A 72,089-nucleotide genomic window follows, 5' to 3' on the forward strand; every position below is an offset into this window, starting at 1 on the left:
CATGAGAAAAAAAAAAAAAAGTGAGTATTAAAAATATCTTCTGTGTGTCTAGTCCGGCTTAGAAAGACAGAGAAGTTGTTGTACACATGACTAATTCATAATTAATAATTTTTCAAACTAAATTCAATATCAATGAATTATGTTTTCTCAGGTTGCTGGCAAATAAGACAGTTTAGAAAGGACCCACATAGTAACTGCAGTTTTATCTATTTATTCTCAGTAACTGGAAATAACATAATCCATTCAAGTAAAAAGGTAAACTATATTGTTTACATGTATATGTGTGTAAGTATTTGTGTATTTATGTTTATTAACCTAATACACATTGTGGTATGTATATACCAACATGTTTTTATATATTTATATATATATATATATATGTGTGTGTGTGTATGAATGTGTGTATAATATATATGCACACATATGGTTACATATGTGTAAATGTATGTATTATGAATACTTATAAGATAAAATCTTTCTTAAATAATATTCTGAGATATACAGCCAAAAGAAATTTATTGATAAGATACCATTCCCATGAGTACACCCTTTAATAAAAATTTCTTCTCATAAAATACAAAAGTTCAAACGGTTTACTTTCACACACATAGTGCTATTGATTTTGAATAGTCCATATGTCATCTTTAGTTCTTTAGAAGGTAAGATGTAATTATTGAAAAAACAGATCAATAAAAGATTTGAGCATGTGTTAGTTTATCTCATTCTGCCTATAGTTCAAGTTCACAAAAAAACACAAGCATTTGCATGAACTTTGCTTGTAAAAGAAAGTAAACTAGAGTCAATGTCCTGGTAAAATACCTAATATTTACTTCAAGAGCACCATAATATCTGATAATCAAATTCTTTATAAAAACACTCTCTGAGATATTTGTATCATGACTATGAAATTAAAGCAATTTTTTGAAAGATTGGCTAATCGATAGCAGCCCAAATATCAGTAATTCCTAAGGATTTACCTTTTCATGTACCAAAGATATTAAGTGATAGGAGAGTAGCTGCACTTTCGTAACCACCTAAACTAGACAATACCCACACTTGCTCCATCTGTTTGATGCAGCTAACCAGTTATGCAGCATTAAAATTAGACCATTAAAATGCCCAAGGCCAAACCCCATATTTAATCAATATAGTTCCATTGTATCTGCTCAGCTCTTAAGGAAATAAAGAAAGCAATGCTTCTTCTCAGGCTTTGAGACTTAAAGACATATTCATTTCAAACATGCATATTCATGAATTTCACTCATTTTACCTTATTTGCCCCTGCTTTTACATTCCTAAATCTAATTTTGGCTTGTAGATAATACTCTGATATTTTGAGTGCATCCTTGGAAAAGACTAATGCATAAATTAACATAAAATAATCCCTGAGTTGCAGTTGCATCCTAAGCCATCTGTCTATTTGAAATGTAACAGCTTCCACTTGATTGGCTGGACAGATTCCATAATTTTTGAGTAATTGTAGGCCTTAAGTAAGTAAAAACAAATAACAGAGATATGTGCAGTGGTTTGCGCTGTAGTTTCAGTTACTCTGGAGGCCAGGGAAATATAGATCAACTGTTTGAAACCATGAATATAAGTCCATTCTGGGATTCAGGTGAGAGCTTATTTCCTATAGTAAAATGTAAGATAAGTGAGTTTAGTAGTAAAAAGGAAATCTATAACTTCCTAAATAACTGCATGGCATATGAAAGTAAGCAGAATAAAATCTGAATGTTTTATTATTCTTGATACATTTATTTCTTCCTTCCATTCTTCTCATTGTCACTTCTATTATTATCGTTCAGTCTCTTAATCCTCTACCCTTATCACCTTTGACTGGCTAACTGAAGTTAGACAACTTGCTCTTTATCATCAGAAATAGGACTGGATTATAGATGTTAGACAAATCACCTACACCAACACAAACAGGACCAGGGACACATCAGCTTTCTAATTGAGTACTGATGCTTAAGGGTTGATATATTTAAGAACTAACCCTTTCCACATCACTGTACTAGTATAATTTCTAACTGAATTCAAATTGCAATAACTTAATTTTTACACATTATCAAATATACTTCTTTTTATAGTAGAGAAAAATACCAAAAAGAAACCAAACAGTCACAACTCATCAAAATGGAAAGAAGACCTAAAAGCAGGGTGCCAAGATCCAATTAATACATCTACAACACAACCCATTCATCTAAGGCTTGGAGAAAGTCATGGAATATGGGGTATGCAAATTCTAAGAACCAGTGGACGAGGATAGGATGTTTGCTGCTAAATAGTGTCTTCTGTATATAACAGGAAACTGTACCCAGGAGATCTCAAAAATCACAATGCCCAAATAAGACATTAAAAGTGATTATACCAATTCACATGTCGATGCAGAATGGGAAATTCTCACAGGGCATCACATCTAAAAGGGTTACAGGGGGTAGGCTTTGAGGTGTTAGAGGCTCAAGCCAGATCACTTCCTGGTGTTGGCCAATCTGGATGTAGAACTCTCAGGGCTTTCTACAGCACAGTGTCTTCCTGCCCTGAGGAAAATGGACTAAACCTCTGAAATTGTAAGCCGGTCCCAGTTAAATGTTTTCCTTTAGAAGAGTTGCCATGGTCATGGTGTCTCTTCCCAGCAATTAAGTCCTAGTTAAGACACATGCTGATGACACTAATTTTTCCTATTTTTCAGATATTACTGAATTTTAGCTTTTAAACTCTACAATTTTGCATTTTGATTTGTTGCAGTTTTATGTAGTAGTATCTATTTCTTGTAGAGAGAAATTTCTTTTGATGAAACATGAGGACAACATTTATCTGAATATATTATGATGGATGTTTAGGTATTGTTGGGGTTATGGTGGTTTAATAAAGTAACAACAATTAAAGAAAAAGAGGTCATGAGTTTAAAAGAAAGCAGGCTGAGGAAACTCGTGGGAAAGTTTAAAGGGAAGAGAGAAAACCGAAAGAATATACTAAGATTATAATCTCAAAAAATAAAAATATTTTAAGGAGGAACTCATGAGGTTTTAACTCTTCTGAAGATGATAAAGGTGAATATGTAATATGATAAATCAAAATATTGATGAAAACTTTCTAGATAAGAATTGATGAAGTCTAAGTAAGTAAAAGCACTAAGAGGAGAGAGAGAATAAATAAGATGACTATGTAAGTGTTGGGACTAATGAGTCCTGACCTTCAGCTGCTCTTCCCTGTCTCGAGCCTTCTAATTGAAGCTACTAAAAGCTGTGTTTTACCTAGAGGATCAGAGGATGGGCTTTTCACCTGTTGGCCATTGACTGCAGGGTATTTAAGCCTCCATGGTGCTATTAAAGAGGGTTTTTTGGTACCAGTGTTGGAAAGTCTGTGTGTCGGTCTGTCTCTGCGTGTGTATTCTCAACCTCCAGCCACTATCCCGAAGCTCGCCAGCTGGGTTCTAGCTCATAGAGCGCAGACGGGGGTGGCGCTGCTCGGCATGTAAGAGTTGCTATATCAAGAGATTATAAGACCTTGTAGATTCAGGAATTGATGTCTGGTACACCATTTCAAAATTGTTGACCAAATTTCTATATTTACATGTAATCAGTATCTCATAGAATAAAGCAGAATTGAGCTGCTCAGTCCAATGATAATGGATAATGGACAATGGGTAATGGATAATGATAGGTGAGAAGTCCCAAATTAAAGAAGTGATAGTTCAACAAAGACAGAAATAAAAACGAATCCAAAAAAACAAGAGAGGATGAAGGCAAAGTATCATTATTCTAAGATGAAATAATAGCATATCTAAGTGACTCCATAAATTCTACCAGGGAACTCGTATAGCTGATAACCACCATGAATCAAGTAGATGGATACAATATTTACTGAAAAAGATCAGTAAACCTCTATTAAACAAATGATAACTGGGCTAGAAAAGAAATCAGAGAAACAATACCTTTGACAATAGCCTCAAATAATATAAAATGTCTTGGAATAACTATAACAAAGCGACTGAAGACTTATATGACAAGAATTTCAAGTCTTTGAGGAAAGGAATTGGAGAAGATATCAGGTGATAAAAAGATTTCTTATGCCATGAATCTACCGGTAGGATTAATATAGTCTTCCCGAAAGCAATTTACAGATTCAATGCAATCACCATTAAAATCCCAACATAATTCTTTACAGACCTTGAAAGGAAATAACCAACTTTGTATGGAAAAACAAAACAAAAAAAAAAAAACTGAAAAAAGGATAGTTAAAAAATCCTGCAATCTTGCTCAATAATAGCTGCTAGAAGGATGGAGGTATCATTATCCCTGATTCCAATCTCTACAATAGAGCTACAGTAATAAAATTCACAGGGTATTGGCATAAAACAGACAGGTATATCAAGGGAATGGAACTGAGAATGATGATGCCAATCCATACACCCATGGACAACCTATTTTGGACAAAGAAGCCAAAATTATACAATGGAACTAGGAAAGCATATTCAAAACCTGGTTTTGGTCTATCTGGATTTAGGCATGGACAAGAATGCAAATAGATCCATCTCTATCACTCTGCACAAAACTCAAGTCCAAGTGGATAAAAGGCCTCAACATAAAACCAAATACTCTCAACTCGGAGATATGAAAGTGGGAAATAGCCTTGAACACATTGGCACAGGAGACAATTTCTGATCAGGACACCAATAACACAGAGAGTAACATCACCAATTAATAACAATTCATCAATGGGACCACATGAGACTGAAAAGCTTCTGTATGGCTAGGTGTATCATCAATGAGACAAAACATCACCCTACAGAATGGGAAAAGATCTTCAGCAACCCTATGTCTGACAGATGACTGATATCCAAAATACAAAAAGAACTCAAGAAACTAGAATCAACTAACCTGTTCTCATAGGGGCTTACAGAGACTTTAGGGAAAACTAAGGAGCCTGCATGAGATTATCCTATGCCCTTTAAATATAGTTTATGGTTGTGTAACTTGATCTTATTGTTGAACTCCTAACAGCAGGAGCAGGGGCTTTCTCAGACTCTGTTGTCTGCTTTTAGTATCCATTTCTCCTACTAGATTGGCTCATCCTGCCTAAATAGCAGAGGAGGAGCCTAGTCTCACTGCAAGCTGATATACCACTACTGACTGACATCCACAGGAGGCCCACCCTTTTCTGAGAAGAAATAGAGGAGAAGGACTGAACTGGGGAAGAGGGGGATGGGAGGGGTGAGCCTGGGACGAGAGGAGGAAGGGGAAACTTCAGTCAGGATATAAAAACAATAAGCAAATCAATAAATGACAATAACAACAAAACTAAAAAATTCAAGACTAAGAAACATGAATCCCATTAAAGGAAAAGAAGCAGATGAATCATTAGAACAGTGGGCATGTTAGGATATTAGGAAGTAGAAACCATGGACTAAAAACAATGCCATTAAACAGTGAAATCAAGGTGAAAGCATTACAGAAAGAATCGGCCGTAGGTGGTGAAGAAACCAGCAAATGACGAAACGTGGATGAGCGAGAAACAAGGATCCCATTCCCGCTCTTACCTGAGCTCCTCATCCCACCGGTATTTTAACAGTCAACGTCATGTTTATGTTCTTCATAATATACTCTAGCTATTGTCATCAGATGAAAAACAATGAAAAACATTTAAAACTTTCCCCATGCTATATTTTTTGACAGCGTGCAACAAAGCCTTTCCACACCCCAGAACAAAAGGAAGCTCAGCCCAGACCTCCCACACCGCTCTTTGCAAGTCTTCCCCTTTAATAGCAGCGCATTTCCATTGATTCTGCTATCAGGAGCGCAACCAGACTGAATCATCTAAGACTCATGACATTATGCAATAACTTGGAAATACCAAGCACTTTAATGTAATTATCTTGTCTAAAACAGTTTAGCAAACAGAAAGTCAAGCCTGATGGTTTATGTTAATAGGTTTCGGAAGCAATCACATTGGTTATTTTATTATTTCTCTTCCTTATGTGTCTTTCTGTTAACAAGTCTAACCTTGAAGGAGGAAGGAGAGACAGTCAAGACAGATACAACTTTATTTGGTTTTATAAAATTTGATGTTAAATTAGTGCATTATTATGCATAATATATAATAGAGGTAGTTTCTGTGGTTACAGGGTTAGAAAAAGTTATCAGACAGATGATTTTAACTCAATTAAAGAGTCAGAAACATTAAAAAAATCATTGTAAAATGAAACAAGCAGCAGAATGTTGAGACAAAAACTTCCATCTCAGGAAGCACTAGCTGAGTCTGAAAGAAACGCCATTGTCTGAACCAAAGATTAGTAAATCATCACAGGAAAGGCTTCATAGTAAACACTTTGAGCTTTTCAGCTATATAGCCTCATTGCATATAACATAATCAGCAGTATCGAGGCACCTGAAAGAGAAGATTCAGATCTTCCCTTTCAAGGGTGATGTAATACAAAGTCTAAAGGACATCATCTATGGAGATGAAGATGGAGTAATCCTGTATGAAGAAGAGTAATTATGGAAGGGTTTCATAGAAAGTAGAATGCTTAATGTAAACTTAAACTTAATGGTCTGGCTATTCACAGGAAAGTGTTCAGTGGGAACCAACATAAGGAAAGACAGAGGAAAAAACAGGAGTGGTTACAGTTAACAGAAGTGCAATTTACAGGATATTGGAAGCCATGTAATGTTCTCTGAAGCAGAAGTTAACTTCAGACTTCACTTCAGATATTAATGAGGACATCATTAATATCTCTACATTGATTAATATTTAGGTTACATATTATCCAAAATAGGAATGAATCAAGGAAAGAAAGACTCTTGAACTGAGGAAGTTCCTAAAAAGGAAAAGAACTGAGAACTGACATCAATATTTGAAGCTATAACTTGATGCCTGAAATATCTGATAACATGTCCTTGTTTACAATATATACCACTTTTTATACTCTGATTAATATACACCATTGATTAGATTTATATGTTTTGTACAAACTTCTATACACAGGTCACCCTGAGTTCCTATGGAAGAAAATATTGTCAAACTTAGTAGATGTATTACTGATCTATGACTGTTACAAATTAACTTACAGAAAGTAAATCAGGGGGCAGCCAGTTTCTTTTATCAACAATTGAGGGTGCAGGTAATTATGTAGGTAATGCATACTAACAAAAAGTTATTTACATACATTACTTATATCTTGGTAGTTTGGGCAGCTGAAAGAGTTGAATAGTAGAATTTAGCTTGCTTTCTCCCTTATTGCTTTGCAATCAGTCTGGGATCTTAGCATACATTATCATGCCTCCCACATTCAGGACCTGTTCTTCCTCTATTAGACTGCTCTGGAAAACCCCTCATGGGGATGCTGAAGGTATGTCCCTAAAAATCCTAGGTATTTCTTTCCTCAGATTGACAGCTAAGCTTAATCATCACAGTAGTAAACTGTGGTCAATTACCTACAGCTGGCTTAAAAACTACAATTGATCATGTTTCCCTTCTTTAGTATCTATTTTAGTATTTCCACTGACCTCCCTGGACATTATCCAATTCCATATCTTTGTGAGAACTTAATTCATGCACATTATGTGATGTGTAGGTAGAAATAATTTAATTGTACAATTGCTGTCACAATTGGACTAGATAATTCAAATCACCACCCCGATGAAACCATCGTCTCTACTAATTCCGTTCCCATTTTGATAATCACAAAGATTACTATAGCTCCACATTACTGGATAACCAAAAGTATTTATCCTTGAAGAGTTGCTTGTCTTGTTTAGTGAGTGCTAGTCTCTTCTTATGAAACCTAAGTACTAAAGTCATATTTTGTATTTCAATAGAAATTTGATTATCACCAACAGCAGTATTTTCCCTTTGGAAGTCAATACTTTTAGTTTCAGGGGCCAAAACTGTGAGGATAATAAGATTAGTATAAAATGTTGTTTCTGGTATGTGAATGTGATGGCAAGTGGGTCACCCAAAGTCATTGAACCTACACTTAGGTCCATACTACATTCTGATCTGGAGAATGACTCATCATGTTCTTAAGTTCACCCCTAACCTAAGACTACGTCATTGCCTTAAACTATCAGTGTGATGGATTTGGGGCAACATGGGTTGTTATACCACTGAAGAAATTCATATAATGGGTCACTCCTATACCACCTTTGCTTAAAAAAATAGTGTCTCTTGAATTAAACTGATAATAAATGAGATTTAGTGGTTAGTTATTAAATAACAAGGGCTTTTGGAAGACAGTAGAAACTCACACATAAAGACACACAAGATACTAGAAAATTCTTTTGTGCCTCTTCTGTGGTAGATGAATTTTGATGGGTATAATTGTGTGAACTGAATATCTTGGCACTCTATCTTCATTCCCTTTCATTTGCACACCTACTTCTCTCCAGAGAAAGATTATCCCCAACTTTTTAAGCACTATCCCTATACCTTTACATCTTTTCTTTTTATTTATATTTTGGAACATTGAATAACTTCTATTACTGGCTTTTGAAAAGAAAAATTAGCAATTCTCATAATTCCACCATTTTGAGAGTTAACATATTCTCATAGTTTTCTTTAATATAGAAACATCTCACTCAGTTGCTTAAGCCAGCATTTTAATCCAGGTGGGAACTGGTAATATATTTGATACTTTCAAGGCCACTTTTGTGAGAATAATTTCTCCTCCATCAAAAAACAATGATATGTACCACTTTATTGCCAGGTAGGTGGCAAGTAATCCTTCCAAAACTCTTATTCTGCATTCTCCTTTCTTAGAGTATTTTTGTCATCCACTAAATCTGGATAAGGTGGTTAGAAATATGGCTCATCAGTTAAGAACACTTACTGCTTTTTCATAGGACCCAGGTTCAATCCCTTTACCCAAATGGAGGGTCACAACTGTCTCTAAATCCAGTTCCAGCAATAAAATAAACTTTTCTGGCCTTCATAGGCACCAGAAACAGATGCAATGCTCACACATGCATGCAACCAGAACATGCATACAAATAAAATAAATTAATAAACTTAAAAGCAGCTAAACAAATAACAAAATCAATTAAAGTTCCCCAGGCACTTCTTGATATTTTTGTAATTCTGTCCAAGATCTTATTCCACATGAAGGTGCCACCCAAATTCAGAGTCATTCCTTTCTTCTTACTTAAATTACGTTGCAAACACCCACACAGAAATACCAAAAGTTTTAATCATCAATATCCTTTCTCTCAGGTGAGTATATTTTTACCAGACTTTGTTTAAGGAATAATGTTTAACCCATTACCTATAAAATGATGACAGAATCAATAGCTGAATTGGCTGGAAGGAAAAGACAGGCTTTAATTCAGATTTGAAAAAGTCTTGATTGTCTGCCTGAGATGATTGCTAACTCGTATAATCCTTGAGAGCAGTAACAAGGACTGGCAAAGAAAATAGGTTTTTTGTGTGACATTGTGCTGTGTCGTTGTTAGATGAGGGCTCTCGTTGGGAGAAGTTGCAAGCTGTAGATCACTCTTTTGAGTCAGACTTAAGGAGAATAGAAAGGTGAAAGATATCTGCTAATACTAATGCACTTTAACTTGTAACAAATTAAATAAATGTGTTAACTTCTGAGAGCTGTTCTGTGAGGCAAACCTTTGTATACACTACCACCAGTCTGTATTTAAAACAAACTAGAAATATTCCCTGCATGAAAAACATGTTCCTGATGTTTGGCACTGTTGCCGAAATATTGAGTAATTTAAATATTGAGTAATTTAAAGTTTACCTAATTTGTCACTAAGTAATCTGGAATTTTTTATTCAAATGAAATATTTTATGATATGACAATGCATGTTTTAAGAGCCAATCAATGGTCTAAAGAGGAGATGACCAATTACAAAATACAGTCCTAGGTACCATACTTGATGCCAGAAATTAATGTTCAAAATAAGCTATATTCTATTCACAGAGCTGATTAAGAAAAATCAGATAATTAAACAAGTCAACTTTCATTTTGCCTCTAATGATAACGCAGAGTCTCCCTTAGGTCATTCTCAATACCTCTCCAGAAGACATGGCATCTCTTTTTTTCTTGATGCTCGTAAGTGGCTGAGCTTAGGAGACAGCTGCGTTTTACCCCAAATTAAAAATATACATTAATGAATAATAAAAGTCATGATAATATTTTAGTCTCAAAATGTCTGGCATATCATAACATTTGCAAGTAAATGGACAACTTATGGCTAGACTTAGGAGTCACATAGGCGGCTGCTGTCTAGCCTGAGTGGGAGGAGCCTTACCCACTGTAGCAGAGATGGATGTGGATAGGACACTCTGGCACGTGGGAGAAGCTAGGAGAAAGTTGGTGGAACTGCTGTGCAGAAATGACTAAACCAAACATTTCTACCTTTATTCTAAATACATGTTATATTTTGTGAGAATATTTGATGTGTATTCACTAGTTTTTATTCTCTAATGTCAAACCCACATGTAACTCTTTGTAATCCCTATGCAACTTAGTAGGTGGCTCCTCATGTCACTGCTGGTCAATAGAACTCTGATTAAATAGCTATAAAATTTGTTAATTTCAATACTAGAAAATGGCTCTTTTGGCTTTTTGAGAACATTCTATTATCAAAATAACATTCTCTGATTTAAATTTAAAATAAGGCAGAGTGGGTACTTCTCATGTTGTTGTTTTTAAACAGCGTGAACTCTGGCCAAAAGCACTTCAAGAAGTAATCTGAGTGCGTCACCTGCATTTCCTGGTGTAACTGCAAATTTCACCACAGAAGAAAAATAGGAAGTCTCGAGATATTAATTAGCTATCGTTGGGTAACAGAAAGGTAAGTGGCAGAAGGTGAAGCCATTAGATTTCCTGATTTTCTATACTTAACTCTAAAACACTAAAACGAGAGCAATGGCTTTCTGAGCCTTTTTATTCTGCTTTCAATCTCTATTACATTATTATTACCTTTTTGTTGGTAACAAAGAAGCCACTCAGAGGAAATATCAGTACTTGATTTTTTTTCCTTTTGTATTTCCCATTTTATTTGTTTAAGTCTTTTTTTCTAACTTACTACCGCTACCTTTCTTAGCATCAAATATAAAGACAAGGAAGAGATGAGAGGAGGAAGAAAGGAGAGAAAAGAAGGAAGGAGGGAGGGAGGAAAAAGGGAAAGAGATATGAAAGGAGCAGAAGAAGAAAGGCAAGGTTCTTCACAAGCTCCTGCCTTTGCAAATCCAGTCCCCAGGCTCGGACACAGTTCTGAGAAGTTGTAGAACACTTGAGGCTGCTGCCTACCTAAAAGAAGTATGGATTGATTGAGGATATTCACTTCCTGTTCTAGCTCACTCAGCTGCAGGTGATGTCACTGTAAACTCCCGCCTCTATATGTTCCCTGCTACTATAGGCACAATGCCTCGCCTTAAATATGTATTCTGAACTATAAATCAAAGCGAACCTCTTCTCCCTTAAGTTGCATATGGTAGGGATTTTGCCACAATAGTTAGAAAAGTAAGCAACATAGTTGTCCATAAAATCTAAACTATCAGCAGGGCAGTGGTGATGCATGCCTTTATTTCCAGCAGTCGGATCTCTGTACGTTCAAGGCCAACCTGCTCTGGGAGTGAGTTCCAGCACAGACAGGGTTACATACTGAAATCTTGTCAAAAAAAAAGGGGTGGGGGATAAATAAACAACAAAAGAACAACAAAAAAAAACCAAAAATTCTAAAATATTTTCATTGGAGAAAATGGAGTTTAGATGTAGTCTTTTGCTATAATTTACCACGGGCCTTGTATACACAAAACTATACAGTAGGAAAACTCATAGCAAAATATACAAAGCCGACTGATATTTCTATAATTTATTAAATTCTTATTTCAAGGAATTTAGTTTCCCAACCTGGAATGAAAATACTCCTTGTTCTGCTTGACCTTTTCATTTCTAACACAAGTCAGCTTTATTTTCTTACATCAATTCTGTCAAGCAATTGTTTTAAGGTAAATTGTCCCTTGGATATCAAGTCAAGACAAAACTCGTAACAATTTTGAAATGCAATCAGAACCTTACGGTATCACTGGGAGCAATAATTTTTTCACATCAGATGCTGGCTTCCTCTTCATCACAGAATTAATAAATTGGTATAAATGATGTTCTTTGACCCACAGATAAAATTGTATGTTGATGATGTACTGCAGACTTTACAGATGAACATTGTATTTATTTTTAGAATGTTTAAATCAATAACATCCCTGTCATTATAGTAAAGAATCAGACAGAAGGCAATAAGACAATAAGTCTATTGTCAGTTTTCATGCTATGACAAATAAATGCCTACGGGTTCACGTATAACTAGGTTTCTTTCTTGATCATTTTTTAAAGTCTTCTCCAAACGAACATAAGTCCATTGCAGATGAGAAAAAATTACCAAAGCTATAATCTGAATATATGGAAACTTCCATAGCAAAAGGAATCTTGCAGACAATAATTAAGATAAGGATTAAGATGAAAAAAATTATTATTTGTTGAGCTTAATGAGCTCACTAGGGTTTTTAGAGACAGGAAACTAGAGAATGGACACAAGAAATGATGAAGAAACAGGGATGGCAGAGATTTGGATACACTTAAGAGCAGTCAAGACAGAAAAGAATAACCAGCCAAAAGAGCAGGTGGTCACCAGAAGCCAGGAAAATCAGAAAACAGTTCATCACAAGAGCTTTCCAAAAGAAGATAACCCTGTGGACACTTTCTAAATGTCAGATTTCTTGAATGATAAGATCATAAATGGATACTCTTTTTGCCCTCTAATTTTGATGGTGATTTTCTGTGGGATTAATGGGAGGCATTATTGTTCTCAAGTTCTTTCTCTAAAGAATGACTGTCATTCCTTAAAGAAGTCTAAGATAATAAGACATAGACTCAAGCGATCAAAACTCTGTGGGTTGTAACGATTAAGTGCATTTAACACACTACATGGAGAAACTACACAAAGGAAGATTTATAATTTTGGTTGCCATGGTGATTATTAAAACTACATTTACGTAATGCATTATTGAGAACAATATGAGCCATTTTGTATAAAAGAAATTAATGCAATACATTCCTATGGTTCATTACAAGTTCATAACCTTTTGAAATTAACGTTTGGTTTTTTATGTTACTATGCTGAGTGTATGTGTATATAATGTATAAGAGAGAAAAGAGAAATTTTCAATACTATAAAAAATAATTATCCCAAAATTCCTTCCTCATAAGAGTGCATTTCAGTCATTTGTTAATTCATATTGTCATTTCTGAATCTTCATGATATCATTTCACTGAGCTCTTGGTAGGAAATGTTTTAAATCTGTCTGCCTGTCACTAATATGGGAGCTGTGTCCTGGGCTTCCTAGACTTTTGAGACTTTATTTGCATCTCACACATTTTATCTCCTCTCTTTGCTTATGACTCTTCTCTTCTGATGAGCTCTTTTCTTAGCTGTGGGCACTAGAAATTGATGGAGTTGAAAGTAATGCATTCTTCAAGAAATTTGCATTAACAAGGTTTTCAGGATTTTATATTGTAGACTTGAAGCTCTGTTGATGGAGTTCCAGTATCTTTGGCATTTCTAACATAGATTTGTAATGCATTTTGCAGTTTACAAAGCACTTCCCTTCTAACAAACATAACTTAATATAATATAACATGTGGCTCAGCATTGTTATTTAGTAATGGAGGAATGTCTATGTGTTATTTTCATTATTAATAAAGATACTGCCTTGGCCCTTTAAGAGACAGAAAATTAGGTAGGCGGAGTAGACAGAACAGAATTGTGGGAACAAGGAAGCAGAGTTGGGGAGACGCTTCAGGTATTCGCCATAGTGAGTCTCCATGCTTCTCCTCTCCGAGATGGACTCAGGTTAAGATCTCTCCTGGTAAGCCACACCTCGTGGTGCTACACAGATTATTAAATATGGGTTAAAGGAAGATGTGAGAATTAGACAATAAGAGGCTGAAACTATGGGCCAGGCAGTGATTTAAAAGAATACAGTTTCCGTGTAATTATTTGGGGTAAAGCTAGCCGGGTGGCGGGACACAGCCCGCCGTTCCTTCTACAATTTAGAATACTGATACCAACCATGCCTACCTAATGCAATCTGAGGGAAGACTGGCAATCTTCTTAGATTTGTTTCAAGTCTCTGAAGTTAATTTTTTCAATCTCAAAAGAAGTGGGCATTCTATCATTTCTTGAAGACGAAATCAAATAATGTACTTAGAAAAGAATATTAATGCACAAGCTATGAAAGGAATCATAGTATCTTTTATTATTACTATGATCACAATATCCTTGAATTTATAGTACATTATGCTAAGAGTTAGCGACTTAAAACAAAGAGCATACATGGCCTCATTGTTTCTGTGAATCAGGATCTGGTGAGGAGTCCTCTACTTTGTGTATCTCAGAAGGCTATAGTCTGAATGTTTAGTTTGCATTCATTTCCTCAATACCTCACTGGGGCAGAGACCCATCCAAGATCATTAATTTTTCTATTGTCCAGACTCAGTTCTCCAAGAACAATGTGAGGTAACCTCAGTCCCTCACTTCTCCAACCTTCTGTAACCTTCGGGGCACACTGAACCCGTCTCCACATGGATTTCTCTACATGACAACTTACTGGATTGTAATTGGTTTTTCCTCAGAACAAGTAAGTCCATGACAGAGGCTACATAAAATCGGATCCAATATTCACTCGTAAATCAATCCCAGAAGTGGTTCTTCATCATCCTTGTTACATTGAATTCATTGGAAGGAGATGTGAAGCTAACACCACAAATACAGGACATGATCAAAGGAGTAAATTCCAGGAAGTGTTCATCAGCAGCATCATAGTAGAAACAGGTTACAATAAATCTTCTTTTCCAGTTCTAAAACATCCCTCACCCAAATTCTTGTTACTTGCCAAGGCATTTCCCATTCAAAGGAGCTTCTGATAGTTTGCTGACGGCAAACTAGACACAGAAAACCAGTTTTAGGACTCCATTTCAGCTTACATTTAAATGCATATTTTCTTGAATATTTTTTGTGTATGAGGAACACTTTATAACTTCTATTACTGGAAAGCCTTATCTAGTACTAGGCCTGGGTAATGGAAAATGCCAAGCTGCAAAGTTTTGCAAAACAGTTGGTTTGGGGAAAAACAGATTAATGCTCTCTTAACTATGTCTGCACTAGTGGGTACAGCATGCAATCATGATTTCCAAAACAATTATTTTGAATTTAATAGCTCTCCGACTCTTTCTCTGGTGCTGCGACAAGAATACTGATTTAGTAGTGCACCAAGCTGCTATAAAGCAGAGGTTAAAACCCGTGGTTAAATGGCATGTGGGTGAGTGGGGTTGAAAGCCATCACCACATGGATAGTTCTCAGGCTGCAGGAAAGTGGAAGGGGAGGGCCACCTGAGGAAGGGGGTAAAGTGGAAAATAGAACAAAGAGGAAAAGCCAACAGGCTGCTGAGTTTTTTAATAGCACTCAGATACTGCCAATTCTCCTTTTTTTCTTTCTTATTTTTTTTTCATTCCAAATGTTAAATTGAGGTGATTATAACCTCTTGTTTGTTTTGTTTTGCTTTCAGTTAAAAAGTGAAAATTAAAAGACAGTGGGAATAAAATGTAGCATGAGCTTTTGGCAGCTGATGGATGAAAAGCCCATTACCCGTAATCATAATAATACAAACCCTCTGGACAATGTGAGGGAGGAAACCTCTCACATGGGGGACGCTGGAAAAGTCCCAGGCTTGGCAGACCCTGGGGCTGTCACAGGAAGGAGAGTGCCAAACCCAGAGGGAGAAGCATTGAAGGCTGCCAACATGGTGCCCTCTGAAAGCTGTACTCTGAAATGACAATGGAAAGGCAGAGAATTGGAGGTGTGTTGATTGGCAGGGGTGTGAAAATGGAGAAATCGGCTGCCTGCCCACAGGGCCAAGGACCTGGGAACAGAGAGCTGTGAGAGGTAGAGAGAGTTACAGATGAAACCCACCTATCAGAGAGAAATGTACCTGATCAGAAAGCAAAGAGCGAAAAGCTTCAAACCCAAGACTTAAACACAAGTACAAAAATAGATGAATACACTCCACAAAGTCTCCTTCGTGAGGTAAGAGTGGATGTAATGCTTTTAAACACAGGAGACCATGAATGTGAGGGGGTTGAGTTCAGTTCACAAATCATAATAGATTGTCAAAATTTCACAACAGATTCTACTTTTAGGCGACACTCCATCTTAAATAAAAGCCTTTTTACTACCAAAATGACTCATGCCTTTTCCATTTATTACCATCCCCCTGTCCCTCATGCTAAATATGTAAAAGTAGAATGAATTTTAAACCCATGAATGAAAATGCACACTTGGATATTATTTATAAAAATAATATTACATACATGGTCTCTGATCTGATTGTTCCATATTGTTTTTAAGATTGTGTGTCACAACTGTCCATTCTCATTTTCATGTTGAGTTTCAAAGTATAACTAAATCACAAACTATTCATTCCATTTTTATGGAGATATGAGTAGTTACTAGTTTTTCTGTTGTTTTTATCATGTTGTTGATGTTCTAAGACGGATGTTTTGTTGCCATGTACTTTAGCTTCTTGGCCATTGTTTATGTGGAACAGCAAGATTTAGGTCTAGTACATTTTTTCAAATCTTTTCCTACAGAGTTTGTATTAATTTACACCTCCTCATGCCCAATTACCATGAAAATAACTATCACTTATATTTTCTCCTTTTTTATTCCTTGATTCCCCCAAGTTTCACATCCTCATTGCAGTAGCAAGCTATATACCATGACACCACCATGACTCTCTGGTGTGGGAGATCCTTCTGTATATGTGTTGTTTTTATTGGGTTAATGAATTAAGGAACTTCTTTGAACCTATAGCAGGACAGAACAGAGCTAGGCAAGGAAAACTAAACTGAATTCTGGCAGAAAGGGGGCGGAGTCAGGGAGAGGCCATGTAGCCACCAGAGGAGAAAGACACAAGCTGGTGGGTACGACCTTGCAGGTAGGCCATGAGGCTTATGGTAAAATATAAAATAATAAAATGGGTTAATTTAAGAGGTAAGAGTGAGCTAGACATATACATAAGCTAATAGGTCAAGCAGTGTTGTAATTGACACAGCTTCCGTGTAATTATTTCAGTTCTGGGCAGCCAGGAACAAACAGCCTTCATACAACAGCATCTCAACAGTTGAGATGGTAAATGTAGAGTAGATCCGAATTGCTTCTTCTTCAAAGGACATACCACTCAGGCCTTGCTGGAGCTACGAACTGAACTGAAGCAATGCGGAAGCTATTATGAATCATGCAAATACAAACACCAGTGAATGAAATCTTTATTTATTTGGTTCAGATTTGCACAGAAACTATTTTTTACTTAAAAATTAAGTATATAATAACTATTGATGCATTAACAGAGTACAAATAAGTATAACCCCCCACAAAACATAGAGCATAAAGGAGAAGCAAAACCTAGCTATGGTCTAAAACAGAGAACTTCTATGTGGCAAAGCATAACCTTAGTCCCAGATTCCTAATATACAAAGGCTTTAGATTATTCTGTGTACTGTAAAATATATTTATCCACACTTTCTGATATGAATTCTTTATTTTGTGATAAACATCAATCCATCTCCTTCAGGACATAATTCTATTACCCCTTGATTCCCCAAGCTATCGGTTAAATTGATCATCATGATTAGAGTTGCATTGTCAATGGCATTGCAATTTAGGAATACTTGGGATTTCGCATTCATGTTTGTATAATTATAAGTAATTTCTTAAAGGCTAAATATTTTGTATGTTTTTACAAAGCATAATTGACGTTTTGTATTCAAAATGTGATTTCTAAAATTCTGTATTTTTGTTGATTATTAAAATCTTTGAAACTATTCAGAATGCTGAGCAATTTGGATAAAATCAGCCAAATATTAATATACTAATTAATCTTCAGTATAAACATGAAAATGTGGTTAGAAGTCCCACACACTATTTCTTGATAAATTTTTACAGAAAAGTAGCCATGTATAAAAGAAACCAATGGAATAAAAATTTTGTATATTCTCATGTGATTAATGGTCAAAAATAAAAAGTATGAGTTTCCCTTTGGTCTTATTAAGATGCTTCAGAAAAGGCAGAGGTAATAAAGAGGAATCTAAGGAAATGTAAAACAATAATAACAGTAATTAATAATAATATACAAATCTTTCCATTAGCCAAAATCAGAGATATATGAAAACATACAACGTATTTAAAAAAAAGAAATGTTTCAAAAAGGGGGTGTCTCTATAGACAGTCCATGAATATAGTCTCTCCTGCTCTGTAAGGGAGAAAGTCATGAGTAATTTTCTCTTCAGGGCTTCATATGGAATGGAATGTTAAAAAAAAAAACTTAGAAGTGAAAATAAGATCTAGTATTAATCAAGGCAACTGATGGTTTCCTATCAAATATTACCTAAAGTCAAACATGAAGGACTGAATGTAATTATTTAAAATAATGTTCAGAGTGACTTTTGTCTCCTTGTTAAATATAGATGGGTAAATAAAAATAATAACAGAGGAGATGCTCAAGTGTAAGCAGAAGTTTCTGACCCATGAGCCATTACCCAGGAACCACGCTGAGGCTTAATAATAATTATAAATGCTCTTCCAATAGCTCAGGCTTATTACTAGCTTACTGTTACATTTAAATTAACACATATTTTTAAACTATGCTTTGCCACATGACTGTATATATTTTTTCAGTATGACATTATCATTTTACTTTTCTCTGAATTGATTGTCACTTCTGACTCTCACCTTCTTCCTAGCATTATCAGTTTGGCTCTTCCACTTGATCTTATCCTGTCCAGCTACTAGCCAGTCAGCTTTTTTTATTAAACCAATCACTGTGACATATATTTACACTTTTTAAAGGAAATTTCCACATTTATCTTTTCTGTCTAATTAAAAGGAAGTTTTCAATGTTAACATAGTAAAATTATATATAACAAAAAAGATCATCAAGTAAAAATTACAATTACAATATCCATCCATTTTTGTATTTGACAAATTTAGAAAAATTGCTTTATTATTTATTCTATCTTGATTAGTACAAAGCTCAATATGTAATTTATCTTCTATGATAACTAAGGAAAGCTATAACTATGACTATATAGTCTTCAACTCCACCAAAGACTCCAGAAGGTTATATTATTTCCTGAGTCACCCAAAGTTCATTTGTAATTTGGGTGTATCCACCTTTGGCCTATAGGTCTTGTATATCTGTCACACATTTCTGAGACACAGTAAATTTTGAAAGACTCTCCTACCTTGTCTTGGCAAAGCTTGACAGTCACTTTTTTGTGTCCTATTGTTACAGTTTGGAGAGTATACTGTCAATAATTAAGACAAGTAAAATTTATGTGCCCAAATCCTAACTTTTTATGTAAGGAAAGCAAACTCCATACAGAAGGTTTTTCAATGAGTATTATCTTTTCTGAAGTAGATTGGAGCTGCCTCATTGTCATAAAAAACTTATATTGTTAAGACATCTTAAATGACACATTCTGTAGCTGTCTAAAATATTTGAAGAACAACTGTCTATCTAAAATATATCTCTATTTTTTTTTCTTTGTACTCACTTTATCTGTATTATAAAATTGTTTGGGAACATTTTACATATTTACCTTACTGAACACATAAGTGCAAATGTGAGTCTTGGTTGGAGAATAGTCATTGCTCAAACGAAAGATGCTTGTAGTTGTTAGTAGGAAGTCTAATAAATTGAACTGAGGTTAGCATTCAAAAGACTACAGTTTGTTCAAATAAACGGTGAAACTCAGACCATGTGCCCAAGGCAGTGGAAGAGCGTGAGCAGTAATGTGCCGGGCATCAGTAGTAACGCAGCTGCCATGAGCAATGAAAGAATGGCATTTGCACTGCCTTTTCCTGTTCCTTTTATTTTAGTCTTTGATAGATATGTAATAATTATATTTTATACGAATGCCAATGGTGATGGAAGTGCTTCTCCTAATGCAGAGGCTGTAAAGCTATCAGAAGAGCTTTAAGCAAACGTATCTGTTTTACAGAAGAAATCAATTACCCACAGATTGCTTAAACCAGTGGCAGGCATGGTAAGGAATTAAAATATATCTCTATTTGACCTTGAAAACATACCTAATATGAATATAAATTTGATTATTACAGATGACCAACAAACTATATTTTAAATTATACACTGCATTTTAAATAAATTGATAAAAACCATACCCCAAACAAGAGTAGAAATAAATATATAATATAGCAAAAAACTATACATTTGTATGAATAGACCAAAATTCATACCAAAATATTTTGAGATTAATAGTTGTTTTCAGTATTAAAGTAGATTTAAAAAAATCTACCCTCTTATCATTTCTATATTATATTTTTCTTTTTTCTTTCAGAATGAGATCTTTGAATTTATCTTTTCCATTTAGCTTTTTTTTTACTACGACTGATAATAATTTGTAGCCTTAAATCCCCATTGATTGGAGTGGTGAATTGAATGCTTGTATACATTTCTTAAAGTAATAAAAAGCTATACTAAAAATTAATGATAAAAGTGTCACAAAAGAATACAATTCCAAGAGAACAACAAAAGCATTATGAAAACAGTGAATAAAATTGTTTGTATATTTATAAAAGAAAAAATATTCAGAATCATTTTAATTTTTCACAGTGCTACCTGAATGTTTGTCTTTCTCTTAACAAGATAAATACTTCAGCAGTGAAGAATTTAAGCTAGCTCATGTGAATATTAGCGTTATTAAAAATCATTAACTGATATTCCTGTACTAACCAAATGCTGTTCCACAAAAATTTATTACATGTTAATAACTTTCATACTCCCAAGTCACCATCTTCCATCCAATGGGATTTCAAAAATCCTGTAGCAAAGCTCCATTTTACAGGTGCATGAATAACCCTTAAAGAATAATCCACTCACATAACAAAACACATAGGATGATGACCATGTCCATATCAGTATACCAAGTGCTTTCGTGTGATGACACACTTAATTTTTATAATAGCACCATCATGTTAACAAAATTATCTACTATCTCCCTATATCAGCTAGGAAACTAAGATAAAATACAGTAACAATATTTTCCAAAAACTCAGAGTTATTAATGTCATGTAGAACAGGTGTGTGTGTGTGTGTGTGTGTGTGTGTGTGTGTGTGTGTGTGTGATTTTTTTTTTTGAAATAATGCTATACTTCTTTAAAAAGAAAAGCAAAGACAGTTGAGTGCTTCTATAACCCAAATAGCAAAGGCTTGGGCACAAGGCTCACAGATGGCATTCCAGCTGTGTCTGATAAACACCTGGGGAAACAGTGCCATTCAAGTATGTTCCATAGCACACAAACAGAAACATAGTTGTGTCAATTTTCTGGTTATGTCTCTTAATTTCAGTGAGGCGATGAGGCTTCAAAATAAATTTCATTTGGCCTGCAACTTTGATTTCATAGTCTGCATCAAGTGAAGATAGTGGATAATCAAGAAATCTTCAGGATCTCTGTTAATTACATCCAACTGTTATCATTAAATTAACTCTTATCCAATCTGGTATGAAATTTGCATATAGTGTCTGAAATACTGTATGTAGCTATTATCATTAATATTTTGTATCATGTAAAGGTGGCAAATTAATTTTTTTAAAGATTAGTTTATTTTCTTTTGAGAGTATGGTGAAATGATGTCCAATATCAGAGAAACAGATTAGAAGGGAAAAGAGATAGAAGGAAAAGGTCAGTGGGTTGAAATGCAAATTTCAGGTTTGTAAATTAGCATGTCTATCCTCTCAGACCCAGATCTTAAATGATGCTAGTCTATTATTCTAAGGTCCACAGGATAACTCATACCCCCATTTATTCCCCATGTCTCTGAAATAGAAAAAGGGTACTTCATGTTGGCATTCTATAAACTATATGTTAATTCCTAGATGGACTTGATTTTTTGCAGTTGAGTGATGATAAAGTGAAGCTATTTTGAAGAACAATAAACCTGAAAATTTGAACACTTTGACGCCAATGTTCATTTTATTGCTAGGTATCCTATTTTCCCCTTCATAAAATTGAATGCTTTCACAAACCATATAATTAAATTTAGCAGACAAAAAAGCTCTATGCATTTATTAATTCTTGACTGCATTCTTTCTTAGGAACTTGGATGAAGTTTACTGTAATTTCTGTAATCTCTGATGTAAGCGCACTGTAAAGGGTGACTCAGTTCTGAAATTTGAGGAATTGATAAACTTTTGAAAAATATATTCTCAGCAATATCACAATGACTATAGAGTTATGTGGGCAAACATCTGCAATTGGTCAGAGATCTTTTCTTCAGGAAGATGTAACTATTCCTTCAATGTTGGATCTAATATAGACCCTCAAAAAGAGCATTGCACTTACAAAGGAGCTGGCAAATTGATAGTTTCTCTTCAAGATTGAAACTTATGAAAATACATTCTGTCTGGGCAACAGGAAATGAAAGTTGCTTAATCTTTGAAAGCCTGAAGATGTTAGAGGTAGAATTTTTATTCAATTCTTTCAGTGTGGCTTTATTAATATCACTCTTCATAAAACAGAGAGATGATCATGAGAAAAAGAGAAAAGAACAAGTTTGTTGGATTAAAAACTTCAAACAAACATAGACTTTAAAGAGGTTACATAGGATAGATGCGTGTTTCAATGTACAGTGTCACAGCCAAAACTAATCTGATTTCCCACTGCCTCATGAATATGGATGATAAGCAGAAAGATGGGTGGCAGATAAACTTCAGGAAATCAGGGAGCAGATAATTGTAGTTAAATAGGTAACTTTCCCCTTAGCAATCACAAATATAAACAGTATTTTCTGCTTCATCTTTACTCACTTACTGAAACATGTCGACTTTTCAGTTTTTTAAAAAATATTTTCTGTGTGTAACTGTTTCAGCTGAATGTATGTGTGTGCCCTGAGCACTCAGTGCTTGTGGAGGACGGGGAAAAGGCTTTGGATCCCTGGAACTCGAGCTACAGATAGCTGTGAGTCTCCAGATAGGTACTGGATCCTTATAAAAAGTGACAAGCGCTCTTAAGAGCAAGCCAACTCTCCAATGCCCACATATCTACTTTCATGATCAAACAACATGCTTAATATTTTTTCAAAGCATTCTCATCATATCTCTGACACAGGATGTATCTCATCTTCTATATCCCAAAGGTCAATTATTGGCTCAACTATTTAAAGATAATTTAGAAGTTAGTTTTGTGTCATTCTCTCCGTTCATGTTTTCTGCTCTTTGTCAAATTTGATCTTCTCAAATTATGGTGTACACATCACTTTTATATTTACTTAAATTCTTGTCTGTGTTCAATACACTTCTTTTGGAACTCTTCCAAAATTATCTGTACTTCAGTTTAGACAGGATTTGCAATACTATTTACAACTGTCAGTCTCAGGAGATGGATGTTTAAGATTTGAACGTTTCAAATTAAATGGGTATTAAGTAAATTATGGCGAGCTGTAGATCAGTTTTCCAGTGCCTTCCTATTGATTATGAAACCTGATCCCTTCCACTCAAAGTTTGACTGCTGTTGCTTTTTACATAGCTTTACACTCATCTTTTGCTGGTATCACTTGTTTACAGTATTTGTGCCTTACTCATCCTATTTCATTTAGCTTTTGTTCTATTTCGTGATGCCTGCCATGGACCACCCCTTCATCAAGGCAGACTCTGAGTATATACTCAACACCCCATCAAATGTACATATTACCTTGAAGTATGTTAATATTTATATTAATACTTATAAAATTATTCATTGTTATTTTTTCTGTACTTGTTTTTATTACGTCTCTTCCTTTAGGGCAGAGAATTTTGAGGCAATGCTTAAATTTCTCCTGATTATTGTATCAATAATCAAACCGGCTTACACATTTGTTTGTTTCTACATGAACACACAGACTCCCAGGCACATGCACAAACTTTTGAATTTTTATTTTCAATGAATTAAAGGGATTGGTGTTAGGCACAATTCTAAAATACAAGTATACTTTATTTTGGAGACAGAAAGGAAATCCCATGACTGTCAATGGATGTGACAAAATCCTCGAGCTGATTCTGCAATGCTTGCAGTGGGGAACCTGAACCAGGATGGATGAAGGAAATTCACTATCATCCTAAACTACAGTTTGTTCTAAGCCAGTAAGAAATATGTAGCAAGACACTGTCTCAGATATATAAAAACTTATTAAATAATAATAAAGTAATGACTAAGTTATTATAGATAGATGATAATTGGCTGCCAAAACATTAGCCTAGGAAAAGTGAAAGATGAAATGAGGGGAATAAGTGAGAAAAATTTACAAACAAAGATTTTACTTATTAAAATTGATTTATATATTCCACACTTTCTTCATCCATTCTTCCACTGAAGGGCATCTAGGTTGTTTCCAGGTTCTGGCTATTACAAATAATGCTGCTATAAACATAGTTGAACAGATGCTTTTGTAATATGATTGGGCATCTCTTGGGTAAATTCCCAAGAGTGGGATTGCTGGGTCCTGGGGTAGGTGGATCCCAAATTTCCTGAGAAACCTCCACACTGCTTTCCAAAGCGGTTGCACAAGTTTGCATTCCCACCAGCAATGGATGAGTGTACCCCTTACTCCACATCCTCTCCAGCAAAGGCTATCATTGGTGTTTTTGATTTTAGCCATTCTTACAGGTGTAAGATGGTAAAAAGTTCTGATGAGGAGCAGAAGGAAAGAGATCATGAGAAAGAAAGTCAGAACCATGAGGGATGCGTTCACCCACTGAGATGGCAGGACAGAACTAATGGGAGACCACCAAGTCCACTTGGAATGGGACTGATGGAACACGCGACCAAATCGGACTCTCTGAGGGTGGCTGATGGTGGAGGCTGACCAAGAAGCCAAGGACAATGGCGATGGGCTTGGTCTCTACGACATGGACGGGCTCTGTGTGAGCCTTGTCAGTTTGGTTGCTCACCTTCGTGGACCTGGAGGGAGTTGGGAGGACCTTGGACTCAACATAGTGTAGAGAACCCTGATGGCTCTTTGGCCTGGAGAGGGAGGGAGTGGGGGTATGGGTGGAGGGGAGGGGAGGGAAGGGGGAGGAGGAGGGGAGGAGATGGCAATTTTTAATAAAAAATAAATAAACTGGAAACAAAAAAATCAAAAAAAGTAAAAAAAATTGATTTAAATGGATGTCTGCTTTTGCATTTTTAGAAGTTGTTAATATTATTTGTATCTCTAGTAGAATCAGTTTATTCAAACTGTATTTTGCCTTTAACTCAAACCAGTTTTTCTCTCAAATTCTAAGCATAGAATTTTGTTTGGCCAACTCTAAAAGGAATCAAGCTACGTGGCAACATTCTTCCAGTACTGATAAAGGAAAAGAAATAAATATATACGCATCTGTCTGATCTAGACCAGAGGATACTAGAAAGTAAAGGTATGCCCATTATTTGCTAACATTTTTAGTAGATGAGTCCACAATATCACACAGCCATAACAGGAAGAAAGATTTGTGTCCTGAGATGTAAATAGGTGATCAGCTGTACACCCACTAAAGCTAAGTTTGAGTATATTCTTTAGCAAGAACAGGAGCAAACAGATTGCCAGATGGTTTCAATGCAGCAGGCCAGGAAAGCAAAAATGTAATGCTTAAAAATTACCATTTTTCTGAAACCTCACTGTTTCTACCTTATGGGATTTTGTCATCTGAATCTCCAGAGGAAAAAGAGTCAATGTTATGAGGAAGACAAAAGCTGTTTTTAGGCTCTGGAGTCACGCAGTTGTCTGTGTTAAAAGATAAACAGCTGTTACCCAGATCAGTACAAAAGCAACAGTTGATGTTTTCAGACATAGTATTCTGTGTACAGATCATACAGTAATAAAGCTATGTCTTACTGAAAAGGAAGGTGGCTTAGGAGTCCTGCTACACTGACATCACAGAGTTTGTGCTAGAAACACAGGCTGTCAGAATTGATAAGGTTTTTGAGCTGCTCAACATAACTATCTGTCAAACCTAAGCATCAAATGTGCATTTTTAGGAAACCCCAATTGTAATGGGGAAGCTAAATGAGATCTCAAATATATTAAAGAAAATATATCACCATCAAATGTTGGGGCACAACAGAAGCTATTTATCTTAAGAGTTAATAATTGATAGAATACAAATACTTGAATAGGTTGATATGTAGTACAGCAGTGGTACAGTGCTCACGAGAGTAACCAATCTGTCTGATTTGACTTAAGACCTTCTGCATGAGGTGAACCCATATCCTACACTGCTCAAATGACCAAGAATTTGAGAATAGACAATCCAGAGAACTAGGGAAAAATAGAACACTACTGTTCTACTAAAATAAAGTAGCAGTAAAATGACTCCTAATGACATTAGTTTATGCACAAATAAATGCAGACTTATAGATCACTACTTTGCTCAGACATCAACAGTGAAGCTTCTTCCTGCAGATGAAGAAAAAAATACAGAGAGCCACCATCAGATATTATACAAGAATAGGAGAACTTGGAACACTCACACCTAAATGTGAGGTTTCCATCCAATCCCTCTGAAGGATCACGGTGAATGACGAGGCAGAAAGAGTGCCAGATCCAGGGAGTGTCGGGGAGATGGAGGGCACCAAGGAAGTAAGGCCCTCTAAATCAACCCAATCAATACACATATGGGCTTACAGACATTGAGGCAGCATAAAAAGGACCTGCACAGGTCTAAACTAGATGTGAAAGACATGGAAACATTCACAGTGCAGAAACAGTTTCCAACTGATAATTACTTCCAAAGGAAAATGTAGTTTTCTCTAAGGGAGTTTCACTGAAGTAAAAGCTACTCTTGTTGTGTTGGTACTTTTGAATTTTGTACCTTACCGGTCCTTTGCATCTACTATGGCTTGTAGTTTTGTGTTTCTATGGACTTTCTGAGTATTTGGACAAGTGGTTCTCTGTATCTATAGCTGTTTCTTATGGTATTTCTTAGGCCCTTTCCCTGCTATTTGTTTGTTTTGTCTATTTTGTTTTATTATTATCTATTATCAGCCTATTTATTATCTTCTTTTGTTATTTTTCTTTTTTTTTTTAAGTTTCTCGAGACAGGGTTTCTCTGTGTAACCATCATGGCTGTCCTGGAACTCACTTTGTAGACCAGGCTAGTGTCAAAGTAATGAAGATTCTCCCACCTCTGCTGGGAATAAAGGCATGTGCCACCACCACACAGATTTCTTTTTTGTTTTACTTCATTTATTTTCTAATGGGAGACAGAAAAAAGGTGGATCAAGAGGGGAGAAGTGGTAGAGAGGAACTGGGAGGAGTAGAGGCAAGGGAAACCCTAATCAGACTATACTATGTGAGAAAATAAATATTTCCAGAAAAAGGAAAAAAAATCAAAGTTGATAAATCATGATTTGTAAAAATAGTAGCTTTAAAGATTTGCTTGGCTGAGAATGGTGTCAAACACTTGTCATCCAACACCTCGTAGGCTGAGTAAGGATTGTATTTATGTGTGGTTAAGAGCAGCCTGGACAAAAAAAATGTGGGAGGAGGGAGAATTCTTAATGGAAAAGGCTAAGAACTAAGTTAGTCTTCTGAGAAGTGTTTTACATTTATTTCTTTGGTTTACTTTAGGGTCTATCTCCTGTCACCTGTATTGTAGGAAGGAAATAAACGAATTCAAGCTTAAGGAGAAATAACAAGGATTCATAACCCCATAGCAGAATTAGCCACTATCTGATTAAGGGTAAGTTTATGACGTCACATGATTTGCTTCAGAACTTTTAAAATCAAAGACACCATGGCAGGATATTGCTTTTCCAGTTCCAGTTAATGAAAAACTAATGTTTTTGAGCCTGTATTCCACCCTTCTGGGAGACTGGGGGTGAACTGGAATACAAACATCTTTGGGGCTTCTCTTTTGATTCTATTGTCAACTACATTCGCAGTAACACTTCTTGCTGTTTTTCACAGTGTCTTCTCAATGATGCCCTCCGAGCACCTTCTGTAGGCAGACACCATATTTCTTCATCTGATACCATCCAAGTTTGTAAACTAGGAATGACCTGTAACCTAGATGGACTTAGTATGATTTGTGTCAGCAATTTGAAAACAAATTTAGCTTGAAATTTTTTTCTCTTATAATTTAGTTCTACCAACTAAGAATTAAGAGATTACAAGTTTTTCTGAAAACAAAGCCTTAGTAACAAATCAGGGAAGTGAGAAAAATGAAACAGATATCAACTCTTAGAAATTAGTAACGAGAAAAAGTCAAGAAATCGTGGGTGATAATGACTTTGAGTTTCTTGAATTAAAACACCCACTGAATAAAAGTCTCCAAGCAAGCCCTTTCTTAGCATTTTTTGTTCTATTGTCCAGATCTTTCCATCTTTCTTTTTCCAAATATTAACCATGGAAAAGAATCTTTATGGGTTTTTTTCCATATTTAGGGTTTTCATCATATTTGACAGTCTTTCCTGCTATATAATATGTCCTTCAAAAATTCTGCTAGAGGCTTTGCTCATTTGGCAAACAACATTTCCTCCTAAAGATATTTGTGTTCAGTCTTCAGCACTCTGAGTGAAAAATGGACTACTTAAGAAAAGATATCCATTAGAATTTAACCTTAAAAGATTTCACTTGATGAGGAACATAAAACCAAAGACTGTAGTTTTTGTAATGGAACACCTTGCTTGACCTTGGCAATAGCTTTGTGATTGTTTCATTATAATGAGTATAAACAAGTAGAAAACTTCACGGTGCCAATAATAAAAACAACTCTCATTTTCTGGAAAATCTGAGTATCTTGCCCAGTATCCCAGGGCTAGCTTCAGTTATTTCCTACCTGACCTCAAAGACCACAGAACCAAATATGAGATTAAACAGATCTTTGTGAAAACAAAATGTAAGGGAATTACGTTTCAATTAGAAGGAGAATGGGGAGAGAAAGTGACAAGGGACAACCTGTGTGCACAGCAGAAGCCTCTCTAATCTCAGAAAACAGAGAGTCTCCTTGGGGCTGCAATCTTATTGACTAATCACAGAAATCAGAGTGAGGATGAGAGAAACTCCCATGGGAGAAGGATGCAGCAAACTTCCCTGATGACATTGACAGTCTGGACACCCGAATCGGGGCTGGGCTTTGAATGTAAAAGAAAACCTGCCTGGTAAACAAGCTGAAAATAGAGAAAGTCTAATTAAAACCAGTGGGGGGAAATTTAAGTGGGGAATAATTAGGAAAGAAAGGGGGGGAAAGTAAGAAAAACAGAAATGAAAGAAATGAGATAGAAAAGAAAGGCTCAGGAGGCATCATTTCCTAAATAACATTCTGCTGACAGCAATTAAGAGTAAAGCTTTTTTTTGCTTGTTTCTTGTTTAAATCCATGTACATGTTTTTTCATGTTTGTGTGTGCATGTGAATATGTGAGTATATATGTGTGTTCCTTGAATGTATGTGTGCATATATGTGCATGCATGTGTGTATGTATGTTTTATATGTGAGTATATGTCTATTTGTATGTGAACATGTGTCTATATGTGCATGTGTGGGTGAGTGTAGTTTGTATGTGCATGTGTGACTATGTGTAGGCGAGTATGTACATGTGTGTCTATGATGAATCTATGTACATGTGCACACATGTACATGTATATGTGCGCATATATGTGTTTATGTGCATGTGTGAGCAATGCTTGTGTGCTTTTGTATAGGTCTATCTTATCAGTATTTATCGTTGGCTCTGACTATCCAGCTGGGCTTGTTGAGGACAATACAATGTCTGCTATAAACGTGTGCATGAATCTAGCAAACTGAGTCTACTAGTCCTTAAGGGTCTCTGTTCTGGTTAAAGATCTGGCAGCCCTTCCTGGGTCTCTCCTCCCCTCTGCCAAGTAGACAAGACAGGATCTGCCTTTGAAAAAGCAGTGGTAAATCTGCCACTGCCATCAAAGGCCTGAAGAGGATCTCTGCCTCTCTTGACACAGACAGTATCAAATCCAGCCCTAGGACCACAGCTGTCTTCTTTCCTGAATAATACTACATTTCATTTCATTTGTAAAGAGCCAAGGGAGAAACAAAAGTTACTTTAGAAGAAAAAAAAATCAACCTCATAAAGGATGTTGTTTAGAGTTGGCAAGATTGTTCAGCAGGAAAGAGAAAAGCTGTGGGATAAAGCTCCTGTACACTGTAAACTCATTTTAGTTTAATAAAATGCTGATTGGCCAGTAGCCAGGTAGGAAGTATAGGTGGGGCAAGAAGACCAGGAGAATTCTGGGAAGAGGAACGGCAGAGACAAATGCAATCACCATCCAGACATACAATTATAGTTAATTATAATTAATATAAGCCTCTTTATTTGGGACTGAATGGCTACAGGAATGGGTAGAATAGAAACTTCTGTCAACAAATGGTACCCAAAGATTTGGCAAGAATTTCCACTAAAGCCTGAGAAAGCTTGACAAAAAAAAAGGATTCTAGGCAGATAAGAACAGAATCAAGTACAGCTTCTTGGTAACATCTTTTCTCCAGTAGGCTCTGTTGGTGGTGAGCAAAGGCACAGCTCCAAAATAATAAATGTATTATGGATTTTTTTTTATAGTGCTCGTTACAAGTTGTTATAGACAATGGTCAGGAAAAAAATCTAAAGAAAGGAGATTAGATTCAAGGTTGTGGTTTTGAAAAGAAAAAAAGGGAGGGAAATGCTATAGGATAAGGCTCTTGTACTCTGTAAAGATTTGTAACTTGTATTAGTTTAATAAAACACTAATTGACCAGTAGCCAGGCCAGAAGTATAGGCAGGGTGACCAGACTAAGGGAACTATGGGAAGAGGCAAGGCAGAGAGTCAGTCATCAGCCAGATGCAGAAGGAGCACGATGACAATGCCTTACTGAGAAAAGGCACCAAACCACATGACTAGACATAGATAAGAATTATGGGTTAATTTAAGTTGTAAGAGGTAGTTAGCAATAATCATGAGCTAATAGGCTCAGTTTATAATTAATAAAAGCTTCAATGTGTTTCTTTTCTTCATTTTCATTTTATTCAATCAAAATTTTTCTGTTGTCAGATTATGCTTTATGGCAGATTCAGCTGGTGTTGAAGGTAAAGGCGGTAACAGCAATATCTGATCTTCTTACGCTATACTAATTTTGGATCTATTAATTGTCTATATTATACAATTTAATAATTAGTGAGTAGTTCTTTTTCAGAAATGATTCTTAAAAGATTGAGAAAACCAATCGAACAAGGCATCTTGATTTTGTTGTTGTAAATATCCAAGAAGAGATTCACTACTATTATGGTTATGTGGTGAAGATACATTAACCAGTTTACAGCACTCTTGGGAATTAGTAGAACCTTCAGGAGATGAGGCTTAGCAAAAAGAAATAAATTCATTCTACTTGAGGCTGTGAAGATGTTGGGATCATGGCCCCATTCTCTCTCCCCAAGCTGTTACCTCTCATATTTGGTTCTGAGACAAAAGGAGGTGAAAGACTTTGGTCCAAGTCATGCCCTTCATGATGCTTTGCCTGGCCACAGACTCAAATACAATTGAACCAGCCAGTCATGAAGCAAAATTCCTAAAACCACAATATAAAACAATCTTCCTCAGTTTTGATTGTATCTCTGTTATTTCACACAGTGGCAGAAAGTTTTTTTTTAACATATTGCTTATTCAATTAAATTTGCTTCATTTTAATGTCTTTTAGTGCAATTTGATGTATTCATATGAAATCACTTTGAAATTTATTCATTTACCCAGTGTTTTTAGGATATATTTTTGTAAGAAAATATCCTAATAAGCAACCCAAATGAGAAGCTATTTACTTGAATAGAAGGAACCCTGAATACAGTTAAAATATGAATTTTAATCTTAGCACTTCATAAAATGTATTATGTAGCCAGAGTCTGAACTTAACTTCCCTGAAACTCACATTAATCATATTTACAATAACTACTTTGATCCGGAGGAGTAAGAAATGTTAGAAATAAAGGTGGTTGTTCATGAAAAGAGTCATTTTAAACTATATTTTATGCAAAAATTTAATAGATTTATGAAAGACAGTTGGATATATCACTTGATAATACATTGGAGCTATTAAATTAAAATAAAATTGTACCATCACAAAACAAGGTATGTTGGTAGCTAATTAGTAAAATGTATATTGCAAAAATAGATATTGTCACTTCAGCATTGTTCTGAGATACTCAGTTTTGTTTCTTCCTTGGTTTCAGCTAGATCTGTGATGATTTTGGTCTACAGAGTACAGTAGAAACAATACCCTAAAACTTCAATGGCTGGACTGCAAAAGCTTTATGAAGATACTAAGGAACTTGCTCATAGAACCAACTAAGAAATCCAAATTTTCTGAGGTGTCCACAATACGTTTGCAAGTACTCTAGTTTGCAGACTCTACTGAGTTCCTAGTTAATGTCCAAACAAATTTTAGTCATGGCACTTCATTTCTGTCTACGTGCCATGGCAATGGTTAGGCTCTGAGACTACTGATGTTGTGAGGGAAAAATAAGCAGTTCCGCACTGTACAAGATCAAAAAATTCATAACCCCCAAGTACATGTGGCTCCTAAGGAGGTTGCTTTATATTACAGATTATGGGATTAGATGATTGGAAGAAAGTAACAAGTAAATGGAAATTTTGAATTTTAGTGTGTAAGTAAACACTCTATCATGGGCTGTGTGAAGTACTAAATGAAATCAAGTTCAATATGATAAAATTTAAAATGTATATCATATATTTTAGGAGCACAAAGCAGCAAGAAAAGCATTATGGTGATATTTTTCAGAAGTTAATAGGGCAATGACTCGCGAAGACTTAAAATAAGAAAACAATGGGGATAAAAATACTCTATAAAGTTGCAGAAAATTTAGGAAGACTTCTGCTTTGAGGAATTTTGAGGGGTGCGAATATGCAGAAGGACTATTGCGAGCTGTAATAGGTCTTTCAAGTAAAAGACAATGTGTGGGAATATGCTATTATTTTCTTTTATTTAACAAATCAGAGAGAGATTAAAAAACTAAATATTTAGTTCTCAAATATAGTTTTAAGGGTATAGGGAGAATAGGAGATAGCCTTTTCAGGAGACATGATGTTTGCTCAGAACCTTCAGATTGGCAAGATTGAGAATCAGCTGGGAAACACAGTTTCAGGAATCTCTGTGACATCATTTCTAAAAAGGTTTCACAGAAGCAGGAAGACATCTCTGAGTGTGAGGCAGCAACCCATGGCTAGATTACCAGGTATATTCAAAGCAAGCTATGTAGCTTCTATTACTCTTTGCATTCTGAGAGTAGACACATGTCACCATCACATTCTGTGACCATACCTTCCTTGCCATGATGCACCTCAGTTCACGAGCTAAAATAAGCCCTCCCTTATGTTGCAACTTATTCATATGTCAGTGGGATTCCCATGAAAGAATGATCCTGTGATCCAAGGCCAGTCTTGGGATAAAAATGCATGTGGTCCGTGGTCAAATCATCTGGAGAACTAAGGGAATTTTCCAAGATATTTTCATAAGACCTCAAATCTTTTTTTCAGGGATATTCAGAGCATACTTAGAGGATCCTGTTCAGAAAGAAACAAAGTTTATGATGTTGTAAGGGTGTTACTCACACACCCGAGACTAGCTATGCTTCCTTTGTACCCTAATTTAAAAAAAAAATCAAAAACAAAAATAAGACCATCTAGTATTTTAGCAGTACACTGTGCCCAAGAGTTTGGTACAGCCAGTACAAATGTCTTCTTAGGAAATAATTCTTTGCAGAGATATTCAGGTGGGAAATGTCTACAAACAAAAAACTCATAGTTTTGTATTGGTCAGATATCACAAAAATCTACAAGTTCATAGGCAATGAGAAAATATTGTGCTTTATAACAAGTTCTGTTTCCAGTATTTAAGAAAAAAATATTTTCTGGGTATACAATTCTTGTTTTCCATTGACTTTCAAAACTTTTCCCAGACAAGTTCTACCTAAAAAATATTGCTTCTCTTAGTGAGCAGTATTGTATCTAAAGTACATTAATATTCAGAATCTTTCAAACATTCTTCTGTGTGGAACACCAAAGACTCAAAAGCTCAGTAGGACTTGACTCAAGGAGATTATTGGAAAATATGTGAGCTTTTCCCCCATAGACAAATAGTGGTCTAATAAGTAATTTGTGGGAGAAATGACTATAAAGTTTAAGACGGTAGTCACAGCCTGTAGAAATTACTAAGTGTACAGACATGATGCTTAAAGACAAAGGATAAGTAGCCAGCTTGTACTTATCCTGCAGGGCAGAGCACAGGACACTGCATTTCAGCTACCAGTTTAGATGCTGTAAATATACAGAAAAATAACATTTGGCATTTACTTGGTAGCCGTCCTGCTGAAATAATGCATTTCAAAGAAAGAATGCCTTTCACTTTCAAAGCTGAATGTAAATTGTAAGCATGTATATAATTTATGCTATTGCCAGAGAACCACAATTGTCCCTGTTGCGATTTCCTAAGGAAATCTGGTCTCTGCCCCTGAAGACAGAAACATTGTAAAACTGTCAGACAGGAAGCCCTCCCCTGAGAACTAGACGTTTACAGTATGGCCCAGCAGCTGTTGCCGGAATCTCCCAGCTGTAATGTTTACAGTGCCCCATTTCAGGTATTGTCAGTGACAAGCAGCCTGCAGATTCAGTGCCATCATCATTTTGAAGCTAACACTTAGCTGAATTGATTAAATTGCTGTTTTGTCATAAGCGGATCAAGTCTGAAAATGTACTCATCTACTCAGAAACAGGGTCTCCTCTTAAGTCACAATGCAGAATGCATTTTAACCTTTAGGAGCCTGTGTACTTCTGGAAATTATAGCCACATTCACAGTGTTTCTTTTCCATGAGAGTTGAGTTTAAAGCCAGACCCTGGAAAATGAAGAACTCCCCTTCATAAGAGAAGAGCAAAGACCACAGCTGTTCCGCCTTTTAATTGCAAGCGTATATCAGCTTGCATTAAGGTTAGAGTATTGCACAAGTTTGCTAAACCCATTCGTACAAACAAGAGTGAACATTTTTAAAAAATAAAATGTTCTCGCCCATCTGATTTATTATTCTAATAAAGAGAGGATGCATTTTATAAAATTTCAGTTTTTTAAAAATACAATTTAATGCCTGCTGCACAGTTTGCAATTTCAGTGATCACTCCTAAAGATTTATATGAAAATGACATGAAAGAGCTCTTTTAAAACCTTCACATTCATGTCCACTATTTTAGCAGTTCTTTCAGAGGCTACGTAGCACTGTGGCTTGTATGTATGTTTTTGTGTGTGTGGTTTCTTTCACTTCTCTGCTGAAATCTCTCTCGTTTTCCTTAGTAGGTTTTCTCCATTGACCATTATTTAATAAAACCTCAAATTTAAACCATTGGTTTCATAATGCATATTTCACAGATTCTTACTAGATTGAATAAAAAAATAAATATCACAAGCTTGCTTTTTAAAATCTCTACATTCATTGACTCTTCCACATTCTGAATGTAATATCAATTCCCAGCTTCACGTTTAAATTTACTTCAAAACACCCGACTTTTCCAGGAAGCCGTGAACTACACTCTTGCATTCTCTCAAAAAACAAGAGAGAAAGATAACATGAAATTCCATACAGTAACCAGTCTATATTATGAAGAAAAAATGATGTGTATTCTTGCCCCACCTATGAAGCAATAAAATTATCCTTCAATATATTAATACGTAAGAAAGATGTGATACATGCACCTTACACACACACACACACACACACACACACACACACACACACACCCCCCATAGGAATATTATTCTGTTTTTTTTAAAAAAAGAAAATCTGCTATTTGTTGCAATATGCATGAAACTTGAAGAACTTATGCTAAACAAAAAAAGTTGGACACAAGAAAAACTTTTTGAACAGTCATATTTGCATCTTAAATTTAAAATTTAAGGAAATTTAAAGAATTAAAACTGACCACCAAATAGATAGAAACTACCTAATAAAATTTATCGTACCTGGAATATATTAACTCTTTTGAATTGATGATCAATGGTCTCCTATACGCTATGCAAGCATAGGCTAATACAACACGATAGTAAGAACTTATTGCTGAAGATAGCACATACCTGTGTCATAGAACATGGAAATATAGCTGATGTTCAACTGGGAGCTTATTCCTCCTAGCTAGCTGGCCTTCAGTAGTGCTGGAAAATTTGATACATACTAATAGAAAATATATCACCAACCTAACCCACCAATAAACTCTGTAAGCTGAACTAGATACCAGCCAAAAAGATAAATCCACTGGTGTAATAGTGACCGAAATGCTATGAGAATAACCAACCACTTTATGCAAATTGAATTTAAAGACTGCTCCACGACATTAAATTCATTCCTGAAACTGTCAATGAGCCAAGGACTTAAAAGTAGATAGGTCATAGCCCTAAGGGAAACACATACTACATGATTGAGCCAATATTTGGCTATCTTGAAGTTTCCTTTATCAATGATATTATTTCAAAACTCACATTTAGCCTCAGGCAGGGTTATTTGTTTGTTTGATTTGCCTTTTCTTTTTCTTTTTCTTTTTCTTTCTTTAAGAAATGACAAAAGGAAACCACATCTCTTGCCAAAATAATCACAAGAATACTATGTAATCTAGTTACTAATATTGTTGTTCCTCTCTGTAACTTCCTGAGCTACACCTCCACAATCTACATCACTTTTAGCACTAATGTCTTCTAGTATCCTACCTGGATGGCCCATTAGACAATTATTACAATATTCAACCACATTCCTAATCTAAAGTCCCAATGTCAAGGAGGAGGAGAAAAAGAAGGAGGAGGAGGAGAAGGAGGAGGAGGTGGAGGAGGAGGAGGAAGAGGAGGAGGAGGAGAGAAGGAGGAGGAGGAGGAGGAGGAGGAGGAGGAGGAGGAGGAAGAGGAGGAGAAGGAAGAGGAGGAGGAGGAAGAGGATGAGGAGGAGGAGGAAGAGGAGGAGGAGGAGGAGGAGGAAGAGGAGGAGGAGGAGGAAGAGGAGGAGAAAGAAGAGGAGGAGGAGGAAGAGGAGGAGGAGGAAGAGGAGGAGGAGGAGAGGAGGATGAGGAGGAGAAGGAAGAGGAGGAGGAGGAAAGAAGAAGAAGAAGAAGAAGAAGAAGAAGAAGAAGAAGAAGAAGAAGAAGAAGAAGAAGAAGAAGAAGAAGAAGAAGAAGAAGAAGAAGAAGAAGAAGAAGAAGAAGAAGAAGAAGAAGAAGAAGAAGAAGAAGAAGAAGGAAGAAAAGAAGTGTGGTCAGGTCTGTACCAGCAATTCCTTGCTCCCTGGTACCAACTAACTTCTATGTTATTTATGGTAACTATTATTGTGATAAAAGACCATGACCAAAAGCAACTTCGGAAGAAAAGAGTTTATTTGGTTTGTGTATCTTGAAACACAGTCAAATGAGGGAAGTCAAGGCAGGAACTCAATTCAGATAGGAACCTAAAGGCAGGAACTGAAGAAGAGTCTATATAGCAATGTTTCTTACTGGATTACTCTCTTGTGGCTTCATGAGTCTATTTTCTCATAGTACCACCAACCCAGAGATGGCACCATTCACAATGGCAAGTAAATGGGGACTCCCCATAAATCGCTGCTTAAGAAAATGCCCTGGAACTTACTTAGAGGTGGATCTTATAGAGGCAGCTTCACAGTTGAGGTTCTGTCTCCTCATTCAGATGTCACTCAGATGACTACAACTTATGTCAAGTTTACATAATACTAGCTAGTAGACCACTTGTAAACGTGACATATAATCACATCACTGTTAAACCATAACTGTCTTTTCTAGTACATCTCCCAAACTTCACATCAACATTAACATCACAATATAAGACATTTTACAAACTTAAAAAATCCTGTAGTCTTACAAATTCAAATATTTTAAAATTTCTGTCTCTCTAATATTAAAATCCATGTCTTTTCTAAAATCCAAAGTCTACAAAAAGCTCAAAAATTTCACTAAGAGTTCATTGTCTCTCATGTTGGGGTTAAATAGGGAGGGGGGAGGAGGAGGGAAGGAGATGGAAATTTTTAAATATAAAAAAAAATAAACCATGAGAAAAAAAAAATAAAAAAAATTAAATTATCCTCTTATTCTAAGTGGGAAGGATAAGAGAACAGTCACAATCAAATCAAAGCGAAACCAAATTCCAACAATGGAAATAAATCACTGACCAATGCTTGGGATTTACTCACAATCATCTGTGCCCCTCTAAGGGGTCAGAGTCATTTCTCAGACTCTGCCCTCTGTGGCACAGACAGTTTGTCTTACAGGCTATGTCTGCCTTCATTCTACTGCTGTTAATATCTTTGGTCATCCCATGATACAGGCATCTCAAAATGCTAAGGTGATCTGCTGCAATTGGGATATTGATAGACAATAGGAAGCAAAATAGTAGCATTTTGATGGATGGAACAAACGGAATGAGCAGCTGTGAAGTTTGACAATCATGTGTGAAAAAAAAAACAATGGCTATGTGTTTTCCTTCTTTGTCTATTCTGTACTCAACAAACCATGCATAATTTTCATGCCATTTACTTCAGCTGGGATTTTATAGAGCTGACCTGTAAGGCAAGTTCCTTGTCTTACCTTACAATGAATAGAACCTGGCCTTCATGACAACAAAATCTAACCCTTTCTCAACGAGCCACATATGTGTATGGATGTGTGCCTATGCGTATCAGATATGGCATGAGCACGTCTTTTGTGCTGTTGTATTCTGTCTTTTCAGTATTCCTTAAATATTCTATACTAATGAATTTCTCAGATCATAAAACTTTATATCTATAATGCTCTGCTCAGCACACATCAGAAAGGTTTACCCCATCTCTTATTTACATCTCTGAACTCTTTTACCCCAGGTGAGAATAATAAATCTTTGACAACTGGATTGCAAACATCATAATGACAGTTCTAGAAAATGCATAACACAATATGAGTATTTGCACTAACTTCTTTTTGAAATAATCCTAGAAGTGCTGGCGCACATAGTGTTAAGTCTTGCTCCTTGCTGAATTCTGAATGCCATCAATAGAAGATTACCTAATTAATGGTGGAAACATGGCTTTCTGTTCAGGGGGAGAGAATGGAGAATCTTGTGGCATCTCATCAGCCCTCTAATTTCCTACACTGAGGAGCACAAAGTGATTGGACTGATAAGACAGTTCTCCCTCCCGTGCGAGGAAAGCTGCTTGATTTTATTTCCTGAGACATTAGCTCTATCTTCCTCCTATTTTTGTCTTTGGAAAGTAGAAAAGGATAGGAAGTTTTGTGTTGATGACCTTTGTAGCAAAGTTTAAATGCTACTAGATGTCAGTTTGAGGATCGATTTAAAGGAAACATATGGCTAATATACAGGACATCATTCTGGCAAATAAACCCTTTCCTTTGCTGCCAAGTTGGTGGGAAGTAATTATAACAGCATCATAGAAGCGAAGTAGGACACTGGGAGAAAACACAGACTTCCCCCTTTATTTTGGTTGTTCACCTATATTTTCAGTGCTCACTAAATGGATATTATATGCCAAGGTAATGAATTGCTGATGATTTAAAGTTTATATTCAGCTGGAGATCTACAACTTTTCCCTCTAGGATTCTTCTTTTTCTTAATTCCACGTTTTTCCTTTTTTTCTTCTTCCTATTACCCATAGCCTCCTCTCTCCATGAAACCTTTCATATTGTCCTGTCTATAAAATGTCTCCAGTGTATAATTTTTCATTGTTTCTTTTCCTGAAAAACAAAGATCGGCTTTGAATATAGAATAGTTGCAGGTATATGTGGTACAAACGTACAAACTGTGCTAAGAAAATACAGTGTAACAGCTACTATGTTGGTATTACTGGACACATATTTATAGAGCTATTTTTTTATATATGGAAATAGAGTTTGCATATTCATGGAGTATGTTTTCCATTCCACAATATCACATTAAGTAATATATTATATCTCTTAGCCTGTTTGATATTCATTGCTAATAAAGTCCCATAGAAATAAGGTCGTGTAGCAATACGATGGAAGCTCTTTTATTGCAGGGAAGCTTCTATTATACTAATTTAGGATTGATATGATTTATACTAATAACTTTAATTTTAATGTAAACAAATCTATAGTCAAATTTCAAATGTCTCTGCCTCTGCCTAATAAATTTAGATACCTCATGTTTTTATTAAATATATTCTGTGCAGAAAAAAACACATTTTTTAACATAACAATCACCTCAGCCTTCTCCACTGAGAATTTGATGCCATAAAACCGCTGCACATCTGTAATCATTCTGCCATCTGTTCTACGGAACTGAGGTTCTATACTGTACAGTAGAAAGTGAGGGTGACGTCATATTTCAAGGTCATGTTTTTTTTTCTCTTTTTGTCTTTGCATACCCTGGACTTGGAAGGGAGATAGAGAATATTTAATGGAGTCACTTTTCCAAGGTTTGATTAGAAAATTTTCAGAAGAGAAGAATCAGATAGGAATGTGTTTGGAAGCACTGTGTGAGAGAAGAAAGCCACCTTCTGTGGTGGGCTGGCTTCTAATTGCCAACGCACATCTATTTCAGCCTGTTTGTTTCAGATAAAACTCTGAACAAAAGAATAAAGTAAAAAAAAAATACAAGTAAGTTAAGTGTGATGATCTTAGGTGTTAGAAAGCTGAAGCAGGAAGATTGTTGTAAGTGCAAGGTCAGAACAGGATAGCTGGGCACTGTATCGAAAAGAAAGAGATAAAACAAAGCAAACCAAAACAAAACAAAACTCCACCTCCTCAAATAGGTGGAAAGTCCTTTATTTAGGAAAAAAAAAGTAAAAATAGGATAATGTTTTTATATTTATTATCTGTATTCTTTTTCTGTCTCTTCCTTTCCACAGAAATTAATATTGATGCATAAATTTTAAACACGTCATACTAAAGTACTCCTTTCATCAATTTCCTGTGGTTGTTACAGAATAACACAGACTACGTATCCTATGAACAATAGCAGCAGATATGACTCCTGGATCTATAGACCAGGGAGTACATCTGATGAAGGATTCCTTCCTGAGTAACGATTGAGTGTTATCCATAAGGAAAATAATGTGAGAAAGAGGGGATTCAGATATGCTATCGCCCACTCCCATGGCCATTACGTGTTCTACCCATTGTGATGGAGTCCTTATGATTTAATGATCTACACTGCAATACCCCTCCCTCAACACTACACTGTCTCAATTGCAATTAAATTTCAAAATGTCTTAGAAAGCACATTCAACCTGCAGAAAGATAATGCCAATCAATGTGTACAAAACAAACAAACAACATAAAGGTAATTCCTACTTGCAGTATTCAAATCACCAAAGTATGCCACTGTTCCTGTCATAAGATTAATGGAGCTGATCATTAATAGTGTTTTCAGCAAAAGCATTACTGCTGGGTGTTTTAAATTGTTTTGTTCAATCATTCACTGGAGTAGATTGTGACATTGAATTCATGTCCCAAAAAGATGACAAATGTAGCCAAGAGGGTAAGAAAAACTACTCTTTATTCCAATTAGTTACCTAATCATTTTGCTTATTTAAAGTCTTTTGAAATTTAATCTTTAGGATTATTTTCTTTTGCCTTCAGCAATGGATGTATTTATTTTATATGTAATTGTGCATAGGGTGAGCTAAATATACCTTAGATATGGTCTCTCTTCTGTAAATATTTATTGAAATAGTAAAAGGTCAGTATCAAGAAGCAGGGGAGTATTTGAGGTGTGTGTGTGTGTGTGTGTGTGTGGTGTTCGTGAACAGTATGAAATTATTTAAAACATAATTCCGAATGCATCCCAAAGTTTTGTCTAGATTGAAAGGTAAATAAATGTTTCACTGGAAAATATCAGAAATGCAAGGATGACACAGACTTGTGTGATATAGAAGATAGTGAATCCAGTTTGGGCTCCACTAACTTTCAAGTGCTCCAATACATCCATGAAAAGACTGTGGCAGCACTGGGACTTCTACCATGAGCTCCACTTTCTGCTACTCAGCTGGAAGAACGTTTCATTTCAGGTGGCATTCCACAATAGTTATTTTTTTATTGTTAAATTAGAAAGAAAATAATCTCAGCCAAAATACAGATAGTGTCCAGGTAAGAAGTTGTGTGACAAACAGCTCCTCCCTCATTAAGGTCTTCTGGGTATCTCTGAACCCTCTTTCAGTCAGCCTCAATCTTTGCCTATAGTGACTTGCATAAATCACACTCAAGCACAAATTCTAAGTGCTCAAGGAGACCAAATCCCTGCCATGATCTTAGGCCTCCTCAAAGTTCTTGCTTGAAAAACTCTCAGCTACTAAAATAATTCATTGACTGCTTTGGGCAAAATCCTTCTCATTGTAGTAAATTAGAAATTTATGTCAAAAATGTGCAAGCTAAATTCTGGTTGAGATACACATGTATCTACTCTTCCTATTTATGTATTTATTCATTTCCTGATTCTTCTAAGCTGCTGTTCTCCTCCGTCTATTCTCTCTTTGTTTCCTTAAAATACACAGTCACCCATGTACCAACTGAAGGTGAGTTCATTGCATCTTGTATCTTTTTCCTTATGGTAATGTGCTACTTGTAAAATATAAACAAAGTGTACTAAATAAGGGAGGAAGATTGTGTAAATGTGATTGCCTACACAGATACATAAGGACTGTATAAAGGAAATAGGAGGGGACATTATCTTAGTTGAGGATTCTATGGCTGTGATAAAGCACCATGAATAAAACCAACATGAGGAGGAAAGGGTTTCATTCAGTTCATAGTTCATCCAGGGAAGACAAACAGTAGCTTAAGGTAGGAACCTGGAGGTAGGAATTGACACAGATTCCTGAGTACTGGTCTGTTTCTCATGACTTGCTCAGTTCAGACTAATTTCGTAATAGCACTCATACCACATGTTAAGGGGTGGAGTCACCTACAATAGGCTTATCCCTCCAATATCATTCACTAATTAAGTATATACACTATGGATTTGACAACAGGCCAATTTTAGCACAGCTTATTCTTTCCTTATGTTGAGGTTTCTCTTCCCAAATGACTTGGCTTGAGTCAAGCTGATACAAAACCATCCAGAACATGAAATATGAAAAACATGTATGGGGAAGAATCATCACAGAAATACAGGATGATCAGAGATTCTATAAGGATAGTAGAAACTAAAGCAAAACAAGGCATTTGAAGGGAGCTGGTAATATAGAACTCTTCCAACTTTGATATATAAAGCAACAAATGCTTAAGCAGTAATTTTTCAAGTTTATAGCTCTAGTTGGTCAGCAGCAGAGAAGAATTTGAAGCTTAGTTCATGGTTCTGCCTACCACACATACAGCACTTGCAGATATTTCAGTTGAGTGATGAATCATCTTTCCAACTTTGATTGAGGGTTTCCTGCTCTCCTTGAATATTTAATGTTAAAATTTTTTTTCCCTTGGCTGATTGACATCCCATATTTAGGGAATCAGCAGAGGGCTGCTGTAAATATTATAATTGTTACAATGCTTCCATGCTACAATGTTTCGACTTAACACCGTGTGCAGCCTCCTAAAACAGCTGGCATCATACAGCCAACAGTATAGAATATTGTGTCCCTAAAAGATAAAAGAGTGGGATGACTTTCGAAACCCTAGTTAAGGTCTACATCTTGCCTTATTATATTACAAAGTTCGTGTAAACTCATGGAAAAGATTTTGAGCACTCATCTTCATTATGCTAAAGACAGAATATGCTTAGAACCAGACCATGAGCACAGAGCTTCTGTGGTCTGAATATTCTCTGTCAGATCATAGACTGAAATTTACTTGCTATTGCAAAACAGGAAGGGGAGGAGCTCTCAAAAGCTAATTAGGGTATAAGAACTGTAGTTTCCTGTACTGAAAGTTACTGTAGACCCTACCTCTTGCCTTTCTTCTTTTATCCATGGAAGGATAATGAGGCGGGAAGGCTCTCATTGGATGTCAATCTCAGAATTTTGAATTTTTGGCCTCCGGACATATAAGTCAACACGTTTCTTTTCACTATAAATCACCCAGTGTTTTGCAAATTTTCATACCAACATCAAAGAAACTAAAATGGTGGCACCATATTGTTACACAAAACATGACAATATAATATCAACTAGTATTACTGCCAATGAGTCCTATTACTGGCCAGTGAGGAGGGCTGAAATTGGTCTGGTAAGATTTCTGCCTGATATTCCTTCTGATATATAACTCAATGTTTAAAATTAGTTTCACACTCAGGAGAAGCAAATGGTGAGGTTCTTGCTTTATCAGTGGGGTCATTGCAGGCATAGAACTCAGCAAACATACTAACCCTGGTGTGTGCACTGGACAGTAATATATAATATTTTCTTTTTTCCTACTGATATCAGAAAGAACACTGACTCAGTAAGTTCCATACCATCAAGCTCTACACTCCATCAAGGAAATAGAAGAGACCTAGCATGAAGCCTACCTAGGAGCGCTAAAGGACTTAGAATTACTTTGTAAATAGCCAAATCATGGATTTCTATAACCCATGTTAAAACATATAACAAGTTGATATTCGTTTAAAAATAAATTTAAAACACTGTATATGCAGTACAGTAATAGGATATAAGCAAACAAGCTAAGACATATACAATATACTTCCAAACAAGCCAAGCAGAGTTGGTCAGCTCTCTGGACTAGGCTAAAGAGCTGGCAATTGATGAATGAATGAATAGAGGTTGATGAAACCTGGTGTACCTGCCTGAAATGTTTTTTGCTCATTCTGTGAACTTTGAACTGAACTTTACAGTAAACTCATAGTAACCCTAGGCTCACTGGAAGATCCTATCTAGGACCATCAACACCCAAATAAGGGAAGAAAAGAAAAAAAGATAGCTAAATCTTGGTCAAATGTTTTAAAATCACAAATGATAACACCATACATCGTAAACTCACTCAAACTGTTTTGTGCCTAAGGATTTAAATGTCTGCTAAAACAGCCAGCCCCTGCCTGCTTCTCCAATTCCTGCAGAATTCTCAATGGGCAAGAATGTCCCAAACTTCTCAAAACAACCACAACAAAAACACATTATTCCTTCCAGAAGACTTCAGTATTTACATTTTTCTGGCAGTAACTCTAGTGAGCAGTATCTGTCTTTTAAGAGGTAATTTTCATTGTTGATATTATCATTGTTACTTTTTGGACACAGACACTCAATGAATAACTGGTCTCAAATTGACAATCCCTTAGCCCCATATAGTAACATTTAAAGATTGGGCTAATACCTTGCTTCACAATTTCTTTTTCTTTTCTTTTTTTTAATTAAACAGTCTTGTTGAAACTTATACTTTGGTACAGAAATCCATTTTATTGATGCCTAGCACATAAAAGTACTTAAAAAACCACTGTTGGCTTAATGAATGACCTACTATCTGTATTCAGTGTTGAGATAGATATATTATTGTGCAACCAGATAAATTCATAGAATGAGAAAATTAATCTTTCTATAATGAAGAATTAAGTGGCCTTATTTTTCCAGAGAGTTGCATGTCATACACATGCCTACTTTGAGGAGGGATTTAAAAAATGTGTTAGCAAGGATGAGATTTTGTAAAAAGGTTAAGAAGAAATAGAAAGAAATAATATTATTTCCAATGTTTACAGATGATGAAAGAAAGGGCCTGCGAGGTCTTTTCATGCTCTTTATTTGGTTTGTATTGTCTTACTGTTGTATTTGCCCAGAGTGTTGAAAACAAAATAGATAACAACACATATCACAAGTGTGCTTGGCTGCGAGAATGTGATAAACTCGCTTACATCTGGAAAGTCTATTCGACTTCCAAAAAAAAAAAAAAAAAAAAAAAAAAAAAAAAAAAAAAAAAAAAACATAAAATTTACAAAGTGTTCCAAATTTGCAGCAGCAAACATTTGGACTTTCTTGTTTGCTATAAGCATTTGGAAGAATTCCTATGTGGATTTACAATTATTTCTAAAAAATGAGTTTCTATACTGGTAAGGACAAGAAGGGAAATAATAATTAAACTGACAATTGAAAACACATACAAGCACTAGAGGGAATGACAGAGGTTTCTATTCAAGAAATAAAAATAAAAGGCTGACAAGTAGATCTGAGGGAAGGAAGAAAAGACAAAGGAAAAGGGGAAGAAGAGAAAAGGGAAGGGTGAGAGAAAAAAGGGAAAAAAGAATGAGAGGCAGGAAATGAGGAAGTCAGTCCAGAAGGAAGGGAGGGAGGGAAGAAGGAAGAATAGTTACTATAGAAAAACTAATAAAAATATATGGGGGCCCTATTTCTGAGAGATTATGTGCAATAATTTTCCATTTCCAGAAATATAGTTATGAACAATGATATTTAACTATTCCTCTGTTCAGAAACTTTGAGTTCTTTTATACTGTAGCATATTCTCAAAAATCTGTAGCTTTGGATGTCAGTGTGGCGATTTCTCAGAAAACTAGGAAACAACCTTCCTCAAGACTCAGTAATACCACTTTGGGATATATATCCAAAGGATGCTCAATCATGCCACAAGGACATATGCTCAACTATGTTCATAGCAGAATTGTTTGTCATAGCCAGAACCTGGAAACAACGTAAATGCCCCTTGACCAAAGAAAGGATAAAGAAAATGTGGTACATTTACACAGTGGAGTACTATACAGCAGAAAAAAATACATCTTGAATTTTGCAGGCAACTGGATGGAGCTAGAAAACATCATTTTGAGTGGTGTAACCCAGACATAGAAAGACAGTTATCACATGTACTCACTCATAAGTGGTTTTTAAACATAAAGCAAAGAAAACAAGCACACAATTCACAATCCCAGAGAACCTAGACAACAATGAGGATCCTAAGAGAGACCTACATAGATCTAAAATACATGAGAAGTAAAAAGTAGAAAAAGACAAGATCTCCTGAGTAAATTGGGAGCATGGGAACCTTGGGAGAGGGTTGAAGGGGAGGGAAGAGGTAGGGAAGAGAGTAGAGAAAAATGTAGAGCTCAATAAAAATCAATTTTAAAAAGAGAAAAAATCTGTAGTTCTTGTGTTAGTTTCTTTCCTGTTATTCTCTTAAAATACTGCAGAGGAAGAGACCTTAGATGGAAAGGGAAGGCTGACCTCACGTTTTCTGATCATAGTCAATTCCAAAGGGAAGTCACAGTTGCAGGAGCCTGAGAGAGCTGGTCACACTGTATCTGCAACTAAGAAACCAAGTACAAGAAATGCATATTAGCTTTACTTTCTTCATGTTATACAGTCTAGGACCCCATGCCAAATAAACAGTTCTTCCTACAAGTAAGATGGTTCCTTCTCCACCAATGAAAACAGTTCAGAAAATCCACCCCCCCCTCCCCGGCCCCAGATATACTCGGAGGCTCTTCTCCCTGTTCAATATGTTTAGGCCAAATTGGCAATTGCAGAGATGTCACACTTTCCTTCTCTTCACCTAAAAACTATTCTGACTGCTAGTGAGGTAAAAAAAAAAAAAAAAAAAAAAAAAAAAAAAAAAAAAAAAAAAAAAAAAGCAAGTCTTATGACAAATAGTGTAAAAACACTTTCTCTATAACAACTGTTCAATTATCTTCATATTTGGGGTATACCCCAAGTTAAAGCACATGCTTCAACCTGTCCTTTATCTTGTGTGTGTGTGTGTGTTCCTTAGGTCATCTAATCCTCTGTCTCATTATAGCTTCAAATTATTGACTCTAATAGCAAACTTGTCTTTTTTTTCATTCTCCAGGTTTGGGTACCCATATCAGCTCTCAATATGCCATGCTCTTAGCATGACCACAACTATTCACCCTCCAGGCTCATGTACTCATTAAAATATGATCTTGACATTCTGCATTGTATACTCATTGTGTAACAAAGACTTGTAGCTGACATGTAGTTCTTCCCATACTGTCTAACTCTCAAACTCTTCCCATTAATACCTCCTTTTCCACCTATGGGACCTGGCTGTATTTCTCTAAGAATCGGCTGGCAAACTCAAGCTGTATGAAGAGGGGTTCTGGAAAGCAAAAGTCTCATGAAATAGTTCATGAATCTATAAATAGATGGAAGAAAGTAAGCAAATGTGTAACAAGGAGCACTTCACTGACGTCTTCACAAGGACCTGGAACATTTTACAAGCATGGAAAAATTCTATCATAAATAGGTTTTACTTTGATTGACAGTCCCCTTTATTTGCTAGCGCATTAGTTTGAATCAGTGTAGTAGTACTGTCAGATAGCCTAAAAACACACATGAAACTCACACCTGAGAATAGTCCTGCCTAGTCACATTTAATGGACTCTGCAATGCCTGAAAATGTCCTAGAGTTCTGGCATGTCAAGCACTTGAGTTAGCTTTCCACATAGTTCATCAGGTATCAGTGCTAGCCATTAAAGTCCATATGAGACTTAGTGAGATAAAGTCTTGCAGATGGCAGCAATCCTGATAACATGGGGACATTAAATCTCTCCAGGTAAGGAAAGGTGTCGTCCCACTTATAAAACAAACAGAACAGCTACATATTTTTTATTGATACTTCACATATAGTTTGCCGTCATTGACACTAATCTCTGTAATACATACATACCCTTAAGTTTTTCATTTTACTTTAATTAGATGGCATTACATTGCTGGAAAACACAGCTTATTTGAGCTTGTATTACATCACTCAGTTGTACCACACATATACTTCAGAGCATTGTCGTCAGAATAATTTGGTAGAATCTGGTAGATTCTACTTGAACATACTTGTTTGACATAGACTTGAACTAATAAAGCTGGACCTTGAGCAGTAAGCAAAATACTGTGCCAAATGTGACATTCGTAATGTGATTCTTACCATTACATCAACAATGTATTAATATTTCCTGAAAGAATGGGTAATTTCTTGACAGAAGGAACCAGCCATACATTCCAGATCTTGTCTCTCATCATGTAGAATCTTTATTTTCCATATCACTCTGACTAAAGTAACAAAAATCTGATATGTTGTATTCATTCCAAATATGATTCAAAAGTATCCTGTAAAACCTTCAACATAATCAATAAGCATATCCATAACTTTCAAAGTTTCCTTATGTGCATTTGTACATGTCTTTTGATTTTTAATGTGTGTGCATAGTATGCATGTGTGTGTGTTTGTTTGTGTTTGTGTGTGTGTGCATATGGAGGGTAGGGAGTGGGGGTGTGTGCATGGATGTTAAGGACACAAACACATCCTTTCTCTTAACCTATTAACTACATGTGCTATGTTATACTACATATCTCCGAAGTATATAATTTTTCTTGATAGAAGTATACTTACTGAACAATAACCTCTGTTCTCCTTATTTCTTTTTTTGTTTTTACTGATCTATACATTTTTCTCCACTCCTCTCTCTTCCTCACCTCTCTGTTTCTACCTTCTCCTGTGACCCACAGACCCCCAGTTTACTCAGATCTTGTCTTTTTTACCTTCTAATATCCAATATCCAATATTCAATAGATCCATGTATGTCTTTCTTAGGGTCCTCTTTGTTGTCTAGATTTTCTGGGGTTGTAAAATGTAGGGTGGATTTCCTTTGCTTTATGTCTAAAACCCACTTAGAAGTGAGTAGATATTATAATTGTCTTTCTGTGTCTGGGTTACCTCACTCAATATGGTTTTATATAGATCTATACATTTGTATGCAAATTTGAAAATGTCATTATTTTTTGCCATTGTATAGTACTACATTGTATAAATGTACTACATTGTATAAATGTACCACATTTTCTTTATTCATTCCTCACTTGAGGGACATCTAGTATGCTTCCAGGTTATGGGTATTGCAAATAATGCTGCTATGTACATAGTTGAGCACATTTCCTTATGTTATGATTGCATATACTTTGGGAAGATACACAACTTCTATATTGCTGGGTGTTGAAGTATATTGTTTTCTAATTTTCTGAGAAATCACAATACTGATTTCCAAAGCAGCTATACAAGTTTTCAGTCCCACCATCAATACAGGAGCATTCTCCTTACTCAACATCTTCTCCAGCATAAGCTATCATCAGTAGTTTTTGTTTTAGCCATTCTGACAGGTGTAAGGTTGTCTCTCAGATTTGGTTTGATTTGCATTTCTCTTATGGCTAAGAATGTAGGGCATTTCTCAAGTGTCTTTCAGTCATTTGAAATTTTTCTGCTGAGAATTTTCTGTTTAGGTCTTTACACCACTTTATATGAGATTATTTATTCTTTTCATGTCAAGTTTCTTGAGTTCTTTGTAGATTTTGGAGATAAGTCCACTGTCTGATGTAGGTGAAGATCGTTTTTCAATCTGTAGGCTGCTGTTTTTTCTTGTTGACAATATCTTTGCTTTGCAGAAGCTTCTGAGTTTCAGGAGGTCCCATTCACTAATTGTTGCTCTCAGTGTCTGTGCTGCTGGGGTTATATTTAAAAAAAAATGGTCTTCTATACCAATACATTCAAATGTACTCACTTTCTCTTTTTTGAGGATCAGTGTGGTTGATTTTATGTTGTGGTCTTTATTCCATTTGAACTTGAGTTTTGTGTGTGGTAATAGATAAGGATCAATTTTCATTCTTCTACATGTTGAATATGCACCATTTGTTGAATATGCTTTCTTTTTTCCAATTTATATTTTTAAACTCTTTGTCAAAAATTAGGTGTTTATAGGTGTGTGGATTAATATCCAGATATTTGATTTAATTCTGTTGTTCCTCCTGCCTGTTTTTATGCTAATACCAGGCTGCTTTCATTATTGTAGTTCTAGAGTAGAGTATGAAGTTATGATTGTGATGCCTCCAGAAGTTCCTTTATTGTACAGGATTGTTTTGGTTATCCTGTTTTTGTTTGTTTGTTTTCCATATGAAGTTGGATATTGTTCTTTTGAGGTCTGTGAAGAATTTTTCTTGGCATTACATTGAATGTATAGATAGGTTTTGGTAAAATTATCATTTTTACTATGTTAATTCTACCTACTCAAGAACATGAGAGATCTTTCCATTTTCTGGTATCTTCTTCAATTTCTTTCTTCAAAGTTTTAAAGATTCTGTCATTACAGATATTTCACTTGTTTGGTTAGAGTGATAACAAGATTTCTTTCTCAGTCCTTTTATCTTCTGTATAAAGGAAAGTTGCTGAGTTTTTTAGTTAATCTACATTACTGAAGGTGCTTATCAGTTGTAGGAGGTCCCTGGTACAGTTTTTGGGGTCACTTATCTATACTATTATATCATCATCAAATAGTGAGAATTTGACTTCTTCTTTTCTGATTTCTATCCCCTTGATCTCTGTGTGTTGTCTTATGGCTCTAGCTAAAACTTCAAGTACTATATTGAATAAATATGGAGAGTAGACAACCTTGTCTTATTCCTGATTTCAGTAGAATCAGTTTGAGTTTCTCTTTATTTACTTTGATGATGGCTGCTGACTTACTGTGAATTGCCTTTATTATGTTTAGGCATGCTCCTTGTATCCCTGCTTTCTTCAAGACTTTTATAATTAAGGGTGTTGAATTTTATAGAAGGCTTTTTCAGCATCTAATGCAATGATCCTCTGTAGGCAGAGACTGTTCATTTCCCAGATACCCAGACCCAAAATAATCACACAGAAAACTCATTAATTGCAATATTGCCTGGTCTGTTAGCTTATGCTTCTTATTGGGTAACTCTTATATCTTAAATTAACCCATTTCTATTGATCTGTGTCTTACCACGTGGTTGTGGCCTACCAGTAAGGTTCTATCCAATGTATGGCATCTGTTACCTGCAGTGGCTACACAGCTTCTCATTGATTCAGCCTACTCACTGTCTACATCTATCTGCTTGGGACTGACACTTTGCACTATTCTGCTAAGCCACTGGCTGAAACAGCCTTGATCATTAACCAGTAAAAGCAACTCATATGCAGAAGGACTTTCCACACCAATCCTTGTGTGTTATTTTTGTCTTTCAGTTTGGTTATGTGTTGTATTACATTGATATATTTTTGTATGTTGAACGATCATCTCTGTATCTCTGGGATGAAGCTTACTTGAGTGGTGGATGATTTTTCTCATGTTTTCTTGGATTCAGTTTGCCAGTATATTATTGGATATTTTTGCATCAATATTCATGAGTGAGATTGGTCTGCAATTATTCTTCTTAGTAGTATATTAGTGTGGTATGAGTATAAGGGTAATTGTAACTTCATAAAAACAATTTTGCAGTTTTCTTAAATGCGTGTCTTTCTTAGGGTCTTCTTATTTTACCTAGTTTCACTGGAATTGTGTATTGTAGTCTGGTTATCCCTTGCATTACATCTAATATCCACTTTTGAGGGAGTGCAAACTGTGTTTGTCTTTCTGAGTCTGTGTTACCTCACTCACGATGTTTTTTCTAAAAAATAGTTATACCAATTTGCCTGCAAATTTCAAGATGTCATTGTTTTATACCATTAGTAATACTCTATTTTATAAGCGAGCCACATTTTCTCTATCTATTCTTTAGTTGAGGGGCATCTAAGATGATTCCAGGTTCTGGCTATTACAGATAATGCTGCTGTGAAAATAGATGAGCAAATTTCTTTATGGTATGATTATGTAGTATTTGGGAATAGGGCCAGGAGTAGTATTTGAGGTAGACTGACTCCAAAATTTCTGAGAAACTATCACACTTATTTCCAATGTGACTATATAAGTTTGCACTACCACCAGCACTGGAGGTGTGTTCCCCTTACTCCACATCCTCTCCAGCATAAGCTATCATTAGTATATTTGATCTAAGCCATTCTTACAGTTATAAGATGATATCTCAGAGACATTTCCCTGATAGCTAAGAATGTTGAGCAATTCTGTTGATGTCTTTTTGGCTTTTGATCTTCTTCTGTTGAGAATTCTCTGTTTAGATCTGTACCAAAATTATAATTGCACTATTTGGTATTTTGATCCAGCTTCAGTTTCTTGAGTTCTTTATACACTTTGGAGATCAGACCTCTGTCAGATGTTGGTTTGGTTAAGATCTTTCTCATTTGTAGGATGCCATTTTGCCTTATTTACCATGTCCTCTGACTTACAGAAACTTCTCAGTTTCACCTAGTCCCATTTATTAACTGTTGCTCTAAGTGTCTCTGCTACTGGTATCCTATTTAGGAAGTGGTCTACTGAGCCCACATTCTATACTACTTTCCACTTTCTCTTCTATCAGGCTCAGTATAACTGCATTTTTTGTTGAGGTCTTTCATCATTTGGAGTTGAGTTTTGAGCATAGCAATACATATGGATCTATTTTTAGTTTTCTACATGTCAACATCCAGTTATGCCACCACCATTTGTTGAAGGTGCTTTTTTTTTCCTATTATACAGTTTTTGCTTTGTTGTCAAAAATCAGGAGTTCATAGGTGTGTAGATTAATATTAGGGTCTTCAATTTGATTCCATTGATCCACTTGTCTGTTTTTACACCAATACCAAGCTATTTTTATTGCTGTAGCTCTATAATAGAACTTGAAGTCAGGGATGGTGATGCCTCCAGAAGTTTCTTTATTGTACAGGATTGTTTGGGCATTCATGGCTTTGTTGTTGTTGTTTTTCTATATGAAAACTTGAGTATTTTTTTCTTTCAAGGTCTGTGAAGAATTGTTCCGGAATTTTGATGAGAATTGCATTGAATATTCAGATTGCTTTTGGTAAGATTGCCATTTTTGCTATGTTGATCCTACTTGTCCAAGACAAAAGGAGATATTTTCATTGTCTGATATATTCTTCAGTTTCTTTCTTTAATTATATAAAGTTTTATCATACACATCTTTTACTTCTTTGATCAGATTTACTTCAAGATATTTTATGCTATTTTTGCTATTGTAAAGATTGATGTTTCTCAGCCATTTTATTATTTGTATATAGGAGAGCTATTGATTATTTTTGCATTAAACTGGTATCCTGCCACATTACAAAAGGTGTTCATCTCCTGTAGGAGTTATCTAGTAGAGTTTCTTGGGTCACTTACATATATTGTCACATCATCTGCAAATAGCAAAAATTTGACTTATTTCTTTTCAATTCATATATCCTGATCTTTTGTTTTATTATTATTCTAGCTATAGGTTCCAGTACTATTTCAAAAAGATATGGCAGGAGTGGACAGCCTTGTCTTGTTATTGATTTTAATGGGATTGTTTTGAGTTTCTCTCCATTTATTTTGATGTTGACTGTTGACTTGCTTTATATTTCCTTTATGTTTAGGTATGTAGGAAAGACTTTTGAAAACTTACATAGAAACTTAATTTTTATTTGTAAGAGAATGAAAGAAAAAAATGACAGAAAATTTGGAATGGTGTCCCAACCAGACCAACGAACACAGAAAAGGAAATGGGCGTGTGTGATAAAGGTGGATACTGTGGTTTTAATTTTGCATTCCAACCACAGTTTTCCCTCTCTCCTCTAATCTCATTTCTTCCCCCTTTCCCCCTTCCTAACTCCCAGTCTATTCCTTCTCTGTTTCTGTTTAGAAAGGACAGGTTTCCAATGGGTATCAACATAGCATTGCATGCCAAGTTGTGATTGGCTCTTATTTAATAGCACATAGGACATCAGACTTAAAATTTAACTGGGTTTAATGTTCAGCTTCCAGTGATAAAAAAACAATGTAGATTCTGAGTATATTATTTATTCATTTGAGGTCATTTATTTATTTCCCAAGGTGAGAATAAGGCAAGTCACAGGTTTCAATAAAGATAGCGAGACATTGAATAGTTAACATCTGTTAATAACTGCTATGTGTCAAGGGCACATCAAAATAATGTATATAATGCTAATTTATCTTTTAAAACAACCTATCGTGGTTGTTACATGTGTTAATTTTTGTCACTATTAAAATATGTAACTGGAAAATTTAGAAATAATTTAGAAAGAGGGAAAAGTGTTGTAGTCCATGTTTTCAGATCCTTTAGACTATGGTTGTCTAGCTTCATTATTTCAGGCCTGACAGAACAAAAAATCCATAGCAGTGAAAATATGGCAGAGACTGCTTACCTCATGCCTACCAGCATACAGAGAAGAACAGAAAAGGACCAAGGAGAGACTGCTGTGTCTTTCTACCTCAACTCAAGTTCATAGAGATATATTTTCCCCAACTTGTTTATATCTCATAGTTAATTTTTAACAGTTTTCTCAAAATGCCAAAATATAATTATTTCACCAAGGTTTTAATGCATTAATTTGATGAATTTCTTAGTGACCCAATCAGCTTTCATTGATTGGGATCAGAAGTTAAGCATCAAGTTTTCGATATGTGTATCTTCTGGGAATATCTCAAACCCTATTATCATCAGCTTATATATGAAAAGACTACCAGAGAGAAGAGCATGAAGATCATAAAGCAAGTCAAGCAGAATAGGTCTGGGTGCATCTTTTAACAGATAGGTTTAGTAATCCCCAAACTTTATTTGCCCTTAACTTATAAGAATTTGTGAAATTAGCCTAATGATCAAGCACAAATGACTGAGAGCAATTTATTTATTATCATTTGTTTTCTATTTTACCTGAAACAATATTATATAATTCTTGTTTTATTGCAAGCTACATTTATGGCATTAAGTATTACTAATGCAAACTATAAATGAAACAAATAATGGGAAAATAAAGGTTGCTTCGAGGAAGAAAACAACAAATAGTCATAGTTTAATGAATATACTAGTGCTGGGTTTCTGTTTTATGGATAATGCACAATAAGTCTACATTGAATGCATATTTATAAGACATTAATACAGAAAGATTTACAGCATATTTCTTGAGAGTTTCAACTTTCATGGAACAGCTAGGTTCTCTCAATATGTTCTGAATTATATTACACAGAGCTTATTTATAGTGTTGTAATTTTGACTTATAACTGCAAAATTTTTATAAACTTTTGGAAAAATATTATCATATGAGAATGGCTTTAAAAAATAACCATGACACATCAGTAATTTAATTTCCTTTCTTTTCAAACACTATGTAAGTGAAAAACTTATTATGTGATCTCACTATTTGATTATTGAGAGACTTTTAGTAGCCAGTATATTTGATTTTTAGTACAAAAAATCATAATTAAGGTTGGGGAGATGGCTCAGCCAACAAATTTTTTCCTGTTCAAGGCTGAAGAGCTGAGTCTCTAGCATCCCCATAAAAGCAGATCATAGTACCAGACACTCAAAACTGCTGGAATTAAAATGTAGAGAGGAAGATACCTAGGGCTTGCTGGTGCTCACTGCAGACAAATAAGTGAAGTTTAGGTTAATTGAGAGACTGTATTTCAATATAAGATATAGAATGATAACAGAAGACCTCAAACATTGATTTGTAGCCTTCACTTGTGTCTTCACCAACATGTATACACACATACATATGTACATGCATGAGTGCACATGTGCGCATGCACACAGACAAATATACACCCACAAAGCTACAAATTAACAAATGAAATAAATAAAATATTAAATTCTTAATAACCTTATGTATGTTACATATCTTCCTATATTCATTCAGTTTCTATAATAAAAATATTTTAAAGCAAATACTTATATTTTATACAATTTAGCCATACTTTTATAAACAGTATGTCACAGTTTAATAGGGTAGATAAAGTTAATGAAAAACTTGACTTGGCTCAACAGAAGAATGAATTAAGAAATTGTGATATGTTTAGGTACTACTCAACTGTTAAAAACAGGCATCATGAAATTTGCAGGAAAATGGATTGAGGTAGAAACAATAGACACCATCATCCCGAGTGAGGTAACACAGACCCAGAACCATAAATATAGAATATATTTGATTATATGTAGATATTACCCATTAAGTGAATGACATCCAACATACAACCCAAAGATCCACAAAGGTTAGTTAGAAAGGAATGGACTAGGGAGTACATATAGCATTCCCAGGGAAGGAGAAATAAAATAGGCTTTATGAGTATACTGGGGGCACAGCAGGCAGAAATGAGAGGATGGGGGAGGTGGGAAGAGAAGGTTGAAGGTCAGGTTGCAGCAACAGCACTTGAGGAGTGTTATGGAAACCTAGTGCAGCGGAAATTGCTTAAAATAGATAAAGGCAGTCCTAAGGAAATCTCCAATTAATGAGGGAGACAGAGTCACAAATGACCATCTCCTGTAACGAAACAAAGCTTCAAGTACCAGGAGTGGGTTACATTCAACCAAGTTGCTAGGGAAAGGGATTCCATTGAAATCCCCCCAAATCCTTGGTGTTCCCAAGACAATAGGTTGTTCTCAAAAGCAAGACTAACAACAAGACCCTATTGTTGAACAACAACAACCATACAACTTACTGAACATCGAGAGGTTGTGCAAGTGACAATAAGTAGTCTTCACCCTTATGTTCTTATGTCATCAGCTCAGAAAAATATTCCACAAGCTACCTCAAGAGAAATGTAGCACCAACACAACCACGAAGTTCATTTGCAACGTTGTCCTGCCGCCAAAGTATTCTAGGGCAAAGGTGCCACAAAGTTTGTGGAAGCGCCAGTTTGACTTAAGGCCAACTCTACCGGATGACATCTATAATTCACACTGCTAGAGTGACCAAGAACCAGAGACTAGATAGCCCAGAGACCTAGGATAAAACCTAATACTACTTGTCTGAAAAGAAAACGAAAATAACAATAAAACGACACCTAATGATATTATGCTATACTCATCGATCAGTGCCTTTATTCAGCCGTTAGTAGAGAAGCTTCCTCCTTCAACAAATACAGAGACACAGAACATATATACAGACAGGCTTTGAAACCTACAGCTCTAAATTAGATATCATCACCGAAGCCCTCTACTCAGAGCCCAGGAAACACTGTGTAAGAAGAGGCAGAAGGGATATAAGTCCCAGAGAGGATGGAGGACTCCAAGAGAACAAGGCCCTATGAATCAACTAAGTGAAGTTCATATGAACTCACAGAAACTGATGCAGCAAGCACATGGCCTGCACAAGTATGTACCAGGTCCTCTGCATATACTATAGCTTCCAGTTTAGTATTTTAGGGGAGAATTCTAAGTGTTTGAAGAAGTAAGCCTCTGATTCTTGAGCCTTCTCTTAGGCTCTTTTCCTTTTGTTGGTTTACCTTGTTCAACTTGAATGTGGCAGAATTTTTTTAGCTTGTTATATTTTATTTTGTTGTGTTTTGTTTTTACCTCTTAGAAGCTTATTCTTTTTTTATGAGGGCGAGAAAAGGAGTGTATTTGGATGGGAGATGGGAAGAAAGTGGGAGAAGTAAATGGAGAGGAAATTCTAATCAGTATATATTGCATTAGTAAAAAAATATATTCTAATGAGAGTTGATATATACTTTGATGCCATTGTTAGGAGATGGTGAAATCCACATGGACAAAGCGAGTTATTGGGAAGTGCCCTTGATAGGAGTACTGAGTTCTTGCTACTACCTCTCTTCCTGATGCCTTAACCTGAGCAGCTTTTCTCCACAACAGTTTTATGTCATAAGGCTTTTACTTTTACTTCATCATGTCCTCAGAAGTAATGGAGGTAGGCAAGTATGGACCAGAACTTCTAAGATTATTAGCCACTATTGCATTTCTTCCATTTTGACACAAGACTGAAAAGTGACTCATATATCCCTATAAATAAATATTGTACAAATAAATAAATATTTACCATAATCATAGTTTCTCCCAAATCAATCAATGTGGATTCTCTCATTTGTACCATTAGGCTATGACCTGCTCTAATGCCACTAAATGGAGACAATCATGCATAGAAAACACTAGCTCGTAACTCATTCATATCTCTTCATCAATGAAAATCAATATTTTTAAATCCTTCCTTTGTGTGCACAAGGACTTAACCTTGCAACATGTTTCATTTGTAAATTCCACTTTTGACCTTCTTCTATCCAATACAGGCTATTAAAGAAATAGCGTGATAGTTAAGGGGATCTCGGATTTGTGCACAATTGCCAGTTCTTTCAGCATCACATTATATATCTCCTTAGGAAAGGCTGCCTGCCAAGAGAGCAACTCTTGTGAAAGTAATCAGATACTTTTAATTAAAAAAAGTCCCCAACACCTTATAATGTTTTCCCTCATGACCTTAATTCCTAGGAGGCTTTCATTTTCATCTATTTCTGTGCTCCTTTGACATAATTAGAGCAAAGTATCACAGATATTGGGAAGAACATTTCAAAACCTGTGCTGAGGTTTAACAGATGTCTAAATCACCCATTGTGAATTATTAGCAATTTTTTAAAAATTGTTTTGTGAACACAGATGCACCTCAAGAGACCTAAAACTAATCTAAATCTCTAATCTTTGAGTGCATATTAACTTAAGTATGATGGGGTTTTGATTTATAAATAATTACCATAAGTAAATCTCATATAATTTCACAGAATCTTAAAAAATCATAGAACATAGTCATTATAGTTTGGCCTAAGATTGAAAGTGGGTGGCTTGCTGGGAATAATAAATATAGGAATAACATCGACTGACAACAGTGTAAAGTTTCACAAATCTAGTTTTCATAACTTATGATACTTTGCTGGCTAATTAGTTATGTCTGAAAAATTAATGGCTGTTTTATGAGGAAAGCAACAATGTTTTACTTTTAAATATCCATATTTACAAAAAGAGTAAAACAGAATGCTTTGCACAAAACAATATACATTAAAAGCCTAATTAATTTAACAAGTTATCTGAATTCGAAATAATTTGACAATGAGATTTTATTCAAGTGTAAACTTACCCCGAGTGTGCCATTTTCCAATAAAAAATGGAAAGCTGTTTATGCCATCTGAAATTATGGACAGGGAAAACATTTCAATGACTGTATCAGATAATCCAGACTAATATCAAAGACAAGCACTTATGGGGTAGAAAATAAGAAGGGAAAATCTATAAGATGCAAACATATTTCATTCTTATTGCACTAAAATTACATTTAATATAATAAAGTAGCATATGGGCACACGAGTCTGAAATATATTAGGACAGAACCTTGCAAGGACTTAGGAAGGAGTTGGTTTGTGGAACAGGGTAATAGAAGAGGCATTGAATAAATCAAGAGAAATATGTTATGTGTGACAGAGAAACATATTATTTTGTAAGACTTCAAAGATTAAACAATGATTTCTTGAAGGTTCCAATTTGTGATGCTGACTAGGTAGAATCTTTGCTCAACCCCATTCACTCCTGGTCTCATCAACAGGCTCTTACCTACTTTCTGTATCTGTATTTCCCTCATTGATTTCTTTTTCAAGATGCTTTGACAATTTTTGTTTGAAATGTAAATCTATCATACATATCTTCTCATTTCCATGGATATAGAGAATCAGAATCCTTCCAGTCCAAAACAACTTTCCTTGTATGCTTCAATTATACCAAAATTTTTACAGTAAATCTCATTCTCCAAAGAGTTATGCAATTACTCTCCTCTTCATCCTAGTTCAGGTTGAAAAATAATCAACCCTGTTTCTGAATATGTTTCTGATTTGTTAAAATATTTCCAGGCTCTTGCCTATACAAAATTCATAACCCCATCTCTGTTTTACAATATACATTTCTATTTTAACAGTATGTATTAGTCCTCTCCTTAGATATCATCCACTGGATTATACATTTATGTTGTCATATTCCAGATGAAAACCAGCAAGAGAACCAATAAGAAAAAACAAAATGAGAGACAAAGGGTGACATTATTTATGAAACTATAAACCAAATGGGAAAATAGTAAGGTAAAACAGAAAACTGAATCCCAAATAGTAAAGAAATAGATTCTAAGAGGAACATTCAATCCAGTTTATATACATGTCTGTCTCTATTGATATTGCTTATCAATAGAACAAATAAATGTTTTTCATTATGTTTTAGTTTTGCCATGATGGAAACTGAACCTAGGTAGGCAGTTACCCTACTACTACTCAGCTCCAACCCAGCCTGTAGAACATAAAAATCATTAAGCCTAAGACATGGTTTCAACATCTGTGACCTATTAAACTTATTAGCTTATCAATAAGTGAAGATTTTCAGCTGGTGTTGTAGATGGATAGTAGAGTATTAGCAGAGGACAAACAAGTCAAGGGATTGATATTCAGTATTGCTAAATGAGCACACTAAGTAAGGGAACATTTTAGTAATTATATGATTATTCGATTCTAGTCATATTTCTATGAATCAATTTTAATTTTTAAAATGTTTAATTCTTTTAATTATGTACTGTTCCAAGAATTTGCTACTCTTATTGCTGCTTACAGACTTTAATTAGTTTGAACAGAGTTATAATATGACTCTATGGTAAGGTAAAACTTGATTTATATTCGTGTGAAATAGGTCAGTCTTTTCCCACCATGCTTCATGTAAAGCTATTTAGTATTGTTATTTTCACCCCCCCCCCAAATCATGTGTACTTTTTAAAAAAGACTCTCTAGAGGGGGGTGAAGCTAACATATGTTTCTAAAACAATTTGTAGAGAACGGTTTCAGGTCAAATATCAGTGAAAATATTGTAAAAACAATTAAATTGATCCTGTAAGAATGTGAAATTCTCTAGCCTTTCTCCAATATTCATTCTAACAACCCCAGTCATTGAAAGAGTTCTTTTGAATCAGTAAGAAGGGGACTCTCTGTGTAGCCCTGGCTGTCCTGGAACTTGCTTTGTAGAACAGGCAGATCTTGATATGAGGCATCAACAAAGATGTGTGTCACCACTCCCAGCTTATGTTTTGTCAAATATAATTATTTGATTTCCTTGTCCAGGAAACTTCTTATTGATAATTTGAGGGGAAAAAAGAAGTCTTTGAGGAGTGGTATATTTCAGTTACCAGGAAAAGAAAAGAAAATATAGCACATGGAATGAAAAATAAATAACTGTGTTAGGCTAAAATGAAAAGTGTCTTTATACTTTAGTAGGAATTGTGTCTATATTCATGAATATATCTTAAAAATAAAATTTTATACAGAACTAATAAATATCTTCAATTACTCTAGAAAATAATTATAATGATGGTTTTACTTTTAAATTTTTTAGCCCTCAAAATTTTGAGATGCAAACTTGCAGGCACAGAAATGCCAAGGAAAGACAAAGGCCTCATATATGAAAAGATAAGACCAAAGCCTAAGTAGGTACATCACTGATCTTACAACCAATTTTTAGATCCATATAATAAAAAGAAACAAAGTCAAAAAGCTGGTTCCCAGTAGTTCTTATCCTATTCACCAAGAGCAATATTGAGAGTACAATACTGTTCATAGTGGCCACCCAGGACATATAGACATTATGGGCCATAACCTCACGGTTGCTTTCTATAGGTCTTTCTCCCTTCAGGAAACCAAAGGATCCCAAAGTGTTCTGTTAATAATTATATGTTAGTTGCATTTAAACTTTTATACCTAGAAATTAGCAAGACATAAAAGGTTGCTGTAGAGTTATTTATTTAGATGAACAATTCAAAAATGAGAAACATCTCTGACAATAACTTTGTAGGGACTTCTCTAGAAAACCAGAAATGGGGACAACTGATTTTAGTCCTAGTGTGGAAAAGCTGTGGAAGGGTTGTTCTGAATTCAAAGTAATATTTCTCAAAAATCATTTAAAACTAAACAAACTTGTGGATGAGCAAAACATAAATGACTGAGTGGCTATCTTCACCACTAATTTAAAGTATCATCATATTTTGATGATACTATATCATATCTTGATAGAAAAATCCAAAAATCCTGAAGGAATACCTTTAAAGACCTTCTGTAGTCACCTGGAACCTTGGGGAAAAAGAAGGATAACATACTCTACTGGATTTTCATATGAATTCATACTTATGACAAAGTTTAAACTACCATAATAGCTTCCTTTAGCATATGTGAATTTTAAGCACTACTACTTATAAGGATAGTAGTCATTACTTGTTTTACGACATTTGTACACTATGTATATTATTGTGTTTTCTTTGACATTTTGAATGTGAAGAAGCTAACTACAGAGAGATATTTCATTGTATGGGCTGCTAAGCTAAAACAGCATGTATATTATAAAGGTATCTTGACTTCAGAATTTGGGTCTAAGGATATGTTGCTTTGGAAAAGAGGTTTTTCTTTTCTTTCCACAGAGAATTAGAACCTGTGAATTTATCCCAGGCTAATATGGTTTGATGGACCATGATCCCCCAAGAGGTTGCTGTGAGCACCCCAAAAAATTACTTAGCCCAATAAACAGCAGGAAGAGCTTTGGACAACACTATGCCCATATCCCAAATATTGTTTGTAAGTGCTTCTTTACATTTCTAGAGTTTGGGGAAGTTGCTTACAATGTACTTCCTGTTTACTTAGGTAATATATCCTTCTGGAGTCTTTAATGGAGTTGAAGAATATACATAATTTTCCTTAGTTATAATTAAAGATAAAATATATATAAATATTATAACTGTAATTCTTGCTTGATAACTGTTTGTTATATGTAATTTTACTATGTTAAATTTAAAGCCTTCCTTTTTGTTTAAACAGAAAAGGGGAAATGGTGTGAGAGGTCCTTCTGTCTATGTGTTGTTTGTATTGATTAATGAATAAAGAAGCTGGCTTGGCCTATAGCATGGGAGGAGGAGGGCAAGGTCAGAGAGAAGCCATGAAGATGCTGCCAGAAACAAATGCTGAGAACTTTATCTGGTAAGTCACAGCCACGTGGTGATACACAGATTAATGGAGATGGGTTAAATTAAGATGCAAGAGTTAGCCAATAAGAAGCTAAAACTACTGGGCCAAGCAGTGATTTAAATAATACAGTTTCTGTGTGATTATTTCAGGGCTAAGTAGTCAGGAACCAACAATAGGCCTCCTCCAACAAAAAAATATTCACAGTAAATTACCAAGTTGATGGAATGCCAACAACAGTATTGGTATTGGTATACAAATAGAGATGTTTACGTTGACAGCATGGACTAATGCCAACTTCTTTTCCTTAATAATTGAAAACTATAGCTGTATTGGTCAAAACTTTGTAAGTCATTTCTTTCTGACTTATTTAATTTAGTATTCTTTGCCTTTCAAGATTTATGTAATCAGATTTCTTTTATCTAGGTGACAAAAAAAAAAAAAAAACCAGCAGTGAAACAGCATGTTTATTACAGCTAGCTGGTTATAAGTTTTAATTTCAGAACCAATCATTATGGGAAACAGGTTTTCTGTGTACAATAATGAAGGACAATGATCAAGTGTTTGTTGTGTATATTCTTATATTCTATCTCATTGAAAAAAGCAATGTGTTGTAAATTAGAAATGACTGTTTTTCAGTTGTAATATAAATAAGTTACTAACTACCTGAGCTTTTAAACAAAAGAATCAGTTGCCTTTCATGGTATTGAGTTAAATCTCACTAACAGTGTATAGAAAAAAAAAATCCTTCATTGAGTTACGGATGTAATTTAAACACAGCATAAAAGAAGTAGGAAAATTAAATTAAAATAAATCTACAATCCCCATCTAATGTCATAGTTTATCTGATCTTACTCTATAAGGAAACCTTGAAATCTAATTCTATCTGGTGAAACTCTGGTAATTCTTCCATATCCACCAAGAAACCAACTAACTAATATTTTTTTCATAATCTAAAATGGAAATTACTTCCCACCCCACCCCCAGGATCTATTGCCCCTTTGGTAGGAATTACTTTACTCAGTTTCCAATAGTGGTATTGTTTGGATGAAGATACACTGTCAAACTATATTCTGACTGACAATACTGTTTAACGCCTGTGTTATATTTAAGCCTGACAGATACTCTACAAACATTTACTAAATCAGTAGATAACTTAACTCTAAGGACCACAATGTAATTCTCCAACCTATAAATGAGCACGTAAAGGGACAAACTCTATCACAAGTGGCCCAACTTTAAATGTTCAACTGGCTATTTAGATTTTTGAAAATGATAGTATGAAGAAGTTAGTGAAATACTGACCAATAATGAAATGTCATATTGCTTAAAATCAAATATAAGATTTTGTGTTGCCAAACAGAAACTTCTTTCTATAAAATCACTACACATACTATGTGCCCAGTTAAATAGAAGATAAGCTATCGTAACAACAATCTCCCAAGGAAAGAGAAACATACTTGTCATGTAAGAGGTCCAAATCCTTTCAAAACCAAAGCAAATTGCCACAGCATCAATAAAACATATCATCAATGGAAAATGTGGGTCATGTTGAACATTGTGGTGTCTACACAAATATCTTTGTCGTATTGGACTCTCTCCATGAAACAAGGAGACAGATGGTATGGATATGTTTGACAGAGGCTGAGCTGATGGATTCAGAAATGTTTGCTGAATGTTTTACCATCAGAGCTACAGTCACAGCCTGTCACTCTAGGTTTTATTTCTAAAGATATTTTTTCTACTCTGATTGCATATGTAAATTTAGAGTTGTTTCCTATACACATGAGAACTGTATCATTTTCCTTGTTTCCAAGTTTATATTTGATTAATTTCATAGAAAAGAATCATATATCAAAAAATCTCATGCCACAGGAAGAATAAAATTTAGTTATAATACCTTCATCTGAAAACAGAATTAGGATTCAATAACCTAGGGACTTATATAGTGAAGAAAATGACACAGAAGTGAATAAGAATGTCCATAAGTTCAAAATCCACATTCAAGGCTATTTATTCAAATTGATATTTTGGGGAATAAGGTGGTAATAAAGCAGTACCCCAGACATATTCTCATCAACACAAGCTGTTGTCATCTCAGAGAGAAACTCCCTTACATTAAAAGTAAGTGAAGCATAATTTAGAAGCCTGAACACTAAAGATATTTGAGTTATAACTGTTTCCTTTGCATGCTCGGGTTAACCATATGGATTTTATTTTAATTCATTAAAATATTATGAAAACCAAACATTCAAAACCCATCTAACTCAATTCCCTAATCTACATCACAAAAGAATTAGTATGAATAAGAATTCTAAAGTCATTTGTGAAATCATTTATAACTTTTATGCATTTCCTATCCTCCTGATTAAATTACATGTCTGAGTGATTCTTAATTATATTTTGCCAAATGATTTGAAAGTTTTCTATCTTAAAGTCTGTTAGTAAACAAATGAAAGCGAAAAAGCAGAATCTGTCCACTCTAAGTCATATAATGCGAAAGCTTTGTCATTGTCAACCCTAGTGCCAATGGTTGCTACTAATAAGAAAGTCAGTTCTGGCAAGAACCCTCTTGGCAAATGGGAGATGCGCAAAAGATTTATTGTAACATCTCCTTGGAATTTATGCTCCATACAGATTATCTTCTATTAACCGGTGAGCTTGAACCTTGAAAGGAGTTTCAAGTTTCAGATAAGTAACACACATCACTGAACATTACGTCTGCCACCTGGTAATGGGTAATATAAATACAGCACATCCATTCAGCGAGGAAGGGAAATGGCTTCTATAGCCAATTCTCAATTATTCGGGGTAATGGGGGAAAGCATCTGAGTAGTTATCCATAAATACACATAATTGGCAGAATATGTAAATTAGATTCCACTTCACAATGTTTATGAACATTTTGGCTGAGAAGTGATAAAATCAGAAATATTATTTTCTTAAATAGAGAGATGTTAAAGTCCTGTAATTATTATGAAGTATTTGACAGACTATTTGCTCATTTTCCTCCTGTTTCTCAGACATGTCCTCCTCCAGCTCTCCCTTGCCAAATCTCAAAATGCACATTCCCTTGGATTTTGTATTCAACTTTATGGGATTTATTTTGTTGTTGTTTCTGTTTTATTTCATTGTGGAGATATATCTTTCCAGTTCATTTCACTTACTATAATGACCACTGATAACAAGATCCTTAAAGCATGTTGGAGTAATCACAAATGACTAAGGACTTTCTCCCAATGTTTCAGTTTAATTGAATGTGTGACAAATCTATACATATGTCACAGTTTTGTGAAGAATTTTGTTTCGATGCAGATATCTAACCCATCTTCATACCTGAGAAACCAGACTGTGATTGGGAAAGGAAAAATAGAAATCCCAATTAAAAAAAAATAAAACAATCTACTAACCAATAAAGGAAAACCTCAAAAGAAATTCAAGAAACAACATGGAGTTGTAATTTTTATTCAAGTTGATGATTCTCCAATTTTTATAGAACTGTGTTTGGGAGTAAAATTTGCATACTTGCAAGTGTGTATTCAAAATGGCAGTTCTGATTGACTAAGCCAAGCTCTGGCCTTGTCCTAACACTTGACTTCACATACACAATCATGACATGAATCTCAAGATTGGTGAATGTCTCAAAACAAGCTAGATGGTACAACCAGTATGGGTGTAATAAGATCTATATTAATACAATAACCCTAAATGTGTTGTTTCCTTCAGGACAGTTCACTTGATGGTAGTAACTATAATCTCAGATATGCTGACTTCTACTGCTTTCCTTATTACACTTTCCACAATAACTACATTTGGAAATGTGACTGACCGTATTCTCTGTAGCTGTAGTCTTACCATCTGTCCCACAGCCCCCCAAAATAACAGTTTTCGTCCCTTATACCAGTGATCTTTCAAAATCCATTCCTAAGCCAGCTGGTAGGACTTAGATTAAGATCTTCTCCTAAAAACTGTAAGCCTTTGAAATGCTAACTGAGACATTGCCTTCTATCCAACTTCCTCCTTTTCAGTCTCAATTTTGTGCAAATAGTAGATTACATTATACTTCATGTTCAATCACACTATTCTATCTAGAATTCTTATCTGTTCTTCAATGAACTTCCATCCCCACCCCTTTTTTTAGTCCTCATTTTAAATCTTACTTCAATCTGTACTCACATAAATGATCACTCCAAGTTAATGACAGGCTTCTTGTTATGCCCCTATGGATATTGTCTTCGAACTACACCCACATGAAAGCTCTACTTCTTCTTAAAACCTGCATGTATTTCCAATGCTTTTAAAGAAAAATCATAAGCTAAAGCTGGTCTCCAAGGCCCTTTGGAATTTGTAATATATACACTTTTTCATGCAATATCCAGGACTTTTTCTTCTTCACTCTGCTTACACAAGCTCTCTTTAAAAACCCCCAAACCTCAAAGGCTATTTACAAGGCTATTGGTTACTCTTCAATACCTAACAGTTAGTTAGGTTCTATTGATGAAGACAACAATTACTTTAGTTATTAAATGCAGAGAAGATTTGTGTTCTAGAAACTATCTGTCCTGATTAGCATTCATTGTTTGAAAGTGGTCCTCATGTTACAAGAGAAAAGTAAGCATCAATATTTCCTAGCTAGAAGTCACGAGACCTACAACAGTGACCAGCCTGGAAAATGTATGGATGCATTAGTGACATAAATGTTATGAGAGTAAACAACCACCTTTGTAGAAATTGCATTTAAGGAAAAAAAAAGAAATTGCATTTAAGGCCCACTCCATGATGTACAACCTATATCAGACACTGCTAACATAGCCAAGAACTTGAGTTTGGGTATGATATAGGCCTAAGGGAATGCCTAATAACAATATTCTTCTAAAGGAACATAGCAATTAAATGATTCATAATGACATACTGCTACTACCTGCAATAAGTGCCTCACTCAATCAGTATCAAAGAAGATTTTCTAACAGTAGTTGAGCATTTACACAGAGACTCACAACTGGACAATGGGCTGAGAATGATAAATTTTGAAACATTCAGTCTTAAATGGGATCTCTTTACCACAAAATACCCCCCTTTGGGGGTATACATAGATGGGGGGAATATAAAATCCAGATGTGATGAATGTCTTCAAAGAAACAGGGTCTTGACCAGCCTGGTCTACAGAGCTAGTTCCAGGACAGGCTCCAAAGCCACAGAGAAACCCTGTCTCAAAAAACCAAAAAAAAAAAAAAAAAAAAAAAAAAAAAAAAAAAAAAAAAGAAACAGGGTCTGCCAGACCAAAAAGAACCTATGTAAATAGGAATTCACACATACTCTGGCAGCATTCACAAAATCTTTATGAAACCCCAGCAAGAAGAAGCAGAAATAAACACTGTGTTCTATTCTTAACCACAAAGATACTGCAAGTGATATCCATGGCTAAAGGGAAACCCAGTTTTCTCCAATGGAGTGTCTTTGTGTATATTACCACTACCTTAGGAGAAACCCAATGAAACCCCATGCCCAGCAGCAGATGGCCATTCCAAAATAAAGTCAAGAGTATTTTTGTAAATTTCTATTTTACTCTACTTTGTTTGGGCACATTTTGTCTTATTGATAGCTTGCTTATTTGTTTTGATGTTTATTTTTGTGTTCTTGCGAGGGTTTATATATGTGTGTGTTTCTTTTTCTTTTCTTTTTTTGTTGTTTATTTGCTTATTTGTTTATTTGAAAGATAGAGAAAAGTAAATATGTTGGGTGAGTAGAAAGGTTGTAAAGATTTGGGAGAAAGTGAAGAAGAAGAAAACATGAATAAAAAATTAGGGAAAAGGAAAATCATGATCAAATATATGATTTTTTGCAACAAATAAATAAGGGGAAAAAGTTATAACAGCTTGTTTCTCTTCACCATCTGTTGTCTGTGAACACTGTTCCTCATGTCTAAACCATCTCTTGCCAAGTAACATTCTCTTCTCCCTAGTGATATCAACTACATCATGGCTTATGCAGTGATGTGTCCTTACCTACTATTTTCCAAATCCCTATCATTATTATTAGAGCTGGCTTTTGATAATTTTATTTTCTTATCAACATATTTTGTTACTTAGCACACAATTTCACAAATATTAAATGTTAAAAAGGAAAGTGAATAATTTCTAAGATGGTTAACTATTCTTCACAGTTTTGTTGAATAAATTTTATTCTCTGTTTCCAATATTTTGTCTGTTCTTTTGTTTATCCTAATTACTGTTTTGTTGTCTGACTTATACCAATAGAATACACATTCTTTGAGAACAGAAGATTTATCTGTTGCATCTCTGGTGTTCTTTGTCATCCCAAATCTCTGAGAAACAATAAAAAAATGAGAAGAAATTAAGGAGTTATGTGTAGATATCATTGAAGTGAGTCTTCCAGTCAAAACTGTTCACATATCCAGTTTAAAGTATCAAGTCTAATTTCCTGGAAATAATGTCAATCCACAAGTTTAAAAACAAACAAATATATGAAAGCAATTACAAAATACCTCTCAGTCTATCCTCAGACTTTCCATTTCAATATCTGTGTCAGCGTGAAGAATGAACTAAGGAGTGTTTTATTTCCAAATCATTTAGCTCACTATAGACCATTGCCCATGAAACCTCGTAGATTAACATCCGTGAGTACCCTAATTCCAGTAGTCTTTCTATACTATGAAGTTTGGTTCCTACAATTTATCTACTCATGGCCACTTACAACATAAACATATACACTGGAAAACTCTAGAACTCTTAAATTGTGGTTTGTAAATTTTACACAATGAATAGTGATGATAGCTTCTGCCACCCTGCGCCATCTCATGAAGAACGCGAGTCATCCTTTTGTACAACGCATCTATGTTCCACATTCCATACATTTGTCAGTCATCTAACAGCTATCTAAATTAATTTCTCTATCACCCATCAAGGAGCCTCAGTGCTCTTATCCCAGTGAACTTATTTTACTGGCTAATATTCCCACAGTGCAAGAACAGTGATCAACTTTAAGTTATGTTCTTCCAGAGAAATACACAGAAGTTTTTGATTTAATGTAGTAGTAAAAAATATCATATGTCATGTTTGCTAAGATCCTCCTGAAGGTAAACCTTCTATACTTGATCGGGTTTCTAGGAATTAACAAAATAGAACATAATAAAATAGAATACAGAACAAAATCGATCACATTGATGTTTGACAAGCAAACCAACAGAAGGGACAGAACCTAAGAGAAGGCAAAAGCATCAGAGACTTGTTTGTTCACACACTGGATTTTCCCATAAAAGCACTAAGCTGAAAGGTATAATGATTGCAGAGGACCTGGTACAGTCCTGTGCAGGCAATGTGCGTGCTGCTTCAGTTTCTGTGAGCTCATATGAGCTTTGCTCAATTGATTCATAGGGGCTTGTTCTCTTGGTGGTCTCTATACTTTCTGGCTCACTCTTTCTGCCCCCCTCTTCCATAGGGTCTCCTGAGCTCAGAGTAGAAGGATTGGGTACAGACATGTCATTTAGAGCAGTGTGTTCCAAAGTTCCAAAGTCCCCCCCCCTCTGTGTGTGTGTGTGTAATGTCTGACTGTAGGTTTCTGTATTTGATTCCCATCCACTGCATGATGAAGTTTCCCTGATAATGCCTGAATAAGGCACTGATTTATGAGTATAACATATTATCATCAGGTGTCATTTATGTTACTCTTTTTTTTTTTTTAGAGAAGTTTGCCTCCATGTGTTCTCATCACTGTCCCCCTCGAAACAGGGATCACACAACAGGCAGCAGAACAAGCCTGAAAAACTACAACTGGCACCGACCTGGATGGACCTTTTCCTTTTGCTCTCTCTTCGTGTTCTCCATACCGTCTTTGGGGCATTTTTCTTTCTTGCTTGCTGCCCCAGCTACTGTCCCCGTCTCTATTCTCTGCTGATGTCTTGAGTTAGCCCTCTTTGGCTGTTTTCGGTGGGCTGATTCCTATTTATGCTTTCTAAGCCCTTGGTAAATTGGGACTTTCTTTCCTATCCCTGCATCATTTTCTTTTCTTTCCTGCTTGTCATCCTAGTTAGAAACTCTCCATTGTGACTCGGTTCTTTCAGGTACCTTCACATAAGGGCTGACCCCCAGGAGGTAGAAACAATAAGGGACCCCCCCCAACAGGTTCTTTTCTCCCGGAGACACTGTGACCATGCGGCTGCGACCTAACAAACCGCAGAAGTCCCTCACTATAAGCAATACACGGGGTACACAAGCAGTACTTTCTCTTTCCCTTCAGTCCTTGTCTTCAAGTGGAGTCCTTAGTGCCTTTTACCTAGGGCCACTCTCCAGGATTATCTGAAGGCTCTCTTACTTTACCGGGAGTCCTACTGCTCTTTGGAGTATGGACTGTTGGTTGTTGGTTGGACTGTCTCTCCTGGTCTCTTATCTCAACTTACCTGATTG

This window comes from Arvicola amphibius, chromosome 15, assembly GCF_903992535.2.
Source record: "Arvicola amphibius chromosome 15, mArvAmp1.2, whole genome shotgun sequence".
NCBI lineage: Eukaryota > Metazoa > Chordata > Mammalia > Rodentia > Cricetidae > Arvicola > Arvicola amphibius.